Raw genomic sequence first — 72,089 nt, 5'->3', positions numbered from 1 at the left:
ACAGCCAGTGTCAATGTGTGTGTTTGTGAGAAGCAAAGGGAGCATTGTATTTCTATGCACCAAGGACCAGATTATGCTGGGAGCAGACAACACACTCCAGGCTTCGATGGGCTGTAAAAGAAAATCTCAGTGCAGCAAGATTTGTATGATTGTGAACAGTTTGGTCAGTGTCTGGACAATAGAGCTCGTGACAACAGAGAGTTGAAACATTGTAAAGGGGAGTAAAATATACTGAGACACAAGTTGAGATGATGTAAAATGATGAGGTATATGCAATATAAAACAAATGAATCTGAGCTTTGTAGTGTGCTGCAGAGGATCTGCAGGCACTTAATCTTCCAGTTACATGAACGCAGTTACAGGAGAGTTAAAACCACTGCAGTGAAATAAAAGACATTTTAGTGAAATCTGTAAAGCTTAGTCTCCCATTCATAAAGACTGGGGTCATTTTCATTATTACTTCCAATCAGACTCATAAAGTTGACCTTTATAAAAGTTGATTTTGACCTTTTAAAGAGTAACTACATACATGCTTGTCCCTGCTGCTTATTGTCATTGAAACCAGTCACATTGCTGCAACAGAAAGGAAACACTGTGATGTAACACTGTACTGTAGTCAGTGTTACATCATTCTTCAGCACATAAGATGCTCTTCACGGGTAGAAATCGTCCCCAATGTAAAAAACAAATGAACACCTGAGCTCCTTCTGGCCTCTTTCACAAAAGTCCAGCAAAATGTTGCAGTGATTCTGAGATGCACCTCAGTGTACCAGGACACCATCAGGGATGTAACCTGTGATCCAATGGTGATTCACTTCCTTCAACATCAGGTAAACAGGTTGATTGGTGACAGGTGACAGTATCATGATTGGGTATGAAAGGAGGATCCTGGAAAGGCTCAGTGGTTCACCGGTGGTGATGGAGTGATGTTCACCACCCTGTGAACACATGATTGGATTAAGGATGTTATGACATCTCAGACACCTCGTCAAGCTTATTTACAACTGGTTCATTCTTGTTTTACACAGTGTCCCAACTCTTTTTTAGAATTGGTGTTAAACCATCCTGGAACCTCATCGATGCCTCCTCCTTGACTAGCATCCCCCCCCCCCCCCAGATTGCTGCCACCCCCCACCAGAGCCCTATACCTCAGCTGAGAGTCATTGACTTCCACTGCCTGTTGTACTCTCCACTTCCTCCCAGATCATCCATCCAGATCACCAACAACAAAAGAAAGAGTGTGGAGTTACTCTTATAGTGTTAATCCTTGAGATCCTAAGTGATGTGTCCTCATTGCCTTTTGCAGGAATTGCTTGTAAGTCTGCACTGTGTGTGCAACTTTATTGTTCTCTCGATGAAGAGTGGAGTCCACATTGACTAAAGGGTCGCCACATCACCGCCAGCAAATAAGAAAAACAGGACATTCACAAACTGTGTGGAATGAGTGGGAAGGCTTTCTAACAGCACAACGCTAATTTGAAGGTCAGGTCTGTGTGTCCCCAGAATTACTGTCGCAAATACAAACTCCTTTGAAAAGCAAAGACATTGTGTAAAGAGTCTGTCCTCTTCAAACGTCTGTTTAATACCTGTGCATGCAGTTAATGATGACATATCAATTTGCTTTCCCTGTATGCTTTCAAAGGGATTGTTTGTCCGAGTCATTTGATTTTCTCTGTGAACAAGATGAAAATTGTGTGCCTCCTGCTCTCTGCTTGAGTCTCTAAAGGTGGGATTCTTCTGCTGTCCGTTGTGGCTCAGTTGTTACTTTTATTCCAAACAAATCACAGAAGGACCTCATCTGGTAAAAACCCACCAGACACTGCATACTAAGAACAGAAAGTGTGCCTGCTTAGACAGAAAGAGTAGTAAAACAGATATTCCCTTATATGAAAATGTAAATCCGGTTCCTGCCAGAGACGATGATTCACACACAAAGTAAACCCAACATCATCTCCAGCCATCTGCTCTCAGCTTACATCCAGTGTTATTGAAGCCAGTTTTGTCCAGTCCTGTGCCATGAATGTATGGAGGCCATAAAACTGATGAAAAATGTGAACGACACTCTCAAGCCAGCATTTTGTTTGTCCTTTCTGGGCTACTGTAAAAAACATGGCGGTGGGACATGGTGGACACCGTGGAAGAGTACCCGCTCCCTCAACAGGTATAAAGAGCTCATGCTAAGGTAATGAAAACACAGTTCTTATTTTCAGGTGATTACACCAATGAAAACATAACTGTGGATATTACATTCCATTTCTGCCAATGTATCAATGTATCCCCCTAAATCCTTCACGCTGGACCTTTTTTTATCATGCCACCATATAATACAAAATCCTCTCAAACTCCAAACGGGTCGATATCACACACTGGTCAAGTGTTATATATTGCACTAAACTCGACTGGAAGGAAAACATCTGTGTCGCAGTGGTAGAAGCCACAGGCATAGAGCAAACTGGATTACTGATTACGGTGCTTATTATTGCTTTGTGGTTGGCTGTACATTAGGAATAGTGTAATTTCTGTATTTATTTATGCTGCATGCTTTATCTCCATCGCTGACTTTGGGTCATTCTGATTTTATGAATAGATACCAAGTTCACAATAAAAAAAATTATCTTACATGGCTTGTCTGATATACAGTATATTAGTATATGGGACAGTTATTGGCCTTTCATTAAAGATGTCCCAGTCACCTCTCTGAAGAGCATATGATGTAGTTCAGAAATACTGTTCCATGGTGCTGTTTCAAAGCTTTTCCACTCTGACCAAAAATCAGCTCTGGGGGAATTACTGAATACTTTGTTGACATGTTGACATGACAGAAGTGAAAAATGATTATTTATAGTGAATATTGGCACACCGGTCTGGCAGTTTTGTTTCATACAGCAGCCGCCTCTGATAGAAGACCTTGTGAACATTTAGCTCAGGCTTGTCCAAAGTAGTGCCCGTAAGACAAAGCTGACTTGCTATAAATTTGTTTTGGCAAAAAGCAAAACAAAACATCTAACTAAAATAATAGATAAATCCTTGTTTCTGCTGTTGTATTTGTTGTGAGCTAAAATGCCTTTTTAAATGTAGGCCCTCTAATAATTATTTGCCATAATCTGCGTACAGCGGGCAGAGTGACTTTCAGTCGTACATTTAGGTATGAACGTTCAGTCTGGATTTGTCAGCAGGCAAACTTGCAGGATACTATTTGTGTTACTGGTGTTCAGGCAGCAATGGTTAATATAAGTTATAAGAGGTTATGAATAATAATAATAATTATCTAGCATTTATAATTTTTTTATGGAATTTGAAGTAAAGTATGGAAGTATTATCAACACAATGTACTCATACCCTGTCTGTGTTATAATTGGATCAATATTGATGTATCAATATGTAAGCAGTACTTTAATGTTTTAGGTGGTTGAGGTGAAACTTCATATTTTTCTTAATTTGTAAAGTGACAAGTACCTAACGCTGTAAAGTAGTGTGTAGTGGAGTAGAAAGTAGCATAAAGCAAGGACATAAGCAAGGTCCAAGTATGTCCAAGTTACTTTCAGCCACTGTTGCTAGGATGCATTCCCCTTTTCTGGTTTTGGTGATTCACCACCAACGTGATTAGGAGCCCAGAGGAAAAGAGGATGTGCAGGCCACTCGAGCATATGCTCAAACTAAGCCTGTCCACCTGGTTGAGATGTTTTGAACATTCAAGGAGTTTGTATTGCCTGTCATAAGCATTTTAATCATCACGGCAGAAAAGTGATCACTCGCACTCTGAGGCTGAACACAAAATGTTTTTCAAGCTTGTTTCTAATAGCAGGAGGATGACTAACAGCGGCGACAGTATGAGTGGCAGCAGTTCGAACATCTCACAGGGTGTTATTTTAATGCACATGTGTTTTCCTAAGGCGCTCAATTAGATGAACCCATCTACTCCTGTCCATTAGTTACTGAGGAAAATAAACATCCCAACAGCAGGAGGACAGACCAGTATACGTCATGTCCAGCCCTTCAACAAAATGCTCTGTATTTATTACAAATTCTAATGCAGCAAGGATGCATCCCCATTCAGACATTAGCTCTCATTGCTTCCCTTCATCATCCCTCTTCTTCGCCCTGTGCTGCCTCATCCACAGAGAACATAGAACAAACAATGTGATGTGTCTTCTTCCAGATCCATTACTCTCTGCCTTCAAAAAGCAAAATTACAACATATACAAAAGGTGCTGTTTTCTGCAGTAACTGGATGTAAGACAAATGTCTGTACATTAAGCACAGTGTAGTAAATGTGAGCTTTTGTTGTTGCCAGTGTCACCTTGCCTTTGGAACACTACCTTGCATAGCTGCTTCATTGCCACCACATGCTGTCTGAGCAGCTGTTGATTGTTCAGAATGAACTGTGCAGAGTTCGGTTTGGCGTCTCTCTCTCTTTGAGGAGTGTTCAAACCCAAATAATATTGCATGAAAGTGTAGTGAGGTATGGCACCTGACACTGTCAAGTAGCGGTTGGTTCTCCCCCTCATTCTACATGGTGACCTTTTCCCCCTCACTCCGCCATAGAAGCAATGAGAATGAGTTTCAGCAGAGATCTAAAGACAGACAAACAAACAGTAGACAAGGAGTAAAAAATAAGCAATAAGAACAGAAAGAGAAATCTATTCTTTCTCTACACTTAAAGCTGAGGGAGGAGGAGAGAAGGAGAGAGAGAGAGAGAGGAGAGAAAAAGAAGGGAAGAGAGAGAGGAGTAAAGGAGAGAGGAAGAGAGAGAGGAGTAAAGGAGAGAGGAAGAGAGAGAGGAGTAAAGGAGGGAGGGAAGAGAGAGAGGAGTAAAGGAGGGAGGGAAGAGAGAGAGGAGTAAATGAGAGAGGGAAGAGAAAGAGGAGAGAAAGAGATGTAAGAGAGAGAGGAGAGAAAGAAAAGGGGAGAGAGGAGAGAGGTAAGAGAGAGAGAGGAGAGAAAGAAAAGGGGAGAGAGGAGAGAGGTAAGAGAGAGAGAGGAGAGAAAGAAAAGGGGAGAGAGGTAAGAGAGAGAGAGGAGAGAAAGAAAAGGGGAGAGAGGAGAGAGGTAAGAGAGAGAGGAGAGAAAGAAAAGGGAAGAGAGAGAGGTGGGAAGGAGAGAGGAAAGAGAGAGGAGAGAGAGGAGAGAAAGAGAAGAGAGAGGACAAGAGAGAGAGGAGAGAGGGAAAGACAGAGGAGAGAGGGAGAGAAGGAGAGGGGAGAGAGGTAAGAGAGAGAGGAAGAGAGAGAGGACGTGTGGTGTGACTGGGATAACTGGAGGGCTCTCAGAGGAAACGCTCTGTAGCTGCTTCTGTTTCAGAGCTTTTTCCGAGATGCCAGGCGCTGGCGTTCCTAACGGCACCAGGGACTACGAATGGAGATATGAATACTATGACGAGGAGGACCCGGTGTCTTTTGAAGGACTCAAGGCGCACCGCTGTGAGTAGCCCTTTGTTACTGTACACACTCCTCAGTGTAAAATAAACTACCTATTACCTATTACTATTACCTGACAGACCTGCTGCAACAGTGTCTCTGGATTTCAGCAGCAAGTATGACATCTCATTTATGCAATATAACAATAATAATAATAATAATAATAATAATAATAATAATAATAAAAGACTTGGAGTTCATGAGGCCTTGAAATATTTGTGGAACGTGTATCACGTGTATTTGGTCAGTATAATAGCTTTCACCGGGTCAAGTTTTCAGTGGTATAATATCAAACTGTACTTCTCCACAACATTTGTTCCACAGCATTAAAAATGTTTACTTTACACAGAAAGATTTTACATCTAAAACAAACGAGCATACAAAATATCACACACTGTAAACGACTCAACACTGTAGTTAGAGTTAGCTGTCCTGAGAAAACTTCACATATCACAAGTATTTTGTGGAAACGTTCGCTAAGAGACATTCGAATATGCGAATATTCAACCCACATCACGAGTCACATGTGGAACAGCCTCCATCTCGTGACTGACCTGCTCAGTCTGGCCTTTGGGCTGATGTTAACATTAAGGGCTAAGCAAAAATGGTAAATGGACTGTATTTATATAGCACTTTTCTAGTCTGCTGACCACTCAAAGCGCTTTACGACACGAGCCTGCATTCACGCGTGGCAGCTAGGCCACCTGCTCATTACGAGCATTAACACACTCACACATGCATTTCTTGCATTGGGATATGAGCCAGGGCAAAGTCAAGCACAAAGACCATGGAGTGGGTAACAGCCAGGCTGAACAGGAGCAACAGACGAGGCCCGGAGCAGAGCAGACAGACCTGCAGGGAGGAGAGAGATGGTTGGTAACAGGCAACAAGCAGATGGAAACTGGAAAAAGGGCTGGAGATGCAGATTGATATGATCTGCTAGGGTGGCAGAGCTGAGCCTTGATTACAGGATGGGATAGAGCTGGGGAGGCTCTGCTTGGACACTCAGTCGGATATTCCACATCATTTCATTGAATATTTGTACATCACGTGTCTCAAAACATCGTATTGTGATTACTAGGGCAATGAGTTTCGTTTCAATCTGTCAACATTCATCATATCCTGTATCCTTGTCTTGTCCTTGTCTTTTTGTTTGGTTTTGTAGACTCTATAGTGATCGGCTTCTGGGTCGGACTGGCTGTCTTTGTCATCTTCATGTTTTTTCTGCTCACACTCCTGACCAAGACCGGAGCTCCACATCCTGAGTGAGTCACAGCAATTCAGCTCAGCACCACCGTTAGATGAAAACCATTACCAAACACCTACATAAGTGAAGACGATTCAGACTCAAACGTTATCCCAAAACTGCCATAAACACGTCAGTGAGCCACCCTGTCGCATTGGGCGACACGTTCCTTCATTACCATGAACACACACTGTAGTTCCGTTTTTTGTACATACACACCATCCTGCAATCCCAAACGTTCACAAGAGCACCATATGTGTAGTGATTGCACCAATGAAAAATAGTCAACAATGGGACGAACTGTTCCTCTCGTCTGAGTAACATCTGCTCAGAACTACCGTGACCTGTTTTAGGCAGTTATTAAGTCTATTTATGAGCTGTTTTTAACGCTTGGCGTCTTCAGTGGGAACCAGTGGGCCAACAGACAGGGGAGGGAAGTCATGAGGGACCGAGAGAAGTACTGTCCTCAACACTTTGTTGGTTTTGGTCTTTTTATGAGGTGTGTTGACAGTAAGAACTGAGAGCGGCTCTGTGTTTGGGGGAGCCAGCTGCTGGTGAGCAGCCTGCTTGCAGTGATATTCTAATAATATGAGTAATAAGGAGTAGTTACACGATAAAACACAGTGTTGGCAGCAAGAGCTAAAAATATAATAATACAATACAAATAATAGGCTCACTCTCCATTTCATGTACTCTCTGCGTGAATGCACAGGCATGAACACACAGACTTGTTCCACTACTTTCCTTCAGATTCATTTTGCTGATTTCTCATCCAAATGTAGTAAGAATGGAGCAACTCCAGGGGTGGAGAACTATCAGTTTTCATGTAAACGTACATACACTCAGGAAGAGTACGGCTATATTCAGCAAAGCCACCCGCTCTATCAGTGTAAGACAGCAAAGAGTGTCTATGTGCAATGAGCGAGCTCATACAGTCAGAAGCTGTAGCTGCTGTTTGGTCCTGTACATGTAGAAAACTGCAGTATATTTGGCTACTGGGCTGAGGCAGATGGAGGGCATTGTCCTACTGGCTTATTAGGACCTCTTTTTATCAGAGCGTCCAAGAGGACGGAGTCAGTATTTACTCCGCCTGCTGGATGGTGAAAAAAGCTGAAGCCACTGGAGGAGGGAGGATACTGCAGTGATTGCATACAGCGCTGAGATCAGTTATTACGTCTGCAGATATAGGACACCAGATTTCTGAATTAAATGTGAAAGACTATATTGTTATTTAGAAAGTTTGAATGATTTTATTGTACTCTTCAGCATACATACTGTACGTACAGTTTCTCATTCAGCCTGAACTGTCTGTCTCTTTCTGGACTCTTGATTTCTGAACACTGATGTAAAAGGTGGTGACTATGTGTGTGTGTGTGTAATTTGTATTAATAATATAAATAATGGCATTATAATCAAAAGGTCCCTATAATAAATATAATACACATGGGTGAAACTGACTTTATCTTATCAACACTTTATCTCACTACTGCTGCTTTTGTAGTGTTAGTGAAAGAAAGGTGAGCACCGCTCTCATCTTTTCTGTGTCTTCTCTGTCTCGGCCTCCTCGCCATCACGTCTTGTAGGGAGATTGATGCAGTGTGTATAAAAATAGATGAGTATAATAAACTACAATCTATGACTTACTGGTGAATGAGTTTTGGACTTGCAGGAGATTTATTAACTTATCTTTGTCCTGCACAACCACCTACAACTTATCAAGAACAAGACGTGACAGTGTAACAGTAAGATTAATGCACCTCTGAACTACTGAAAAGGTGACATTGAAAGTGAAAACTCTTTTGGTACTGTAGTTTGTAGTGCAAGTTTGTAGTTTTGTCACTCACCATCTTCTTGAGCAATGCTGAGGACAGTTTTACAGGACAGAGACTTTACCTGAACTGTTGGCATAAGATGATGTTAATGACAGTCTGATGAAATGACCTGAGCTGTAATAAAAAGTCCTTACATTGAACTCTGTTCCTTTAAGTCTCTGTTAAACTGTGCAGCAGGTTAAAGAATCTCCTCCAGAAATGTAATGTGCTGTAAGCCTCCTACTTAACTGTGAAGTCCTCTAAAACAGGTTCACAGTTTTTTAAGCCTGTCTTTTAAAACAACCCTCACATGCTCATCAAACAGTTTTTGGTGGCTATAAACAGTTGTCCTGTCCATACTGGTCTTGAGGAGACCCAATCCAGGCTCAGTCTGTGCACTGCTAATATAAGGCTTCAGCAGTCTCAATTATACAAATCAAGTGAGTATTTCCAAAGTTACAGTAATTTTAGAACAAAATTCCCTCTTTAAGTTCCTGAACTTTAAATTTATTTTTGCATGATGTGGCTTTTGTCCTATTTCTTACGTTTCTGATGCCATTCCAACATATCTGTTCACAGCCAATCGTGACAGAACTAAAACAGCTTACTTTTATTTATTTGTTTGCACATTCAAAAAATGGCATCAGTATGAAAGATATGATATGTACGCATATATACAAACACACTTTTCCCAACATGTTCTATGCTATACATGAATTTCAAGGATACAAAACAGGGTTGTGCTGCTGCAGCTGCAGCCTGAAGCTACAGCTCATACACAGACCCGCTCAAGGTAAGATAAACAGAGGAACAATGAACAATATCTAAGTTTGAATTCCACAGCACAGCTCCTCTGCATCTAACTGAACCACATTACTGGAACATAAAGGAAGAGAGGTACTAGTCTGGGAGTATGCTGAACGAAAGAATGGCAAAGCCAGTTTTGAAAAAAATAAGAAATTTCAGCAATAAAGTATAAGTATATATATATGTATAAGTATACGTACAGTGTAAATATACACGTCTGTAGGTTGTTGATTCATTTAAATGATTACAATAATGGAAAAGAGGTGCTGATGATTCATGACATGACAAGAGGTGGCAAATCTAACACATTTCTTTTGTACTATAAACAGTTCGTTAAAAAATGAGGAATATGTAGTCGCTCATGCAGTATTTACAGTAATTTACAGTGAAAGGATAGATTGGACTGAATACACTGGAAGATAGCAAGATTGATTTGTTAGGTGTGCATGTTTTCTAATTATATCAAGAGATCTCATTGTTTTTCATCAGTGTGATGCTTCTGTGAAAGTTTGTCATCAATTCAAACCCCAAAGACCTTTCTGCAGTTCATTTTCTCATTGTCTGCTGATAGCAGGCTATAGACCTGCAACTGACAGTAATCAACATGACTATGAGATCTGAGTCTGACTTCTAGTGTAGAGTAATGTGTGTGTGTGTCAGTGTCAGTGGATGGAGAAGGGTGTATGACGCATTCACTGGCGTCAACTTTCGTTTCTCATCCACCAGCAATGGCTTCCTGAGGTTCCACACAGAACACAGTGTGCTGTCAGAAACACCAAATCAAATGACCTCACACACACAAACACACACACTCACAAACACACGCAGTAATTTGTGTGTTGTTTTTCTGAAATGTGAGAAACATTTTAACATTTCATTGTAATTAGTGGTGGTTTGTTTATTTGCTTGTTTGATGTTTTGACTTTAAAACTTAATTGTGATTGGTTGGAACTGTTTGTGACACTATTCCTAAAGAATCAATATTTATTCCATAAAGGGTTAAGTGTCTTACTTGGTTCAACCCATACTGCTGTTTTTTTCTGTACTGCCGTAATGTGATGTGAAATGACATGACAGTGATTGGACAGAGGTTGGACAGAGGTGGGAGTCAGTTGTAGCTGCAGACGCACAGTTGAACAATAATAATAATAAAAATACATTTTATTTAGAAGCACCTTTCAGAACACTCAAGGACACTTTACAGGGCGGGTAACACACAAATAACACAAGATAAATACAAGCACAATAATTAAAACCCAACAAGTAAAAACAAGCTACAAGGAGAATTGGAGTTATAGAGAGAAGGCAGTCCGGAACAGATGAGTTTTCAGTTTGGATTTGAAAGTGGGGAGAGAATCAATGTTTCTGATGTCGGGCGATAGTGAATTCCAGAGCGACTGAAAGCTCTGCTCCCCATGGTGCTGAGACGGGCGGAGGGCACAGAGAGGTGGAGAGAGGAGGATGATCTGAGGGAACGAGAGGGGGTGGCTATGGAGAGGAGGTCAGAGAGATATGGGGGTGCGAGGTTGTGGATAGCCTTAAATGCAAAGAGTAGGATTTTGAAAGTGATTCTGTATTTAACCGGGAGCCAATGGAGCTGCTGAAGGACGGGGGTAATATGGTGAGAGGAGGGGGTCTTGGTGATGATGCGGGCTGCAGAGTTTTGAACCAGTTAAAGTTTATGGAGGGACTTGTGAGGGACACCGAAAAGGAGTGAATTACAGTAATCAAGACAGGAAGTGATGAGGCTGTGGACCAGGATAGCAGTGGTGTGAGGGGGGAGAGAGGGACGGAGACGGTTGATGTTTCGTAAATGGAAATAGGCAGACCGGGTAATGTTATTGATGTGAGAGTGGAAAGACAGTGAGCTATCGAGGATGACACCCAGACTCTGAACCTGAGGGGAGGGGGACAATGTGGAGCTGTCACACTCAGTGTGAAGCTGTGCGGAGCTACAGGTTCAGCTGAGAATCACTACGAGCGACGCACATTTCACCTGATCCATTGTTGTGATTATAGGCCCTTTAAGGATGTTGCTCTTCACACTGTATCCTCTCTCTATGTATTCTCCTTTCCATGTAGCAACACTAGTCAGCTGCCCCGTGTGATTGGCTGCACGGACACCAGCCTCAACAATGCAGCCCCTCCTCCCCGCCGTAGTGTTCTGGACTCGTCCTGCTCTCTTTTCCAATGCTATGTCTCCAAGGAGAGTCAGGTGAGCTCCAGGGCCCTGTGGACCACAGGTGGTGGTGTGGGTGGAGGAGCATCAGGAGGCTGCAGCAGGAGGCCCAGCAGCAGTCTGGAGGCGGGGGACGGCACACTGCTGCAGGAGCTAGCAGTGACACCTGATTGGACGGGGAAAGAGGCCGTCCTGCTGGCCCAGGTCAGCATCCCTAACTGTGTGAACTCTGACCAGAGCTCATCTGTCGGGGAGGACAACCTGCTGCTGGGAGACCTAGAGCTGCCAATCATTTTGGAGGGGCGGGGTCACAGGAACCATAGTGATTTCAACATAGGCCTGGAGAGCCTACGTGACAACTCGGTTGATATCTGAAGACACCACTGATGTGACTGGGACAAAATGTTGATGGATGGTTGTGCAATAGAACAAAAGAAGAAAGAGAAAAACGTTTTCTGCTACAAACGTGTTTGTATCCGTTCCTGTCAAGTCTCACGTATTATCTGGAAAACATGTTAGTGTTTTTCCTGACATCATGAATTTAAAAAAGACACTTCCATTACAGCTGGGTCGACAGAACATTTTCCTCTCCATATTTTTTATATAACCTGCACTGCCCTTTTTGTCTAAGGCAGACTGGAATGTAGCAAGGCTGAGCTGCACTCCACAGTATATACTGTATCAACTCAGCACATACACTGTACCTGTCAACAGGAGGTCGCTATTCTGCACCACTAACATGTTGAGGAGAAGGATTGTTTTTAGTTCATAACGCTGCCTGGCTTTCTAAAGGACAGATGTCATTCATAAAATATAACTGAGCACTGAAAGGCTATGTGGAGCAAAGACACTGGCTTTAAGTTTGTAAAGTAATTGATCATTTTTGCCTCATAATGAGTCAGAAAAGTGCTTTCACCTTTTAAAAACTCATTTTGTGGTTATTCTACTGTACTGTTATTTGTAACAAACAGCAGTCTCGGACAGTTTGCCGTTATTCACACAGCATGTTTAAAATCATAGTTTAAAATGCAAAAACAAAACAATTACAGATTATTATTTTAAGTTTTAAACAGTGATTCTGTGTATACTGCACAGTGCTGTATAGTGCTTCACTAAACGTGACGAATGAGACACATTAACAAACAACCTCCTTACAGTGAGTAGGAGGAACAATTGCGTGGTACATGTCTACATCCAAACAGCACAATATGCATTTCAACACAACAGCTTTGAAGAAAGCAGCAGCGAGTGCAAGGCTGAGCTCTTCTACCACTATTCTCAGTTACTTCCATTGTTTCAGTTTACATTTCAGTGTTAACTTGTACTTGGAATGTTTTAACTTGTAATGTGTGTATGAAGCATGGCAGTACTTCACACTATCTACAACTCACCAAATACTAACCCCATGCAGAGGATGCAGAGTTCGTTAGCTGCAGCTACTACGGCTGTTAGCAGGGCTTCAAACTTGTAGATATTCATTAAGGCTCAAATGTGCTGTTTTGAATTAAATGTCACTTGATAGGATCTAATTTGAGCTGTTTAAGACACATTTTGCACATGAAAGTAGTGGTTGGCATAAGTATTCTTTCCTGTTGAGTTTGGAATACTGCAAAATACTGCATGTGAGAAAATGTTAGTGTAACAGCTCAACAAAAACATCAGCGACTACATTAAACAGAGTGGGAGAGTTTCTGTCCATCGTCAGCTGCAGTCAGCAGTGATCATCAGGCGCAGCAGCTGTTTGCATACATTTCCAACTGGAATCAGAGTTCCAGTGTGCAGTGTATGACAGGAGGAACTGAATCCAGTTTATCACAGTTAAGACTTGAAAAAACATATTTATTGAATAAGTTACAATAATTTAAAGAAAATATAGAAACGATCTAAAACAGATACACAGGAAATAAGTAATTACAGTACTGTATGTGTAGAAAGAAATTCACTGTTTTTTTTCTTTACAGACTCGTCTCTGAACCCAAACTAAAACTCTCTGAGAACACTGTCGCTTTATTTCTGTCTGTACGTGTTAACAGTCAGTATAACTGATGTGGACCAGCAGGCATTGTCCACTATGACATGTGGGACACTGACTTCTACACTGCTGCCGATGAGAAACCCTTCAGCTGAGCTCATCCTAATGCTGAGATAGATCATTATTTATGTTGTCTGTCTCTGGCTTCAGTCCACAGTTATCAGCATTAATCTTTACTGACCCGCATCAGTTAAGCCTTAACTTCTCTGGGTAGGTGGGGCTGTGATGGGGAGGACCACTCCCTGTCTTTGGAGATGTCTCAGGATGTCCAGGATGGAGTCCAGCTCCAGACGGAAAGCCTCCAGCTCTCTGGTCTTGTCCTGAGCCAGACGCTTCCAGCGCTCCACCTCGCCTCTGCGTACGTTAGACTGCTGATCAGTGTCTAACGTCTGATACGACCCACCAATCACCTGCCGGGACACGGATGGAGAGTTACTGAGGTATGTTCACTGAATATCCTCGTGTAAGAAACGTGCTATACAAATAAAGCTGCCTTGTCAGGTGGTACTAAAGCCCAGTTCAGCTGTTTTTGGATTATCTAGAGGAGCAACAGCTGCTTTGCATTCAGTAATGCAGGACAGTAGTGGAGGGTTCCTCGTCAGCTAAGTCAGGAGAGAATCAGCATGCTGATGAGAGCTGCTGGTATAGAGCAGAGGGGGAGTGGGACTGGTGTGACATTTAAACAGCATCACATGTAAATATAAAAGAAATTAAATCAGTGCCAGTTTTTGCATTGTTGTCTGTCCCACGACTACACTGTACTCAGCACACAGGGAACCAAACAGCACATGAAAAACTTTGGCCCCAGCGTCCCCTTTACAAGGACATTCAGGCAGAACCTAAAACCTGGCCCTTATGGGTCCCTACAGGTTAAGAGGTTAAGGTTATGGGTCCTTATGTTCCTGTTGTGAAAAAAGCCCTCTGTGTGACTTGAGAGAACAGCTCCAACATCTCAGGGTTAAAGAGTGAAAGGTTGCCGGCCTGGCGCCATTAAAGTGCCAGCATTTGTACCTGCTGCAGCTCCTTCTCTCGGTCCTGGTGTCTGAGCTCCATGCTGAGGATCTTCCTCTCCAGGCTACACAAGAGTTTCCCCTCTGGGCTCTGAGCTTCTTTAGCTTCCTTCAGCTCCTTCAGCAGTCTGGTCAGCTGAACACACAGTGGAAGCAGCGACTTAATGTTAAAATGAGAAGAAAACATGCTAAACAAAAAGTTGTTTATCTTGATTTAAATGAAATGTGATAATCCAGTACAGAAACAGAAAGCCCCAGCAACATATTTCAGCTTTTCAGACTTACTGATGAAGATTCATTTACTTACAAAGACAGCACACAAGCTAGCTAGAAGCAGGGACATTCTAGAAATGCTGTGTGACCAAAGTGAGTCTGGCTTTGTGTCACTGTAACCAAGTTGACTATTAAGGGGCCTTGTGGCAGGTTTTGGCAGCACTTGGGTGGGGATGGGGTGCGTTTTTTATGTGCTTGTTATAATATCCAAAATAAAAAATGTATCACAAATAAAAAATCCAGATGACAAACAATAAGCAAAACTGCCATGAAATGTTTCTGGCAGTGTGAAGGAAGGGACCGGGAAAAGAGAACTGAACCAGCACCTGCTTTTGCAGCGCGTCCTCTCGGGTCCTGGATATTGCCAGAGCATCTTTAGCTCCCTGCAGCTCTTTCAGCTGGTCTTTCAAATGTTTCACCACTACCTGCAGGTAAATGTGAAGGTTAAAGCAACAGGATCATTTTCAGGACTTCCTGTTGACATGAGACTGGTTGGTCAGTGAGCTGGTACCTCCTGAGAGCTGAGTTTATTGGTTAGTTCAGCAACCCTTGAGGATGAATGTTCCAGGGCATGGGTGGCACGCAGCTGGTCTAACACCCTGACGTGTTCTGCTTTTATAGTGGAGAGCTGCTCTGCAGAGTGCTCCTGTAGCCTGACAGATTACATTAAATTTGGTTATTTGATCACATCCCTGCTCTGTGGCAAACATCGGTTCATGTGTTCACACCGATGCACACATACCTGCACAGCTCCTCCTTGGCTTGTACAGCATCAGCCTGTAATGCCTCCTTGTCCTGCTGACTCTGCAGCTCCAGCTGCTCCACATGCTGCTTCAGAGCCTCATTCTCCTGCAGGACCTCTGAGATATGACTGCCTGTCAACAAGACGCAGCAGTAAAATGGGATATTCAGATTCTCGCTAATGCCTGACAGTACATAGACATTAAACACACAGTAGACACAGTGCAGTGACCAAACTAACATTTACCTTTATATACCATTCACAGCCTTTGACAACTTTGGGACGTCCTCAGAAATCATGACTATTATGTTGTAAGTTGTATATTGTAAGGACCATATATAGCAAATGTTGTTAATACTAACAAAACTGTATATTTTCTGAAAAACTAAAAGGAATTTAAAATCCTATTTAGCCATATATACTGCCATATCATTATTATACAAGATTATACAATACTCTCATGCACATATTAACATTGACGTTTTTGGTCACTAACTGTTCCTCCTGTCCATACTGACCATTAAGAGATCCTGTCCTAACATGATTCCAACATTATAGCTGGGAAACAAAACCGACACTCCCTGTTTGCTGCAAAAATGCATTCTGAGGTGAGAGCTCAGGCGAATGAGACAAAATGTCATTAACTGTTGGATTGAGCTCCTCTGTGAAGTGCATAATTCCCTCTTTGTGTCTGTGTCTCCACTGCAGCTCAGCAAAGAAACACTGTGAAGACACGAAGAGGGGACTTTGAAGAACTGTGAACTCATCCTTGACTAAAGCTCTGCTTCTTCTTAACGGGGGTCACCTGAAAACTGCGTGGCAGGTTGGAGGGTGTGTGCTGCACTCCCTCCTGCCACAGCTCTCAAAAGATTTTTTTTGCATTGTCTAGGACTTGTCTCGGTGTCAGTGGTGTTTGGACTCTGACAGCTTGTCTCAGTCTTGACTGTCACTGCCGCCTACTAAATTGTTTGGTCTCGGCTGAGTCCAGATGGCTTCATATTTTTGTTTTTACTGCCGAGTATCATCAGCTTCTCTCTTAGCAGACTGGAGCTCTGCTGTCAGTCAGCTGTCAGTTTCCTGTAAAGACACAAGACGACTGGGATCCTCCAAAAACCTAATACTAGAATTTTGAAGGGATAGCTGGAGAATGGAACACACATACACAAAAACTGAAGCCTGTCTGACAACCAGCAGCAGCATTAACCCAACACTTTCTGTCACTGACTGAATTCTGCAAACAATGATGGAAAAATCTGAAGGCTGCCTTTCATTTTGACGGATCAGAGCACTGAAGGTGGTCTATTGTATTGTTAAGTAATTCACACACCACATGTAGACAACCTGTAGTACACCCCTCTGTCCAGTTGGCGGCAGGGTGTATATTAATTAATTGTCGAGTCGTCTCACATGCATGACTTGTTTAGCTGGCTTTAGCATTGGTGAGCGATATCGCTACATGTCACGGCAGCTGAGTGGTCCAAATTTCGTTAGAAAGCCCAATAATTGCAATGTGGTTGATGAAGGAGATGAAAAAAGAGGGATGATGCAGCGGATAATGAAGGACAAGCAAGTAATACTGATGTTTATCAGCCAGCGGCAGTAATGTTTCAGGCTGAGCAAGTGGCAGCAGGGAGGAGGGCTTGAGACAGGCTGCAGCGGGTCAATTGAGTTCAATTCCATTTCTTGGAAATGGTTTGTCTGGTTGTCTGTTTAGGACAACGGCCGTGGTGTTTAAGTGGCCTCCACTGTCACAGCGAAAAGAGAAAAAAGATTCATCTGCTCTGTGTGGTGTTGACATGAAAAATGACCGTTGGTGTCTCTGTTTGTCTTTTCTCTCCCTGCCCTCATAATTTATAACCCTATAGATTGTGTGTTTAATACTTAGAAATGCACAATCTATGGGTTTGTTCTGTAGTTTAACTGTTTTTGTGAACTGAGTTGTTTTTAAAATGAAATGCTATTAAATAGGCAGTGTCTCATTATCATTAAAAAATGAAAATGAAATAAAACTCTAACTGGAAAATCTAACGCAACCTGTGCTGAAAATACAGACCCCGGCCACTGTGCTGAAACAGGGGGGTTGATGCAGGGATCTTATGCTTAGGAGACAAATACAAAGCCAGCCATGTGCTTTCCTTCGATTATTTGATGCAAATAGTAATATCTGGAATTACCTCCAACTCAGACTCTGCTTCTTTAGAGTGCAGAGTAGTAGAATAGCTATGTCCTCATTCTGTTTTTCTTCTTAGATATCACTGTACAACATTTTGTAGTATTAATCGAAGCACGCAGAGGAAAGTCGACCATAACAGAATGTCCTACCTGTGAAGACAGTGGGCTGGTAGGTCTTCTCATAATGAGCAGCTGGAAACGTTCCTTGCCCTCCACAGGTTTCTCCTGCAGTAGCAGAACACAGTGTTTTGGCTGGGTCTGGCTGTAGTCTGCTCTCTGTAGAGCGGGTTTCTGATCTCAGGCTGGGGACAGACAGCATGTTCCTCCTCTCCCTCTGCAGTCTCTCCACAGTGCGGTTCAGCTCCTGAATGCTTCGTGTCTTGGCGCTGAGCTCTTGGTTCAGCCGCTCTATCCGGACGCCGAATGCGGCCTCGGCTTGACGCTGGTGTCGGCCTGGACTTGTGTGGGCCTGTACAGGGTTTTACGTAAGGGACAATAACCAAAGAGGTGTCCATTATTAGCAGTGAATGGACGACGTGGAGGCCAGAAGCTCTGCTCCATTAAGTATGGACATCTTAAATTATCCCGCAACTGCATTTTGCAGTCAAACTCATGCCTGACTGGAACAAGCATTACCATCTCATAATATTATTATACAATGGAAACACTGTTTACTACTCCAGCAAACAGGATGAAGCTAAGATACATGTTGGTAATGCTGTAACCCCCTGCCGTGGTGGACTGGACAGCGGCAGAAAGCTCCTGCAGGGTCTCATTCAGAGCATCAGCCGTGTCATTTTCAACGTTGGACTTGATTCATTTTTGTGCTACACAGTTTCACAGTGTATTAACTGCCCGTTTCACCTTTTTTTGTGTTGATTTGATTACATTTTCCAGGTGTTAACTCCCATCTCCCCATTTTCTTCTCACTTTGAATTTTTATACCTGTCATCAAGTTGTCATATTCTCCAGATCAGTTAAAGAAATGGTGAAGTCACTGTTTGTTGTAATTAGATGTTGACTTGTTAATGTGTTGCAACAGTTTGTAAACAGATGCTTTGACTGCATACCTGTTGCTATGGTTTCTCACTTTAGATACAGGCTGCGCGTTAATTTAGAATGGTGAGCAGTTTGAGTAGAACTACTTAGCAGGCACCCATTATCAGGAATTACTGGACACCCTGCAGCCAATCAGAATCGAGGTTTCACCCAGACCACGGTATATCAGTTTGTACCAGTAAGTAAGATTTGGCTTTGCTGAATCACATAAAGTCAAACACCCTACATAGTCCAATATTTCAACTTTCCTGAGTAAAGAATCTCATATTTCTGTCTAAAGGTTTAATCAACTCACCTTTCTCTGACACTGATCAGCCTGTGATAGCATGCTAGAGCGAACAGTGAGGCTACAGTCAAAAAAGGTGTTTCTGCACTCTAATGGCATGTGTAGCTCCTGTACCAACCTTTTGTTTCAGCTGCTGCTGGAGAGACTCAATCTGGTCCTGGTGGATTTTGTCTTTCTCCCGGTGGGTTTCCTTCACACGCTGCAGCTCTTCCTCCAGCGATCCAACCTTCGACATCCACGGCTCGGCCCCGGGGGCTGAATTTGCTGCTTCCAGCTGCTGCTCCAGCTGTGAGATCTGGTGCTCATAGCGGAGCTAAATGGTCAACACATGTTGAAATGTCACAGTCTTAAGTATTTCTGCTAGCATACATTAATATTAAGGTAAATAAACAATGTTTGTTCTTGGTGTACGTCAACCTGATAACAATAGAAACATTTTTGCGATCTCATTTTACCATACAAGAAAACAGATAAAACTTAAATGTTGTGATATGTTATGTTTTGGTCATCCTTCCTGTAAAATTTAACCAAGGCATACCAGAATCACTGTAGGTGCCACTGGCATTGAATAATAGAAGTCTGAACACACTGAAGTCGAAGGTTTTTATTTCCACCTGAATATTTTTGTTTTTTGCAAATAGATGCCTGCAGATGACTATATATGGGCCTCAGCAACTGGAAAACACAACCTGCTGTTGTGATTGTATCCTGAAATCGTTTGTATCAATTGATTCACAAGAATCTTGCTTTCCAATGATGTATGGCTTCCTTATAAACTTAAACATGGCAGTTGTGTTAATAGAGACAGACTGCACGGGCCAAAGGAGTGCTAAGGGTTAATATTTCAACATTGACATCCAAAATATATAATTCATCATGATGAATCTATAGAAAATGTGCCTTACTGCTCACACTAAGCAAAGAATTGTGTTACTCTTAGGCTGTTTCTTTAGAGCATAATTAAATCTAAACGTTTACAAGTTTGGCAAATAAGACTCAGTTGTAACTCAGTGCTGCATCTTCACTGAGCACAGGTTCCATGTTTGCAGTGTAAAAATGCTTCTGTACTGTCTATTAATGCCATCAGGAATCCATGATTTATATATTCATCTGACAATTTCATTTTAACTCTTGACCAAACGCTGACATAACTCATACAGCAATTACTGCAGTAGTGACAAAGTGCAGTGTTGACTTCAGCTGTACCTTGATCCTGTGGAACTGCTGTTCCATGGCCCGCAGGCTGCGCTTGGCATCCTCATCGTGACTCTCCAGCTCAGCCTCCAGACGCTGAATCCTGCGCTCCAGCAGGGCATTGATCCTGCTGGGTGGGGACATCTTAGCAGCGTCCAGATCCTCTGGCCTGCCAGCTGTGGCTGCAGCATAGATCAGAGCAGGCAGGGAGTTTGGGTTTCTGTGTCTTAGTATCTGCTCCAGCTCCTTGACCTGGTAAAGAGAGGAAGACTCTTAAATAATGAAGAGACGTGACCTCTAGGGAGCAGAGAGTGAGTGTAACAGCTCTGATTGGTTAGCTTGTTTGTTTGGGTGAGAAACCTGTCGCTCCAGGTCCTGCATCCTCTTAGTGTCCACTGTTTTCTCTTTGGCCTTTCTTTGCTGCTCACTGCTTCTTTTACCCACATCCACTTTCAGCTTTTCTACCTGTAATGGAGACAACCTGTTATTTCCACCACATTTAACACCATATCACAGCCAATAGTACAAGGTCCTCGTCCCTTTAGCAGCTGCAGCCTCACAAATCGATACCTACACACCAAAAGCACACTAAACAGTAGTGTTTAGCTCAGAAAAGACTTGTGTTTTGTAGCATTTGCTATATATCGAGGAGGGCTGCCTAACATTAGGAACTGAGGGTGCAAATTCTGTTTTGGCAGATGTGGCTGCATCTGTACCATGGAAGATTTAAAAAGCCTGAGTAAAAACAAATAAATGAAGTGAAAGCCAAAACACATTGTGACACTGCATCACAACGTTCCTGCAATAAACTGCAGGCACACTACCACTGACTGTAAGTTTATTTATACTGGTGACTGAGAATTCTCAAAGGATGGAGCGATGGAGCGACTGAAGGCATGCAGTCGACAGCAGGGCTGCAGTGCTGTTTGAGTCATATGCATTGTCCAGTGCAGACAGCTGTATTGATTAAAACTGAGACAGATGACTGCAAAACATGGCTGACGGAGAAGCTGGGCTACATACTGTATTTGTGGAGTGATATTCAATCTAAAATTGGATGTTAAGTTGCTATTTAAATCCATAATGTTTTTGATTTATATGTTGATCTATTCATGTCCACAAAAGCAATAAAAACAGTGTGTGTCCAGTGATTGCACACACACACACACACACACACACATACTACTGTGGAATGATTTAGTTTAAGATTCAGTTAAAGATATTACTATAAATGTCATTTATGTGTCTGCTGTAGGAGCGTCCTTTAATTCACATGATAAATGTATCTGTGCTTTTTAAAGTCATTATTTTGATTTTAACTTTAAAACTGTATAATACAAGGTGACCAGCTAACTAAGCTTCACATATGATCACATAATGGTGGGGGGACTGGAAGACTTCAGCGGGCGCTGAATGGTTTATTCACTTCACTAAAAAAATCTCATTCCTGACCATGATGTGAGCAAACAGAGTGGTCTGTTGAGGTGCTATGAAACTGATCTGTTACTGCAAGGAAAGAACATAAGATGAGGAGAATTTTATATACTAAAGGTACATGAAATAACAATTAGCGGATAAATAGAATGTGACAGCAGAGCCTCACCTGCTCTTTGAGTTGGTGTATCTCGGCTGTAGCAGCCTTCAGTCTGCCAGCGTCTCTGTCCAGCAGCTCCTGGTTCTCAGCAAACCACTGCAGCTTCTTCTTCAGGGCCGCTACTTCCTCTCTGTGCTTGTCCTCTAATACACGCCTCTCAAAAGTCTTGTCACCTGACACATTCAGTAAAACCAAACATCACTTCTGCATATACAGTATAAAGGTCTTGTACAAATTAGGGGCTGCTTCTAAACTTCTAACAGATGTAAATCCCAGAGCTCTGTATGCAGTTTTACCTGAGACAGACATGACCTGAGATTTAGCGAGGTCCCTCTCTTTCTTCATTAGCTGCAGGTCTACTTCCAGAGCCTGCTTTTCTTGCTTCAGTCTGCAAATGTCCTCAGACAGCGTGGCTTCATTGCTCTGCACACAGAAACAGATCTCTATGGTAAGTGAAGGGGCCGAAAAAGAAGTGAAGTCAAACAGTACTTCAGTAGATTGGGGTACTTAACCTGAAATGTATTTATTTGAGCTAACAAGTCTGTAATGCGCTGAGTGTGATCCATTAAGCAGACGTTTCCCACTGGCCGACCGGTTCTATGCAACTTCTCCCTGGGGAAGAAAAAGGAAAAATGCCATCGAGAACCCAACACTGAACTCCACCTCAGAGGACACAGCTCTGACTGACACACCTTTACTGAACCCACCTTGTGAAAGCCAGCTCATTCAGCAGCCTCTGGTTCTCATTAAACATGGCCTCCTCGTTGGCTTTACTCTTGGCCTGCTGAGCCTTCATCTGCAAATACAGCTTCTCATTCTCCTGTAAAATATCATTAGAGTTCCTGCGGTTTAAATATGAAAAGCACACAAATATTAAAAACCACTAATGCAGCAAGAAGATTAGTTAGTCTGATAATGTTCCAATCAAAACCAAAGGTTGCTATAGCTGGAAACACGACCTGAATCTCAGCTGTGGTGCAGATTTCTGTCTGTATCTCAGCATCCTAGGTCCATTTCTCTAAACCCACAATTTCTGACACAAAAGCTAAACAGAGTGGTCGAGCTTGGAATTTCAGTGGATATCCAAAAACAGATTTGATGAAATGAAAATCAAAGTCAAGTCAAACCAACTGTATGTATAAAGCACCTAATCACAACCCCAAGAGGTCATCTCAGGGCACTTATTCAAGGGGAAGACATTCAAATCAAGGACAGAGGTGAACAGCAGCAGTGAGGAGATGAGTACTGAGGGAAACAAACCTGCTGGTATCCTTTTATGAGCACCTCCTGCTCTTTGATTTCTTTCTCCATCTGCTGGAGTCTTTCCTCTAAAGCAGAGTCAGTGGCCTCGGCCCATCTCTTCTTTGGAATGGCTTCTTCTGCACTTCGCAGCTGAGGAGGGTAAAAAAGAGCTTTTTACCACGTATTGATGTATCAATGTTACTACTACAGATGTCCAGACAACATATTTTACCAACATACAGTTCAATTTCTTTTGCTATTGTATATTTCTTGTCTTTTATTTCTTCACCTGTATTCTTTGCTATATTTTTTACAAACCTGTTGGACTGTCATGTCAAATAAAAGAGTGGCAGGCCAGGAGGTGCTTTTTGCAAACCCATTATCTCACCCACACAGACATGATCACACAAAACTCTGAACCTTCAACCTTCTAACCATAACCATTTGTTGTTCTTTCAGCTGTTATCACATATTCTTCTTCTTCTTAATATCTTACCCACTGTTATAAATATGCCATGTTTGTGAGTGTAATGATGTACCAACTCAGCCATTCAAAAATAATTGTTAGTAGTGTAACCAAAGGCAAATAAAAGAGCCGATAGCTAACCTCTCCACTCTCCATCAGTGTAGTAAAAAAAGATGGCGACACGGCATGAATGTGTTGTTTTGTCCTGTTTTGTGTGTTTGTGCACCTTGCTTTGCAGTAGGTAGTTCTGTTGTCTGAGTGAGTTGAGCTCTTCTGCTCCTTCCTTCATCACCTGCAGCTCCCTCTCTTTGAGCTCCAGCTGGACTCTCAGCTCCTCCACCAGAGAGCCGTCCTCCACCGTCTACAAGTCAGACATCAGCACTGAACTCAACCCGGCTGAATCAAACCTCAAGGACAGGATGACGTCAGAGCAGTAGGTAACAGGCACAGAGGTTCACCCCCCCTCACATTCCATCTGCACAGGTGACCCAACCATTACCTAGCACAGCAATGGCGACATGATCACTATCAGTGAACAGTCTATTTTGACTCACATCTGTCCACATGAAACAATACTTTAACATCTCCACTCTGAAATATAGGAAGCATGCTCCTCCTTCATTCCAACACCTTCCACATGGATCCGCAGCATGCTTACTTTCTGTTTGGGATCTGCTTTGATCCCTGTCTTTTTACCACGACACTGTTAGCATTATATCATATATGCAGCCATTAAATGTATACTGAAGATCTTATTGCAGGATTCTCATTTTAGAAAAACGTCAGCTGGAGATGAAGTATGTAATTACATTTTCCTTTGGAAGATTCTGCGTCAGTCTGGCTTCCTGTGTGTCTGTAGCATCCTGGTGACTGTTGCTGATTATCTGCTGCTGTAGGACATTAACTAAGGACTGAACTGATGCCACCAGCTCACTGCTCACCATTAGACCTGGCTCTGCCAATCAAACAAACAGAAGAGACAATCAAACACACAGCTCCAAACATGACACACAGATTCAACACCTCCACTTCTGAATCTGGAATAAAATCTCATAACATAAACCTGAGCTGTCATCCTTTTCTTGGCTCTTTGTGAATTTGGCTTTTTTTTGTGGATGCTGCAGAGGACGGGAAATAGAAGACTGGGTTCTGGTGGGAGCAGCAGCTCTGCTAGGCCCTGATGACCTGCTGATCACTGCTGTTCCCCCCTCCACTCTTCTGCTTCTCACAGGGGCCACAGTGGGTTTCCTCGCTGAAGATGTAGAGGGATGAGAAATCGCAGCGCCATGGGAGGCCTGGGGAAAAAGTGCATATATATAATAGTGCTAGAAATCAAGGAACAAAATGATACAGTTACAAGTGTGGTGGAGGTGGTTTCTGTTTTAAAAAGGCCGTCCCCAGCACTTGCTGTTTTTGTAAAATATTACATTTTGTATCTTCTGATTCTAAATTGCTTAAAGCTTTGCATTTTCAGGCAACATCATTACATCACGAGGGAAAATGTACAATGCTTATGCATTGGCAAATTTGCCAATTTGAACCAACAAAATTACTTTTTCTAAAATTTTATCTGTAAACCTATTTTGAATAAACTGTTAAATGTATTCTAAAGTTGGTCTTTTTGACCCATTCAAAAAGAAATATGGCAGATGTAAATTTTGCAAAATACAGTAGCACAACACAACACACAATTGTCTTAATTCTATTTCAAATATTTCTTATTATTTGAAATTCTCTGTTTTCTGTCCTGACACACAGAATTAATGTAAGGAGAAAAACAGGACACTTTGTTTCAGTAACAACAGAACACTACAGCTTAGCTTCTGCTCTGATCCCATCACTTACCTTCCAAGAGCTCAATTATGAATTTTCTTCTCACTTTTAGAGGTCTGTCTAATGCAACTACAAATTCAAGCACTGCTGAAATGGAGAACATTTTGAAATTTGCCTCACCGGTTGTTTCTTAACTTTGCCAGCCTGAGAGGATGTGGAAGACGAATATTTGTTCTGATCCTGCATCAGCCTCTCTACTTCCTGCCTGATGGTCCATGTCAGGTTGTGGTTAGGAGAGTCTGGGGACCTTAATCTCCTGGCTCCCTGTATCACTGCAATGGGGTCAGCCTCTCCTGGTCGCTTCAGTTGTGACTCTGGAGATGTCACATCTGAGAAAGTCCTTTCCAAGAAGTGGGATTTCTTTTCTTGGTCAACTTCTACAGCACTGGAATCAGAAAATGTACAGATAAAACCACATTAAAACTTTTGCACCCCTGTTGTGACTTACTGTGACTAAATCCAGGTTTGGATTTTGAAGGAGGCATACTTCTTCACCACTGACAATGGCAGACTAGACTTTCTTTAAGCATTAAACCCTTAGCTAATCCTTAACCTGTCTCTGTACTGAAAGAGAGAGAGGGAAATGGTTCTGATCTGCCTGTGGGTTTGATGGAAAAAAGAGGAAAATTCAACATGGTGTACACTGATGGTCCTGCAGGCAAATCTGTGGTATGCAGACAACAGGACATATGCTCCAAATCTCTGCATATGTCATTTGGTCATTTAAAAATTCCAACTGTAGCCTGTGTTTTCACCTCCTACAACTGCTTCCAACTGATGCTTATTAATAGAAAAAAATCTCAGAGTAGATCTGTGCCTCATGGCGCAGTGTTGGCTCAGCCTTGAACGCATCTCAGACTGCACAGGTGTCATCCTATAAATAACTTGAACTGCAGAGAGATGACACATATTCTTGTTAATTGCATGTTGAGCATCTCTCAAACAGGCTTTTTGTACAAACACACTAAAGCTCTTTGCTCTTGCATGGGTAGGCAGAATAGTTCACATGACAATCCTGCCTGCAGTGGACTCTGCTCTACCGTCGATCCTTCTGTCATTACATTTTAAACATAAGAGTCTAATATGCCTCATAACTTGGTTTGTCATCCATATTGTTGTATTGTGCAGTACTTAAGTAAATGACCTATCTATCTATTTCATGCTTTATTTTGTCTTTTGCCATTTATACTTTTAATATTTTACTTGAACTGCAGTTTTGCATTATTTTGTATTGTTTTGTTGGATGTCACCTTTAAAGGGTGCCCCTGTAAAAGGACACTGTCAGATGAAACTGTACAAATTAATGGTTAAATAATAAATGAACTACTGAGGCTAATCAGCAATGTCAGATCTCTGTGGTTACGAGCATGTCCCACATTTGTCAAAATCCACATCAGACTGATCAGTGAACAATCAAATAATGAAAAAGCAAATTGCAGTATATTGATGCTTTGTGATATCGTCATTTTGGATATCTCTAGAAGGACTCTGGAGTCCTAACCTGACAGACTGGAGAGTAAAGCCTCTGATATGGTCCTCCTCTGGCCGGATGGGTCTCATCAACTCTTCTGCAGTGGGCAGCTCTAGATACACACACAAAATAATTATTCAGTCTTTAAATACAGACTTTAGAGGAGTCAGCCGATTAACAGGGATGCAGCTTTAGTGATGCATCATTCCTCTGGTCAGACCAGTGAATTATATAGATTCATGTAGGGAGGCCACGGCACTGTTTACAGTCCGGTGGTGTCTGACCTGACTCATTGGTAGAAGCAGGCTGAAGAGACTGTCTGGCACGATGAGGAGGAGAGGACGGAGACACAGGTCTGTTGACCCCCCCCCTCCCTTCCAGAGATGAATACCGGTGATTATGGTCATCTGAATCTTCCACAACATGGATCTGTCTGTAGGCCTCGTGAAGAGCATCCATCTCTGAGCCCCCACTCTGCACATATGACTGGCCTGTAGAGAAAACCAGTTTAGTGCCCTCTGTACCAATGCAAGATAACACTGAAATGATCTTGTGGGGAAACTGTAATGAATCATTAATCACTGGATTTGTCTGATAAGAAGCAATCGAAAACCCAATGTTTTATTGTGATAAAACACATCTTCCCCAAAGAACAGTTCGCTGTTTGAGCTGCATCTTCCAAAGGATGGATGGCCATACATGATGTGCCTGTTTGTGAATTGTTGATTCAGATTTAGTGTTTTGGGAAGCTCTGCTGTGGACTGGGTTTGGGACTGTTGAGCCAATCTTAGAGCTGATGTAAGAAAACACCTAATACTAACGAAATTAATGTAAACACAGGACGTGGCTATGGTATGGTAGCTGCCAAGCTTGCATGTTATTATTGGGATATTTTGCCTGCACTCTCTGCCATTCTTGTGCAGCTACCTTGTTATAGCTTTAATAAATCTGCCTATCCTTGTGGAAGACACATGTACAATGCGTGCATGGACAGAGTGCGCGCGAGTAGGCAGGTATGCAGGTAAACAGACAGGTAGGCCATCCAATCATTTCATTTGGGCTGAAATAAATAATTGGATGGCCGTACTACAGACCTGAATTAGCCTCAGATACTGGATATTTTATCTCTTTTTGGAAGACTGATTTTCTGGTTGGCATCGGAATGTAAAGAAAATTTCTATAAATATAACAAAAATGCTCATAAAATACATTTCCCACCCCAGCTTTAATAATAATAATAAAACCTATTTAACTTCAAGATTGCACTGTAGTATGTGGATTTGGTTTTGTTGCACTGGCTAATATTCTTCTCTTAGTTGATCTTAGGTGTTACCTCTATCCAGTGATCCTGCTGTGTCCTTTCTTCTGTCGTCTCCACCAGTGTCGTCCAGGGAATCATAGAGAGAAACTGTGACAAAAATGAAGTTAGAGTGAACACTTTTAAGACTACTATATGATTAGCTATGGGTCCATGACACCTCACTGAAGTACAGGAGTAAAAACTAATGATTATACTGTTTATTAATATGGTAGGCAGCCAGTGAACTAAAAATATGAGACATTTGAATGAGCTTGTGCCCACTATATACACTATCACTAAATAGTTCGGGGTCACTTAGAAGTGTTCTTATTTCAAATGAAAAAAAAAACACTTTTTTTTCAGTTGAAATAAAATAACATTAAATGAATCTGAAAATTAGTCTAGACATTGTTAATGTGGTAAATGACTATTATAGGTGGAAATAGCTGACTTTTATCCCTTTAGTATAGCTTGAGAGAGACAGGAAAGAGGGAAGAGAGAGGGGATGACATGCATCAAGCCTGGGGTACTGCAGTATGGACACAGCCTTGGTTCATGGGGCACACTCTCTACTAGGTGAACTATCAGGGACCTGGAAACAACATATCTACACATGTGCTTAGAGGCCCATTTTCAGCAACCATCACTTCTGTATTCTACTGGCACATTGTGTTAGCTGCTCCATGTTTATCACGTTAAACGGCCAATCAATCATTAGAAAGTCCTTGTGCAATTATATCTACATATATCTTCCTTAGGCTGGTTCAGTAACTGGAGTCAGCATTTGTGGGTTTGATTAGAGTCTCAAAATGTCCAGAAGAAAAGAACTTTCTTCTAAAACTTGTTAGTCTTTTCTTGCGCTGATAAATAAAGGATGTTCATGCAACAACTCATACATACTACTCCCTTCACAGAACAGCACAAAGTGGCTTTAACAGGATAGACAGTGTGGGAGGGCCTGATGCACATCTGAGCAAGAGGACAAGTACAGAGAGTTTCTAGTTTGAAAACCTGATGCCTCACAGGTCCTCAACTGGCAGCTTCAATAAATAGTACCCATAAAACACCAGTGTCAGCAGCAACAGTGAAGAGGCTACTTCAGGATGATGACAGCAGGACAGAAAAAGCCATGTCTGAGACCGGCCAATCAAAGGAAAAGATTAAGCTGGGCAAAAGAACGCAGACAATGGACAGAGGGAGTTTGGAAAAAGGTGTTATAGACAGACAGATCTAAGTTTGAATGTTTTAAATCTTCACAAAGAACATGTGCACAGTATGGTATTCTGTCTATGATGGAGTGGCCAGTTACAGCTATTGAGCTGTAATGGGATCAGTGTGACTGTGTGGTTTGTAAGGGTCCATCAAGCCAATTCAACTGGATTGTGAGCACTGTGAGTTTTTTTTACATGGAAAACCAAATATTCTTGGTGAGCTCAAACTTTTGAGTTTCCACTGTAGTGCTTTATTATTCAATGGTTTAAATGCTGTTGAGAGTGTATCATTCATCAAACTCCATTCAACAGATGGAAAGATTTTATTCCTCCAAACACGGACTCATGACTTCAGTGAAAAATCTCTTTTTCTCTTACCTTTGGCAAGTATTGGAGACATTTTAGACTTCTGAAAAAAAAACACAATAGCATGAATTATTGAATCAAGATGCCAGTTTGTGATATTCAGTAGAAAAAAGATAAAGCTTAGAGCACAAAGCCTCACTAATGTCATCAAAAACTGTATTGACTTTGATGCAGCTCTGAGCGTAAATTTCAGCAGAACTGGATATAAAACCAATTGAACCGGTTCTTCGGAAAGCAATAAGACAGCTATGATAGTTCACTAATAGCTGATCTGTCACAAAAACAACAAATCAAAGGATCTGCATCAAGACCATTTGTCTATGGGTTTACTGCCTACTGGCTAAATCAGCCTGAAAAATCCAGCATAGGTTGGGCTATAAATTTTAACCCTGACAGATTGTTCATCATTCAAAATTGGTAAAACATCTACATTTCCAATGCTGTAAAGACCCCAGTAAGAACACATGAAATGAACTCCACTAATAGCCACATCCCTTCATCCTAACAGGTCCAGAGTTTGATTAGTCTACAACCACAACCACTTACCAAACTCACTGATGGCCACATATGAGTGGATACCACTTTAGATGCTGTGTGTGTATATGATTTCTTTTAAACTTTCATGTTTTTATACTTGTTTCTTCTAAATGTCCTGAGTAAAGAATGACAACCCTGATGGAGGCCACAGGTGAAAATCGATTGGTCTGACTGTTCTCAATACTACATATACTCATGAAGTTTGAACTGTAAGACTGCTTTCCCTTCTCCGTGCACCTTGCAAATAGGTGAAACTGCAAGACACCCTCACAGACTTCAGAAGTACTCTACAACAGCAACACTGAGGAGGCTCTTCTTTCAAAGCCATTAAGGATTTATTTTGGTATCTAAAATAAACCTGACAGTGTGACAGAACAGTCTCAAATCAACGTCCACTAATTAGCTTTCATATCTAATGCCAAACACCAACCTTAAACATACTGTAGACAGGAGTCAAAATTTGCCCCAAATGTATGTCAACCCATCATGTGACTGAAGTTCCATAAGATGACATGTGGCTGAAAGCTCTAAAAAAGTCAGCGAGTGGGTTCAAATTATTTTGTCACAAGGTTCTTCTTCCGCTCTCAAATGAGGATGATTGTTTGCCTCACTGAGGTTCTAACTTAGTTTGACTTCAACCAGCATAAATTCCAATCACAAACCTCCTCCCGTGGCTCTTTTCCACTCTCCTCTTCCTCAAAATCCTCACTGTAGTGTGGAGAGCCTGTATAAGCTGAGAGAAGAAACACCGGCATGAGACACACGGAGACAGAGAAAAACAAGTTTGCCAAGGGTTCATTACTCTTACCTGGAGACTCTCTGACACTCTCTGTGACTCTGGCCTTTCTTTGATCATCATCACTCCGCTCCACTGCTTCCTCAGCTTTCCTGGAGGGAGGATATCCATCCTCATTACATCACAGTCATAACCCTGATCTTCAGTGGTAGATCAGCAGCAAATACGCTGAACCACAGACTCCATAAGCAAGCCTGGAGTCTGTGAGTCTGCCATTCCACATCTTAAGGGCTGATGGACTTTTAAAAAGTTGTCTCCGAGCCCCATTTGGACAGCTTTAATATATCACAGAGGGTAGGAAAAAATTCACCATGAACCTTTTTAACTTCAGTCATGATTCATAACAGCACCTTAGTTGTCATCAAAGTACAGGAGGTGTTTGGAGTTTATTTTGTAAGAAAATCATATGATCTTTGTCATCAGTGGGATCCAAGAGGATAACTTTACTATAAAAACATTATGCTAGTTAACAAAGACCATCCAGACTGAAAAATAGAAGTGCTGCTGCTTTCCAAAGAGAGGCAAAACAGCAGCAATCTCCCTTTATGCTGTGACAATCAATGGCAATCTGTGGAGGCCCTCCATGGAAAAACATAACCAGGGAAAGCCAGCTGGCTCCATCCTACAGAAGTAGCAGCATTAGCAATAGAGAGTGAAAATAAAAATTAGACTCTCTTTCCACTCATCTGCTCCTGAATCTCCACGCATCCAATGAACTTTATCAATGAAACTGTAACAGCACTTCAGTGGCCAGCTTGTTTACTTCTGTATGACAGCATGCTGCGTGTGACATCACATGGCGTGTTACTGTTCTTTTGCACATGCGGGTCAATTCAGTCCTGTGACCAGTTCACACTGGAATCTGATACTGGCCACATTTATAAACATAATGTGAACAACCAATAAAGTGAGCATTAAGTGAGCACTAAAGCTTGCAGTGTGAAGGTAGCTTAACGTTTAGCAGGTGTATTGTTAGAGCATGGCCGTTTACACACCTGAGGTTCGTACCAATGCTAGAACTTGTTGAGTCCAGCTCCCTGTTCAGCTTGGAGTAATCTATAGTTGTTGAAGCTCCTTCCTCTAGTTGGGCAAAGAATCTGGCTTTCTCCTCTTCTTCCTCCAGAGTGTCCAGGCCTATGTTGGTCATGTTTGCAGCCGGTACCATCACTGGGTCTATTCACAGATATAAAGAGAGCACAATGTTAACTGCTTGTTCAGAACAATCTGATGCACTCACCAACACTGTCAGCAGTGGCTGCAAAACTCAGCTCATTGAGCCAATCAGTGTACTTTAAAACACTTCTAATTTACTTAAGAAAGAACCATACTACTTCTTGGAGTCTAAACACACAGATATGATACATATATTTTTAGATTCAGTGTGAGTTGAACTTCCTGTGGATATCTCTAGTATGTCCATTGTGATAAATTTCCAGAAATACAGTTCAAAAGTCATCGAAATAAGATGCTCCTTATAACTCCAGAACGTACCTGAGATTCATCACGTTTTTTTAAGTTTTCTTCAGTATCAAAGTCATCCTGTGATAGTTGTCTGTACATCCATGGGTACACTGCAACCAGGAACAGCTAATATCTAATTTGGCATACTTTTAATGTGTCTATTTGCCAATAAGATTCAAGCTGTGGCCACCAACAAACTAAAACATTAAACTTCCTGTTTGCATGCCCCAGCGCTCCCAGATTATGGGAGCTGTAGAGAGTATCTTGTTGTTACACATAATAATACAACATTATAACAAAATATTATGGGGGGTGTTGGATAGCTGCAGTGATCATAGTTTTGTTTAAAACACCCTGCCACAGAATGAACTGCACAATTAAATGTGATGCAAACAAACTGTCAGTCGACACGTTCGTCAAGTAAAAGTATGTTTCTGTTGTCCACCACTCACCCTCTATCTCAGTACTGTCTCTGATGAGAGCAGCTGCTTGCAGCTCCTCTTCCTTCAAACCAGTGGCTCCAGGATCCTCCTCCTCCTCCTCCAGAATAGACTGAGACGTCCTCAAAGACTTCTTGAAAGTCTTCACTGATCTCAGCAATCCTGGAAAAAAAGAAAAGATAATGATAGAAAAGCATAAATGAAGATTTTGTTAGTCAATGCAGGTCTGAGATTATGATTCACGACTGTAAATATCTACTGCTTAGATTTACAGGTATTTATTTTCGTGCATCTGTCTTGTGCCAACTGTCATTCAACACTGAGAACTGTCTGTACCCACTACTAACACAGGCTGTACACAAGGACAACACAACACAAACAACAAACTGGATCCAAATATTAGCACACAGCTGGTTCACCAACTCACAACCAAATATTCACAACACCGTTATTTCAAAAAGGAAGAACCTTCATCAGGTAGTGACAAAACCAAGTATCTGCTATGTTACAGATAATAATATGTCATCTATCAGTTAGCAAACATACAAAACTATCAGTCTTCAGGTCTACGTGGCAGGCAGGAAAACTCTATGATAGAGACCAAGACAAAAACTGAACAGGAGTAATGGTGCTGTTCTACTGCTGAGGAACTAACACTAGCAAAGGGTTTGGGGATTTGAGCTGAAGTTACCATCGTCACCGTCCCCCTGGGAATGACTACCAGCGCTGGCTGGTGGAGAATCATTAGAGTGTGTCTCATCATGGCTCCCCTCTCCTGACACACACTGGAGGTTTCCACGAGTGGGACTGCTCGCACTGTCTGAGCTCGAGTCATCAGATGGAGCTCTGTGTCTTTCCACAGTTTGTGGAATCTCCAAATCTCTATCTCTGTGGGTCTCGTCCAATAGAAGCGCTTTATCCAGAGCTTTGCTGCGAGGTTTGGGGATCGGCTTGTGAAAAGGCTCAGCACTGACAACTTCAGACAACAAGACGAAAAAAATAATGATGAGGCAGTGTCCAGTTAAATCTGGAATGGCATCTGAACTACATGAGGTTTTGTTGTCATTCATCTGCACAAGTTGGCCATCATTTATTAAAATTTCCAGCAACCGAGCATTTTTACAACGAGGTGTTGCATTTTCAGAACAGAGCAAATATTTAGCAGGTTCACAGAGATCACAGCCAAAAAATGATCAGTTTCACTGTCAAAGGAAGTGACTGCTGTGCCCTCACAGAGACACGTGGCTACAGGCCGCCTCACTGGATGATGACTGAAGTTGCCAGATTGACTCTGTGCGCATGCCGCATGACCTTGGCAACCACAGGGACCACACCAAGAAAAATAATGCAGGAGCAAATGTGCATGAGGGGTAGGGATTTCTGGCACATCTTCAAATGTAGATGCCAGGTTTTGACAGGAGGAAGAATGTGTGAAATAAAAGAAGGCAATACTTCCGGTTCTGCTGAATCCATTTTGATCTTTTTTTAAAATGCTTGTTGTGATTCTGACAATTTTGTAGGAGTGCAATACTTTATCAGTGGAGTACTCTTTTAATGCCATGCTGTGAGCTACAGGTACACCTCATGAAAGCTAAGAGGGGGACAGGCTGAAAAACGACCAGGCTGATACTGCTGCCCTGACACTAAGCCAGCCGAATACAAATACATGTTTTTCTCTGCATTTAAATACAATTATCTGAAACAAAGCAGTCTTCACAGCATATTCATGTGAAAATGCTAGCTTGATGAATTAACTGTACTTATTGTATTTACCTGTATTTCACTGTTTGCAATTGAGTATATGTCAAAAAGGATTAGAAAATTATCACACTCTATTTCATTTATGTCTTACACATCATCCCAACTTTTTTGGAAAAGGGGTTGAATGTTCAGCTTCATTACAGGAGGTCATCACAGAGCAGGAGGTTTAACCAGCTGAGACAACATGGAGACACTGTGGATGTTGTCACATGTAAACAGTGATTTAAAAATGAACTAGCTCAACCTGGACGTAGTCAAAAAGAACTCTAAGCGAGCTCTGTCTCATTCTCACCATCTGTGTTCTCAGGCCGAGGTTTCCTGGTTTTGATAAATCTGCTTTTGGCCATCCCTGCCGGGGAAAAGTGGAAAAGCAGGACATAAGAAACTGTCATAGAGAGCTATGAATATACACCTAGTTTTCTGCAGATTTGCACATTTTTGCCGTATATTTGATGCTTCACAGCAACGCTGAACAAGATTCGTTGACTGAATGTTACTACAAATTAACTACACTACAATATCTCACAAAGGTCAGTATTTACAGCACAAAGACTCATTTAGAATCTAAATGACTGCTCAGTGAGCTTCAAGCCACAGCATGTAAATAAATGTAAATTCAGACAATCAGGCAAGGGCAGGTTTTCACAGTACTGACAGTAAACAGCTCAAAAAAGTCAAGTTCAAGGAAAGAAAGTTCACATCCAGCAAACCAGGCAGACCGACTGTGTGATGGAAAAGCAGAAACAAATGAGACAGTTAAACAGCACTTTGAAGCCATCATGTTTGTTCTGTTGGAAATGGACGAGGGACATAAGCAAAGGAGTCAGTCAAAAGTGTAAAGCAGAAAAATACAAGTCAAAAAGAGAGAGGTACTTTCATTTGATGGGTAGGGTGGAGAGGTAAGAATGCCATCATAAAATCCAAAAATATATGCTTCAGTTTTTAAGGAAGCTTCAGCCTCAGCAGAGGTTAAATCAGCCAGAATTTCCCTCAACAACACTTAAACCTGCTCTACAAATTATCAGAAAATAATGAAAATGAGCAGTACAATTCCCTAAAGCTCAAGGTGATTCCTTCTGATAGCTTGTTTTGTTCAAAAAACAGTCCTAATCCAAAGATATTCAATTTAGATAGATAAAGCACTCCACTGATGCCCTACGGGAAATCAGTTTCAGACAAAGCAGCAAACAGATAAAGGCTTTTCTCCACGGAAAAGATATTTTTGCTCTTCTCCCGACTGGCTTTGGCAAGAGTCCTACTGCAACATCTGGTTCGTTAATGTGATTGGTTTAAGTTAGCCTGTGATAGATGGTGATAGACAGATGGTTCATCCAATCATCTGCCAAGTCTTTTTTTTGAAAGTGCCTGTCCTTTTTCAAACAGTTCCAACATTATTATATCGACCCTGCATGTCGCAGACATTAGAAATGTAAAGGGCTATAGTTTATTTATTTATCTCAAAATGGCAGATATTTGACTAACTAATCAGTCTACAGCTATTTGACACCACTGCTCCCAGCCTGAGCTGAATCTCAAACCTTAATCTCTATAGTGTGAAACACAGAGAAAGTGTCCTATTAACACACATCGAGATCAACAATGAAATAAAGTTACCCTTTGGTGAACAATGTCAAGACATGAGGTTAAGTGGAGGAGGGATGGACTCACATACAACAACATGCTTGCACATCTGGTTCAAAGAACAGAGAAACCTGGATGACAACAGTCACAGAGGGAGGGTTCAAAACTTCAAGCTGGCAAGTACCTATGTCAAATGTAGCGACTGAACTAAACATGCTAACCAATTTAACATTATTCAACCGTTCAAAACAAGTTGGGAAAAGTGCAACATTAATGTATAAACCTAATAAAAGCCACCACAGTTAGCACTCAGCAGTGACTTTACATTTGAAGGCCAATGTAATTCATTAACATTCAATGTGATCTGGTCTGTTCACAGTGTTTCCACAACATAAACAAGAGCAGCCTATTCAAATCACTCCTATCCATGAACTAGGCTCCTGTTTGACTTTGGCAGAACATTGTATGTCCATGTCCATGTCAGGGTATTTATCACTCAATGTCATTATAGTATCTAACAGTCTGAAAGCACTGATTTCACATTTGGATATAGACATTAGATTTTACACTTCACAAGGACTCTCAATATCAACATAAATAGCAGCACTGCATGTTTATGTCACACAGATTCAACTGGTAATTTCATCCAAATTCAGTACAGTTATGAGTAAACTGTGGTTGACTATATGTCTGCACACCAGTTTTACATATTATCTCTATAGCTAAAACAAGAGGAAGTCTAATGCTTCTCTCTCTCTCTATTCCCCAGCATGCCAGTGACCTCTCTTTGCTTTTTCCACAAAAACTACTTTTATGGGTGTTTAATTGGTGCCAGCTGTTAACTGCAGCAACATATGCCCAAATCCTCTCTCAGTTCCTCCCTAGACTGCGAAGTGCAGCTACCAACGTTCCATATTCTCATTCTGAAAGCCTACCATGTCCAGTGTGATGGATGGTATACGGAATCATGGAGAATCCTCTCCTGGTGATTACCTGTCTGTGTTCCCTGGCCGCTGTGTTCATCATCTTCCCACCAAGACACTGTTGGTTTCTGGGCTGATTTCCAACTGCTTTTAGGACCGGGCTGCTTGTCAGTGACGCCCAATTCCACCGAGTCGTCTGAAATGGACTGACAGGAAATCAGGTTTAAGTCTCAATCTTTCTAAGCAGATACTGTAGGGGTCGATCTTTCAAATATAATCAAATTTATTGAGGAAAGCAAAGAAGAGTTCACGTTGTACGTAAGTTTTAATGCTCAGTTTGGGGATACACATAAAATATCATGAAGGTAGAGAGCTCAGTGGTTGATGACTGTCAGCCATTGGCTGGCATTGACCATCGGCCTAACTTTAAAGGACAGCTTAATAGGATAATCTATAAACAGTACCAAAACAGCCTGTACGCAATGTTACATTACCTCCTTCAAGAACAGCTCAAACTGCTCATCCAGCTCCTCCTTTGTCAGCCTGTGAGACATAGTGATAGTGTCCACTCCATCAGCCAATGGAAACCCTACAACTGGCATAACGACAAAAAGAATTTGGGAAAAGAAATCACACCTCATGTGTACAGTATATATTGAAACAAATGTTATTATATATCTAGCATTAAAATTCCAAATATGATTAGGTGAGATACAGCATTTACAGGAATTATTCCGCTCTTGTCAGTGTGGATAGCAATCCGAAATACCTGACACATAAGTGTTAGGGGATTAGTACTTAGTGCAGGTATTCATTCAGGAAAAAAAGGGAAAATACATATATGTTCATGCTAACATTAAAAAGTATTTTATAAAAGATCATGTTAGCCATAAACCATAAAAATTAACAGCTGCAAATCAGCCTTAATATGAGCATAAAAGTTCATTATTGATGTTGGAAAAATTAGTCTGCAAAATTATACTCTTAAGTCAAGTTCCACTTCCTAACTTTATTTCCCGGCGGGTTCAGCTGCCCCTCACAACCTTTATCACTGGATAGGGTTTTTCTGAGTCAGTTGTCATGGAGATGACAGCCAAACTTTTGCTTGAGCCATGGCACACTGCAGCCATCTCCATGACAACTGACTCAGAAAATTCCACCTGCTGATGAATGTTGTGAGATGTAATCAAAAGGCCAAAAAACATCAAGTTAGGCTTTGTTATGTCAAACAATATAAAGATGATTCTTCATATTGCACATACAGAGTCGGACCAGGGGATCGTGTGTTAAAAGTGAGAGGGTGGGAAAAGCCTCTTAATCACAAAAGAAATAAATCCATAACGCACTGTAACATAAATGATCATAACAAAATACACTGGCTAAAATACTGGCTCTCCCTTGTGATACAGCTGACAGTGTGGCTTGTTATAACAGGAAAAGCACAGACATAATCAATACTATTAATAACGATGGCTCCATTCCAATGAAGTGTCTCAGTGTGCTGTGTCACTGAACCAGCAGGCACAATTCCTGAGCCTGAAACTGGTTTACTAGAACCAACATGGCCATTATCAATACTATTAATAAAAACAACAAAACAAACAAACAAAAAACAGTGGCTTTCATGCTGTGGCAAGTCAAAGTATTCGCTGTGAATGTTTGTTTTCTTAAGTTGTTTGACTGATGGATTTAAGTGAACTGAATAGTGAGCACCTCCCGTCCTCAGCCATTATATCTACATACTGATATGCTTCTCGTTATTCTCAGATTATATATTGTATGAAACCAACAAAACAGAACCCCAAAATATTGCTATATTATCATTATGACAGGAAATTAATTAGACAAAGTTTGTTTTTTTTTTAACAAGCAAGCAAATCTGTCAAGTCTGTAATCAGGAAGCACAGACAGATTAAATGCACATCCTTTCAACAGCCCTCTCCAGAAGCTTTGTGGACACCGGTTCAAGCACATTTCATTTGTTAGTGTCAACTGTTATTCATAGTCATGTGTATTCAAGGAAACCTTAAACGCGTTCTACGAAAAAAGACTTTTACTACTGACTGATAACTAACTTTAAATGGGTAAGAAATGCTTATGTCTTTCCGGCAGTCTTTGTGATTTGGATATATGAGCCAAACACCGTCATTGAATCTCTAAGGTTACTGTACAATGCCAGCCAGCTCTGTCAACCAATCGTAAAAGGTGACATTTAACTTAAATAAAATGCCGCTCGGTAAAGCATCTTATGCCGAATCTTTTATCAGTCCGAATATCAATTGATACAGCGCACCACAATATAGCCAAATTTAGAAACAGGGATTAAAAATTTAAATATGTTCAAGAGAAAACGGACGCTATTAAGCACGCGTCAAGCACATAGAATAAATACTACCACTTCCGGTCATAACTGTCAAAATAAATCCGTCCGTACCTGAGACAGTTCCGTAAAAACACGTGCTAAATTCGGTATGATGACGTATATGATTACCGTTAAGTACAGATTAAATACATTTCACTGAGAGAATGAAATGGGGAAATCATTTAGTGTTATTTACGGTGGCGTAAATCTCGTAAAGTCGGCACACCATTTCTATTTTGAAGGAAGTATTCCCTGACTTCCGCTGTTTCTCGGAAATATTGACATAGCAAACGGTAACTAAGTGGTTTATCTCCTTAGCAAACGTTAGTAACTTTAGCTGGCTAGAAGAGTAAGCTAACGTTTCCCACTACAGCAGAATGAAGCACCACACTGTGATTAGCGTAGATTTGTCAGGCTTGTGTCGACAGAACTCACACAAAAGATTCGACTTTAGCAGCTCTCTCAACTGAACACTTGTTCAAACGTCCCACTCCTTGGTTTGTTGTGTTGAATATCAATGGTAGTTCTCGCGAGAACACCACGGTGACAAAACCCGACCTGATTGGCTGGAAAGAAAGTATCATCACAAATGATGACCAACGGACGGAGAGATGCACTGACAGGGCGCCTCGCTGTTTAGGTGTGTACATGTATTGATGAAAGCATACGCAAACTCTTCATGGTCATAAGTATGTGGACACCCCCGTAAAATGAAAATTAATTTGTTTTATTCACCCTGAATACCATTGCCGTGTTATTTTGATGGTGGACTACGTTTTAATGATCAACTGACAATTAGAACCTAAATTTGGCTCGGATGGTTAAGTGAAATGTAAATAAAAAGAGCAACCTTACCAAAACATCTGTCCAGGAGCGTTGCCACACTGGGAACACAAAAGTGCAGCGACAGGAAATTGATCAGCAACTATTATCATAATCAATGAATCATTCAAGTCATTTATCAAGTAAACATGCCAAACATTAGCTAGTTCCAGCTTTTCATATGTGAGGATTTGCTGCTTTTCTCTTGTCTTATGTGATAGTCAAGTGAATGCATTTGGGTTTTTGATTATTGCTCCAACACAACAACTTAATCTGAGTTTTAGGAAATTGCCTTGATGTAATGGTGACATGTGACATGTCATCACAGATTTTCTACATAAACTCCCACCTTCACCTTTACTGCAGAAAATCATTTGTGGTCATCACCATCATGTCCACGTAGAATAACGTGAGAATTGGCAGCTAGTCAGCAGTGTACAGGTACTTTTTAAAGCCTTTGTGTCGATAGTTGCTACCAAGCAGCTCTAAAGAGTTGATGATTTTCTTTAAACTGCTTCAGACGCTCATGTCACATCACACTTATAATCCAAATGTAAAACAAATAGCCACCTTGCTACTACAGTTTAAAACACGCTGCTGTCACTCCAACATCGATTAACAGGTCCTTTAATACAGGGATCAAAACATGCTTCCTGATGTTGCCAATTCATTGTAGCCCCATGAAGCTCTAATAAAGATGGATTACCTTCTCCTGAAGTAAGGAAGTATTATACATTGTTATTTTGCCGTAGCTCAGTGGCATGAAGTGGATTATTGAAACATGGGTAGAGGTTATATTTCCTCCACTTGGTGGCAGGCTTGAGCTAAAGACCAGCCTGTCTCTTCTCTGCGTCTGTGTACCTGGAAGGGCAGTCCGTCACCGGAGATCAGTAGTAATCTAATAAACTCTGCCCTGCTTACTTTTCTTTCTTTCAGAGGTCAGGACGGATCCATATAAACTCTGTTTTCACCTGCCTCCCTATATGACTCTGTCCCTCGTAACCTTGCACACACTCCACCAACACTCTCTCACACACACTGTGTGTCAAGGATACAAGGAGGGAACAAGGCATCATATAGGCTGTTCTGGTTTTGTTAACATGTCCTTCAGCCTAATTCCAGTTCATGTGCCTCAAACCTCTGATGGCTGAATATTAACACAGCAAACATAGGATTAATAATATTGCCACACATGTACAATATCTGGTTATATTGTATTTTTTGGAAATGAAGCTCATAAAGCAGTATCAGGAACAATAAATGCATTACAATCATGCACGTGTGACACTTATTCTGACCATAACATTTTATATATTGACAAGAAGCTGAGTATTTTGTGGTGGAATTAGACAAAAAGGCCTTTCTCACCTGAACACTTCGACACATCACAAAGAAAAGCACAGGCGTAAATAAGAAAATGAATCATGGCTGAATTTCATGTAGCTGCTTCTGGTTTCAGGGTCCTTGTGTTATCTAAACTGACTCACTGACGCACTCGTGGCTTCAGGTGTGGTCACATTCCACTTCTACCTTATGAATATTTGCCCCATTTTCCATTGACTTCAATTGAAGCACACACAACGGACAAATTCAAGCATATCCTTCACATTTCGGTGTGATCTTCCGACGGCTCCTGTGGATATACAGCTCAGAGTTCACCCTTGTTGAACTCTGACTAAGCGAATTTGCTCTTTCGACCAATAGAAAAACTGCTGCTCTGAGTTTGAAAATGAAGAAGTACTTGTTCAGTGATTTATTTATCATATTTCGAACATTATCATAAAGTCATAAAATATGATAGATGGCTATAGTTTAATTTGGCCAACAGTATGCAGGAGAACATTTGCTTAGGATCAGAATACTTAGCATACAAGTGATACTTGAAAACATTTTAATGCTTATACTTGTTGAACTGAAAGCACGCTCATAAATTTGGGGGATTCATGAGACAGATTTTTAAAAATGAACAAAATCGATGCAGCAGAGACTAAAATTCTGCATCCTGACATTTCGTCTGAGTAAAACTCACCTTTCTGATAATGTAACCAATACTGTAGAATTACTCCATTCATACCCCAAGCAGATTTCCTTTCATTAAAGCTCCTTCAGGGCCACAGAAGACACAATACAACCATTTAAACAGATTGGGACAGACTTCCCCACTGAATTTTTACACAGTATTTGACTAATAGATTATAATGGAGTACTCTTATACTTTGATGATAGAGCATTTTTAAAGATACTAAATTCCCTACACACCCTGAAACTGAACTAAGGTGACATTTTGTATTTTAGTGGTACTACTGGCTGCTGTAACAAATTCAGGGAGTGCAGGAGGAGGGACGGCAATGACTGTTGGTTGGTTGCTTGGTCCACTGTTCTGAAACCAGACTGAAATATCTTCTCTACTACTGGGAGGGTTGCCATGAAATGTGATGAATGATGGATCTTTGGTGATCTCCTGAGTATTCCTCTAGCACCATCGTATGGTTGACATGATTTGGAAAACTGTTGGACGGATTGCCCTGAAATTCCACACAGGCATTCATGTTTCATTCAGCATTAACTGTAATAATTTTGATGGGTCTCTGACTTAGTATTTACCAACATCATCAAGTCAAAATTATTATTTGTCCTATTCTTTGATTTACACCCACATACTTGCAAAACTACTGACATTGCTGTCAGCCTTAGCCTGTTTGTGCTTCGGTAGCAAATGCTAGCATGCTAGCATGTTAAACTAAGATGGTGAACATGATAAACATTAAACTCTCTTATCATCAGCATGTTAGCATTGTCACAGTGTGAACAAAATGAACACATTTTCCAAACTTAAGATACCAGGGAAACACCCTTCTCAGACTCAAAACACTCTGGAAAGTGTGTGTAGCACTGAGGGTGCTACAACACCTTTAATAAAAACTGTGAACCTTACAAAGGACCACACAAGGGGGACCCCCTTCCTTAAAGCATTTTTGTGTCTTATCATCACGTCATCTTTTCCTTTGGCGGACAGTCGTGGTCTCTAAAGTTCTTGGGTTAACAAATCCACATTTTGATTTGTTCTGTCTAATTAACCGCATATTTTCAGGGAGGATGATAAACGATAAAACACGTCTGACCTTTCGTCTTCTGTAAGTCATTAGACATAAATATTTCCTTCACTCGCTGTGTCATACATGAATGAATAAGCGGGAGAAATAGTCTCATAGCCAGAATGAGCAGTAACAGGGGCTAAGCTAACAATGATCAATGATTTCCCCAGTCAGCTAAATGAATGCCTAATGTCATCTGTGCATTTCAGGTTAGGAGCATCAGTGCTGTATTTGTGTCACTCCATGATAACTGGTTGACTGATTGAGACGGGAATGCTGGTCAGCACTCTGCCTTTTTCGTGTGCATCTCTGATGTAAATGTACCAATTCCCTGCTCTAATGAAGGCTTCGTCCTCTCCTGTCACGCTGACATTGGGATCACCATCTCAACCGTGAAAACTGGGCAGCTACCTTCATCCCCCACCCACCAGCTCCTTATTCTGATTAATATTCATCTATAGAGGCTTCTTATAGAAGTGGCTTATGAGGATGCTCTTCCCTCAGATAATTGGAGTGACCGCAAGTGAAGTGCACCTTCTGCAGCTTTCAACTTCCTGTTTTTGATTTGGGGTGTTAAAATGCGCAGTGGATGCTGTATGTTTGACCAGCCATTTCAGTTTTGTGGATACACACTACTTTGGCCCAGATACTCTCATAACAGTTGCAGGAGGACCTCACTGCGCAGGTTATCCCCTCAACTTTGAACTTTTCAATCTACTGAAACAGGGAGAGCAGGAGGATGACTCTAACGATCGTGTCCTTAGATCCCAAAGTTTTAAATTGTCACAATGTCTTAAGATGTGAGTAATGGGAGCCATGTGTGAAATACAATGGTAAGTGGACCAAACAAAAAAAGTAAGTCGTTTGAAACTGAAATAGCACAGCTGGAGTTGAAAACCACAAAAAAGCACATAATGGTGGAAAAAACGTGGCTGTGAAGCATGTGGGGAAGTCAGACCCATTGAATTTGCTCAGCAGACTCAAGTGATGCTTGAGACATGTTGACCTCTGAAAGAAAATATACCAGGGAGGAGCCTCCAATCAAAGCAATGTCACATTATCCAATTTTATACAACACCACTCTGGCTGAATACAAAACTAGCAAAGACAGGATGCCGTGTGACTTGCAGGATGAGATGAAGCAGGACTATGTTATGTGTATGCACATAATACCAGCAAACATCACTTATAATAGTCAGACGATCGGACAGGTTGTAATCAAGCCAGCAGTTAAACTAGGTTATCTTCCACTAATCTAATCAGTGAGTGCAACCAAAATGTTGCAGATAATTCATCAGTGCACAAGGAAACTGAGTGCACAACTCTGACAGTAGAGGTCGAATCAAAACATGGGTCTGTAAGCTGCGATGGATGTTTGTAACAGGCAAACATTTTCCCATTCACCTTCACGCTCTTTTCCAACATGGCTCCCAGACGTCTGCAGTTCTCTAGTGAGCACAATGTTGCCATAAAGCGTAGATTTCCTTTAAATATTGCAGAGGTCGTTTTAGCGTCACAGTGCTGCTAGCTTTACAGTGAAGCTAACCGGCAGCTGCAGTCAGGAGTGTCAGGACAAAAGTGGTTGTCTTGGCAGCAGTGGTCACTGTAAATGTCACTATTGACGCCACTGAGGAGTGACACTGATAATGTAGCGGGACCAAATACCTGCAAATCAATTACTTTTCATTGACATTAAGGTAAGCATGTAACTGTCACAATAAAGATACTTAAATATTTCGATTAAAGTGAGGCATTTTGCTGAGTAGTGCCTCTCCAGCCATAAAAAAACTAGATCAAATAAGACTGTAGCAGCAAAACCCTTGAGTGTTTTGTATTGAGCAAGTTTGTGTTTTATTGTTTCTAAATTCAACTTTTCATTTGTGAGGAAAAATGTGCTATTTCTTCTTTACATGCTGTAGTCGTCCTTCAGAGCAAGGATGGAGAGACTCTCATGTCCTTCCTTTTAGATGATGAACGGCTACAAATTCCTGATACTGTCACATTAGTATTTCATGGTGGCGGAGGAACACTTGTCGTGTGTCCAGCTGTAATCTGTGTTTCATGCTCTCACAAATCTTTGTGTGACTGTGCTGAACAATGAATCACAGACGGAGATGACGCAACTAAAATGACACTCCGATCATTTTGATATGAGCGAGTGACAAAGAGGAATGAGCGGTGATTCTAGACGGGGACGTGAAGAGATGCTTCCCTGTATTTCAGGTCTGAGCTTAACTGTTTCACGTCATGCACTGATACTGAAAAAAGGGATCTTTGAGGTGAAGGCTGGAATTAAGATGAATGAAACAGTCAAGAGACAAATGAGTGGAAAAATGTGTCACACTGAAGAACTAACAATCTGTCTAAACCCCATCAACCTGAAGCTCATTCCTGTGATTGATTAGTTCTGTCTGCACTATTCACTTTGATTGGAAAAGCTCAAGCCTGGTGAATCCTCTCCATCACTTTCTTCTTGGGCAAACCACATAATGTCTGTTTAAAGCAAAAAAAAAAAAGATGATTGTAGGGAACACTTTGCTCGTGGACACCCATCTCTCCTGTGCTGCCTGCTCCTCCTCTGGGCTGAAGTTTGATATGGCGGCTTACCCGACAGCCACCGACGAAGACGACATACCCTCAGAAATCCTCGTGCGCTATCTCAGCTCTTGTTGTCATGCTGAGAAATCTTCCTGATGCTGTCACTCACCGTCTTGTGCCATGCCCACACAGATAAAGCTATGCCAAATAGGTCAAATGTTTATTACATTTAATCCTCACCAGCCTGTGCTGCATGTCAAGTACTCCGTCTCGTTTGTGTGTATTATCCAAGAAATTACCAATTAGAATTTTATCAAAAGCAGATAAAACTCTCTCTCACTGTCTCTTGCCATTTGTAATTCATACTGATGCCTGCCAATGCCATATGGAGAAGGGATTAGCTTTATTTGCCAGTGGGAGGGTGGGGTGGTTTAACATGGGGGAGAAGTGGTGCCATTTGCTTCTTGTTTCCAGAAAACTTTCATCAAAATCAGTCATGTGACCCCACATTTCAAAGGGGTCTTTCATTTCATTTAACTGATTTAGGGAAGGGAAAAGTGGAAAATTCATTGAACGAAAGTATAAATACAACAGATGTGGCATTTCAAAACTCTGGCTTCTGTGTGTCCATGTGTACATGGAAAACTAAGCATGTGGGAAATAATGAACGCCATCACCTTTTGAAATATTTAGAATTCCTGTGTGTACGGTGATGTTTTGTAAAACGGCGGTCATGTGGGCAGATTTTTTAGTGGAGGGGGAAATGCAGTTTTATCAAACAACACAATGCCACAAATGTCGCAAGTTCTGAGGGGGATGTGCAATTGGCATTCTGACTGCAGAAATGTCCACCAGAGCCTGTGAACTGAATGTTCATCTGGTTATTATACACACACACACACACACACACACACACACACACACACACACACAGAATCTGGTCTCACAGCCTCAGACCACTGACTTTTTCACCTGCAAGACCATCTGAGACCAGGCCGCTGGACAGCTGATGCAACTGCTGTGTCTAATAAGTGCCTTTTTCCAAGCTAAAACTACACATTTTGGAGTGTCTTTTTGTTGTGAACAGCTGAGGGCTCACCTGTGTAATAATCATTCTGTTTAATCTGCATCAAGTACCAGTAGTGCAGATGTGCTGAAATTGTTTTGTTATGCAAACCAACAGTTGCATCAGCTGTCTGTCTGGCTGGTCTCAGACGGTCTTGCAGGTGAAGAAGCCGGGTGTGGAGGTCCTGGACTGGTGTGGTTACACGTGGTCTGCGGTTGTGTGTCTGGTTGGATGTACTGCCAAATTCATTGGAGATGGCTTATGAAATGAACATTGATTTCATGGGCAACAGCTCTGGTGGACATTCCTGCAGTCCCTCAAAGCTTACAACATGTGTGGGATTGTGACCTTTTAGTGTGACCAGCCCAAGACACACCTGTGCAATTATCACGCAGTTTAACAGCTTCTTGATATGGCACACCTGTCTGGTGGATGGATTATCTTGGCGAAGGAGAAGTGTTCATGAACAAAGATTTCTTACAATTTTGTGAACAAAAAGAAATAAGCCTTTAGTGTCCACAGAGAAAGTCTCATGTTTCTTTAACTTGTGAAAAATGTGTGCCAAAAAAGAATTGTGTTTATACTTTGGTTCACTGTACATTTAACATTAAAAAAAAAATGAATTGTTTGTTTCATATATTATATCATTTTTGTTAAGGAGTCAGGATTCTTTAACATGAACAATGACGGACATATTATTTTTTTTTTTTGGCCACCTGGGGGCAGCAGAGGTTTAAAACGCAACATCTGGCATACTAGCATCTCTTGGCTAAAACATGATATAGGGCAATTGCTTTTTTAATATTTAACCAAAATCACAATGTTTCCATAATCTTACCCAAACCCTAATACAACTAGCATTTACGTTTCCTGACAAAGCGATTTAGCTGTTTATTAGTATTAGTAGTAAATTTGAATATTGCTGTTGAAAAGGGCTGGATGGAGATTGAGGTCAGGCAATAAAAACAGGCAACCTGAATCAAAAAGAATGAAACAGGTAAAAAAAAGAAACAAGGCAGGCAGGATAACAAGACCCAACAAGGCTGGAACTCTGTGGCTGGGATGTCCTTAACCGTCCTTTTGATGCATGTTACACAGTAGGTGTGTCTTCTTGCTACTATATGTCCAGACATCGGCCTATTTGGTCTGACCACTAAATTACAAATTTCAGACACCATTTATACATAGTGGCTTTGTGCATCTTGGGTGGATTGGATTGCTAACAGATCTTAACAAAGTGTAAATGCATTCAAGAAGCAGTCAAGACAAGTAAGTGAGAGCCTGTGAGGACAACCGACCCTGATTTGCATGCAAAACCATGATACATAGTAGCCAGATTTGTGGTCTGGCCAATGGAGATGCATACATTGGCCATCTTAACCTTTATGCTGCACTACTCTGAGACACCACTGTTGGGCAAGCTGAATTTTTTAAATTGTTTGTTTTAGAAAAATGTGGCAGCTTACAGAGATGCACAATATCCTGATATATGATAATATGAATCACACTGAAACATAACATCCTGTAAATATGTTTGATCTTTAATATCCTGAAAGATTCCTCCAGCAGCTGCTCTGACGACCCTTGTCCCCTCGAAACTGTGTTCATATACAACTAATCAGCAACAGTAAATTTGTTTAGAAGGAAATGTGATGCTTAGTGAATTGTGTTTTGTATTAATATAATGAGGAAATGTTAGTTTATGTACCTGGGAAGTTGCAAATATGTTGATATTGAGCGAATGTTTACTGACAACATGTTTTCACTTAAACAGGCGATTTTGCACTGCACTTTATACTCGCAGTGACTGCAGCGTTACTCAGCCCTTTTCTGGTTATGTTTGGGCACTGACAGCACCTGGTTAATGTTAGGGAAAGATCGTGGTCTTAATTAATACAGAAAAGGTCAACAGTAATTGCAACATTTGCCTAACCCTGACCACAGTCTGGACGTGAACCCTGAATTCTGGTGTCACACCCACCATCCAGCACCAGCCACCTCCCTGTGACTCCAGCGCGGCACGTAAAATCTAGTGTTTGAGTCACTCAAACAAACGTCAACACAGTCAGGGGAGCGATTACGTTTGCCAGCGCCACCTAATCATGAATGCAAATGAATTGTATGGAAATGTAATTTCGAGGAGACGGGGTTGGCTCTGACCCCGCTCTCTTCATCCCAGAGGAGAAAACAGTCCAGTGCTGCAGACAGCGGGATGTTCTGTCTGTGTGTCCTGGTTCGTACGTGTGTGTTCTGGCTCTGAGGATCAACATATGTATGCTGTCCATGTCATATTTACTACCCCAGTCATATGGAAGGTGTCTGGATTGGTGTTTGAGAATAGCATACCCCACTTAGCTCTGTATTTATATTAAATATTAAATCCAATTTAAATACAAAATTACCGCATGAAATATTAACCGAGGGCGTAAATATTTAATGCGAGCCCTTTACCATAGGCCTGGTATTCATTACCATGCAGGGCTGGATTTTAATGGCCAATTCCCCCTGAGACTGTGTGCGGGTTCCCTCTTTCCCTCGAAGCTGCAGCAGGGGGCGCTGTCGCTCTGCACGTCTTTGGTGAGCGCGTCCAAAAATAAATACATTGTAGAGAAAAGACGAGACCAACTGAAAGACATGTGTTGATAACATAAAAGCTATGTTTTTTTCTGCACAGTGAATTACTGTGTGTTTTTATTCTCTTTCAGGCCATGGGTCAGAATGTGTAGAGTTGAGGTAATTCTACAGTTGTATGTTCAGAGAGTGACAAAGTGAGAGAAATTATATGTGTATATGAAGTGTATGGCAACTCCCCAGTTGTTTTCATGTTATCCACTGAATGCTTGCTGGGAAAAACTCCAAAAACTGAGGGAAAAGCAAGTGACTGACAACATAGGCCAGACACTTTCCTATTAATTCATCTTATGCATCTTAAAGCAAAAAAGAATTCATTCCAACTTTAGCCAACAGGGGTCAGGCTTACACTACTCTACAAAGGCTTTTCAGGTGTTCTTTAAATTACAGTAGAGAGACTATGAAGCAACTGACTGTTTCCATTTGTCTCCCTCTAAGATTGATCCCTTCAACACACAGCCCTGATGTCTATTGTCTTGACACATTTAAGTACAGGGGGGATTTCCATTTAAACCCTTACACTACAGTGGGTACAAAGTAGACTGAATGCAATGTCCTCAACGTCAAATGCATTGACTGGAACCCAAAATGTCCCCATGAAATTCATCAGGAAAGGTCAGGAAGGGTACAGCTTCTTTCTAATTTTTCCAAAAATATGCAGGAAATTGAGGATGATATTTCCAAAGGGAGAAATATAAAAGATTAAGACACAAGATGAACTTGGGGAAAAGATAGCGAAAGCCGTGAGTTAAAGAAATTAGCTTTATAGAGTGCCGGGGAGAAGGTGCAGGGTTAGAGATGCATGGGCACGCAGCTGATCTGAGGCAAGGCAGGGAGGAACATTAATCATTGGGAGACATCTGTTCATTCTGCCGCTTTACAATTCTGTCAAAGAGCGCGGACTCCCCCCACCCCCAGCCATCCACTCACAGAAAACCTGTCCTCCGTTAAGCATGGCCAGGCAGAGTGAAACATCAGAGTCAGCCCCCGCTAAGAGCCGCCTTCAATTTGATTTCCATTCAAGCCAATTTAAGATGAACAAAACACGGGGACAGGGAAAAGGCTGCGGTGTGTAAATCAGTGCTATTATCTGCATATGGCTGGTTTTATGGAGCAAGAAACACACATGTTAGAGAGGAAACAGCCATGCCTGTGCACATGTCATAAGCTGACACGCCCCCACACACATGAACATTTGCATATGTCACTTTGGGGACATTTCATAGACTTCCATTCATTTTTCAGAGGATCACTGTGAGCTTAACTGAAATTGATGCATGTTTAATCCCAAACCTTACCATAACCTTGAACTAACATGAATGAAATCACAAACCAGTCAAACCTCTGATGAATTCACGAACTGGGAACAACTAGCTGTGCTGCACCACAGCTAGATTTATCCTCAAATGCAATTTAAAACAAAATGTTTTGTGAAATGAGCCCAAAATTAAACGGTTTGTGCAGCACACAAACAAATTACAAATGGTGAGTTCATTTTACTATCGCCTTCATTATTTTAGTATGAAAACCCACAATTTTAATTGAACCAAGTAATTTGTATCATGCATACGTCTTGAATTAGTAACAACCTCGAAAAACAGTTGAAGATTCATTGAGTTATGATGACAGCATGCACTCAACATGCATTGGGAGCCTCCCTGTTCCAATGTGGTTGCTGCACTGATACATCGATACATCTCTCCAATGAACAGCAGCTGCCAATGCGGTATCTATATGTATTAGCATTATATCTAACCTATTAGCTAGTCACTAACTTAGCAAGCATTCATAAGTCAGACATGTTCAATAATCACTTACCTGTGGACAGCAGCTTCCAGATATGTAGAGGCTGACCTCCGGGCAGCTGTTTCTTCACTGCCTCCCTGTGTTCTAATACATGACTGCAGACTGCACAGAGGTAACGCTGTGTGATCACATTAAATCATGTACTCAAATCTACGCTTCTGTGACTGAATAGAAGGGGACACCTGACAGGCTACATACAATTCCAACCATGTTTTTTTTTTTTTTTAAATCGACGCTAGCATGTTTACTGCCGTGGCTGCTCAGGTTGTAGTTGTAGTCGAAGTTGCTGCTCGAGCGAAGCTGCCTCCAGTGTTTGGCACACGTGTCATTCCATATGGAACTCAGAAAAGGACCACACATTACTGCATACAGTTGTTTCCACCAATAACCACGTGTAGCTAAATCAACCAGCACTGAAATCTTAAATTTTAATTGTGCATGTTAACACTTCAGAGGAAGCTGAGAGGGCATCTTCAGGTCCCATAACAAAATCACGCAGTGTATCTTTAATGTTCCACATATTTCTGTGCAGAGCGAGGATGCTATAAATCTCTCTTATCTGCTCAGATTGGTCCTGCTTGTTCAAGAGTCCTGTTATATTTTCAGTGGGAGTATCAAATCAAATCTGAGCTCAACCTGTGAGCGTACAGCGGTCCAAATGGTGTCCTCCCATTGGCAACAGAGGGGAGCAGAAGATGAATGAGGCCTTTCTGTGGGTTTTGAGGACTGCAGGCATGAGGGTGCTTTGTCATCATAATATTGAAAGGGAATTTTGCAAGAGCTTGTGCCTTTTGGCTGCGAAGGTGTGTGCTGCCTTGTTTCACAACTCATTAGAGTCAACATTTTGATTGACTGCCTGCTATACAACCTCATATTGGAGTTCATACAAATTTCTAAGGCTCTGTGGAACTTTCAGATTGGGAGTTTTTATATTTTTGGTAGTACTTTCTGACCTTGACAGGAGTGGAACAATATCTAAAATCCTCGGAAGAGTGACTCGAACAACACACTCTTATTTTTCTTCCATTTCTATTTCTCTTCAATTAATTTGTGTTGTCTCCCAGGGGTTTCCTTTACTTCGGGTGTAGCCCTATTTTAAGATGTTTTTGCTGTTGCTATACTTGCTTCTGACTGACCAGGGGGCTTGTAATAATAAGCAATAACTTCCAATGAGTTGTCTGGATATAGGGAAAACATGCAGGTCAGGCTGCAATGAACACTTGAACACTTGTGATTAAAGCAGAACTATAAGAGTCCTAATATGCTTCCACAGATATTAACAGATTTCTACTGGCCAATCAGTGGTCATTATATAGTGTTTGTTTTTTTATGGTGACAAGAATAATTAATTTGATTGGCTGGGGGGTGCACATTATTTTAAAATAGCTACAGCTTAAATTTAGTGTTCTCGTCATTGCTCTAAATAAATAGTCATAAAGAAACTTGTTGGATCATTCACAAGGCTTCAGCTCTCCTGCACTGTATACGCAGTATAATGGACTCTGACAGGTGCCCATATTTATGTAGATTTTTACTGCTGTACTCATTCCTCCTGTTCACGCTGGACATTAAAAGTGATGGAGGGGCAAATGTACACCACAATTGTATTCTAAAGTGCCTAAAGTTAATACACTTCCAGGGTTAATCTTTTTAGGATGAAATTCTTTCCTTTCTGCTATACTGTCCCTCTACTGCAGCTCAACAAGGGAAACACTCCAGGGGAAGATTGCAAGATATCCACTCAATTGAACTAATTCAGACTGTTGAAGCCACAAATTAATTTTAAATAAACTTTAGAATCGACCTGCCCTGGGTGTCCCCTGCCTTCGCCCGAGAGACGGCTGGGATAGGCTCCAGCCCCCCCGTGACCCTGCAAAGGATTCAGCGGTGTATAGATAATGGATGGATAAACTTTAGAATACATTTTTTCACAGAATGAGGACCGTCGACTTTGGGAAGGGATCCCTTAATGGCCAGTAAAAACAGGAGGAGTCATTACAGCAAGCAAAACCCATTTCAGTGTTCATCTGACTACTGTTTTAAGGCAGACTGAAAAATTGAGAACTTATCCTTTAATTCCTACGTTAGCAAATCCTATTCTTAAAAGAAAACAAAGGCAAATTCTAAAGAATATGACTCAAACTGTCCATCTACAGCACAATAGTTTATAGACTGATGTTTTTTCTTGGACTTACTGTACTTACCATTGTTGCGTGTGCGCAGCTTTACTGTAAAATGAGAATTGCCAACAACCTAGAGAAAAGTGGCCTTGACTAAAACATGGCCAAATCTAGGAAAATGAGACCCAAGTTGTACAAAAACAGCAACACCCCCCAACACACACACCACACATACACTTCCCCCTCAACAGCAACTGACAAACAGAGAAACAGCAACTGACAAACAGAGAAGCAGCAACTCACACACAGAGAAGCAGCAACTCACAAACAGAGAAACAGCAACTCACACACAGAGAAACAGCAACTCACACACAGAGAAGCAGCAACTGACAAACAGAGAAACAGCAACTCACACACAGAGAAACAGCAACTCACAAACAGAGAAACAGCAACTCACACACAGAGAAACAGCAACTCACACACAGAGAAACAGCAACTCACAAACAGAAACAGCAACTCACACTCAGAGAAGCAGCAACTGACAGAGAAACAGCAACTCACACACAGAGAAACAGCAACTCACAAACAGAGAAGCAGCAACTCACACACAGAGAAGCAGCAACTCACACACAGAGAAACAGCAACTCACAAACAGAGAAACAGCAACTCACAAACAGAAACAGCAACTCACACTCAGAGAAGCAGCAACTGACAAACAGAGAAGCAGCAACTCACACACAGAGAAACAGCAACTCACACACAGAGAAACAGCAACTCACACACAGAGAAACAGCAACTCACACACAGAGAAACAGCAACTGACAAACAGAGAAACAGCGACTCACACACAGAGAAACAGCAACTCCCAAACAGAGAAACAGCAACTCCCAAACAGAGAAACAGCAACTCACACTCAGAGAAACAGCAACTCACACACAGAGAAGCAGCAACTCACAAACAGAGAAACAGCAACTGACAAACAGAGAAACAGCGACTCACACACAGAGAAGCAGCATGTCTTGGCTTTTGAAGAACATATGGGACATTCTTAGTTTCACATTTGAATGCTTATTTTATTGGTCTAAGAAACTTCCTCCACAGCATTCTATACTGTGTATTCTACAAGCAGACAGACTGCAAACCCTCCTGAGTCATATTCAAGCCTTAAAATAAGATTAGCACAGTAGTCTGGCACTTTTTTTTTCATTCTGACTACAAAGCAAAGCAGCAGCCAAATACGTCAATCAAGATTGATTAAAAAATGTTTGAATTTCCATCAGGACTTCTTTGAAGAGTCACAGAGCTATTAAAGATGTCACAGAGAGATTTTGCCTCAGACGTACATCACATTTCTATGCTAATGAGGATTGCTGGATGTCGAAGAGCATCGAAAAGATTGGGGCCAATTATGTACGTCTCTTTTGCTTCGTAATGTGCAGACGCGTAGATCTCGTCGACATGTTTATTGTTGTGGTTGTATCTCACCAAAACTCTGTCCTTGTTGCTTTCAGGATCGCTCCGGTTGTAGTACTTTCTGACTTCATAGGGTAGGTCTTTGGCGTGAGGGGCGTTGAGGTTTCCGATGGTGTAGTACTGGTATTGCTTTGTGTCCTTTATCACCGGAAGCAGACGCCTGGGCCCTCGGTTCAGAAACACATGAAATCCGTACTCTCCTAGAGCGGGATCACACAGAGCCACCATGTTGTTGTCCAAGCACTTTTGAACGTACCACGCCAGCAGCTTGAGACCGTGGCGAGGCGGCGGTTGGCCGAAGCCGCTGTCCTGCAGCTCTTGCTCTGAATCTAAGGTTGTCAGAGCTGAGGTCAGAATGACTGACAGCACCAACACAAAATGAAACAACAGCTGCATCTCTTTGCCACATGCCATGTCGAGGTTATCTATGAAAAAAGATTGCAATATCTTGATGAAAACATGCCGCTGTACATGTGTGTAACTACGGTGAATATATAACAGATGCATCCTTTTACAACTTACCTCACAGTTGGTAATAACAGAAGCAAATTTGTCTGTGGCAGCCGTCTCCAAATGTGCCTGCAGCTTAAGTTTATACTCTCTGCTGCGGATGAAAGAGCTTTCTGGGCCCTGTGGTTGACTTCTCTCTGTCTTGTGTGTGTAGGATGAAAGCAGCATACTTGTTATTTTGACCAGAGGTAAAGCTATTTTCACTCTCTATTTGTGATGAAAGAGGAAGTGCTGTGGTTGCTGCACAGCTGGGCTCTGCAAAAACGCTTGGTTTGAATTTAAAGGAGTTAAGCCTCGGCTTGAAAGAACCACCTATGTGATGGTGACAGATGCAGTGCAGAGTTATCAAACCGCAGCCTGCTTGTGTAAAAACTCTTATTAATGTCCTTTCTGTATGTTGTTTTCAACTGTGGCAACACGCTTGCATTGTGACACGAGGGAGCGGCAACATGAAGATTTCGGCGCACAGTATTTTGTGGTTGTGAGCATGAATACTTCTGCTTTCACTCCCACTTGTGAAAAACATCTGCTCAAATGAAGTACAGCAGAACAGTTCTGCAATTCTGTATTGGGGGCTAGTTTGAAACAGGACACTGGATCTCAACTCCATACATTAATGCAACAATTATTTAGCATTTTGGCCACTTGTGTGTGGTAGAACAACCTATGAACCCAAGATCTCTAACTTTGTCTTTCTGCTGTTTGGTGCTGAGCAGGCAGCGTACGGCGGGTTTATCAGAGTTTTTGCACTGAAAACAGCTGCCTGCTGTGGCTGGAAATGAAGTCAACGAGAGTCTGAATTGAAAAAGTAAAGCTGCCGGCTATAAAACCCAAACAATGAGATGAAAGATGCTAAACACTCCCCAGAGCTTAGCAGAACTGCAGAGTTGGTGATAATTCTGTGTGGGTTTATCACAATGACCTTTCACATTACACATACTCATTTCATCCATTGTTGATAGAAAAATATTGATTAGTGAGGCTTTAACATTACGATGTCAGCCGCTCAGAAGTGCTGCACCCAGCTGGACGTTCTTTGGCTGCAAGCCGGCCCGGGATCCAAATTCCTGTTCTCCTCCTGGGGCGTGTTCGGGCCTCCTCCTGGGGCGTGTCTAGATTCAATCGGAAACAAACTCATTCATTCAATTGCAGGGTGTCACCATGAGATGGCGCTTTTTTTCATAAAAACCCATTCACACATAAACCAATGTGTGATGGACCACAGTACACTGCAGAATCGTGCTTCTTCGTTCAGGCCGTGCTTTGGATAGCATGTTTCCCCAACTTACAGTATATTTATTATTAACATATTCTTAACAGCGTGAACAGTGACATTACTCTCAGTGTTCGTTCAGATTCTGAGTCATCCAGGTCATGGTCATCCAAGGATGCTAAAATCTAAGGCCACTGGACTTGGTTATAGATGCTTGAAAACGTTTTACCATTCATGAACAGGGCTTCTGCAGTTCTGATGGGTGGAAAGTCCCAGGTATTCAACCTCTGTGTCACTGATACCACCTGGTTTGTCGTGGTCTTGGCAGAAGAGTTGGAGTGACTTGAGGCCAAGTCTGAACGACAGTCAATGTAGTTGTCACATTAGGCCAACTGTGAATGGTTGTCAAATCTCCTGGTAAGGCATGAAAGGACAGCATTGAATGTGGGGAGTCAGGAGAAGTAAGCCTTCCTCCTCTGTTGAGGAATGGTTCCTCTTCTTTGATGTAAATAGCCTCTCTCAAACCACCTGGTATAAAAAATATGTAATTTGCTGTCCAAAAAAAAAAAAAAGAGTACACCCTATCTTTGAGGTGAAGGTAAACTGCTGCGTTTTGACCTGAGGACTTGGCCCTCCTGTGTTGCAGGGTTCTGATAACTCGTAGCTGCTGCTCCAGTCAAAGAGTAAATATTGGTCTGTGTGTGGGGGTTTCCTGTATTTTCAGAGCAGCTGAACGCTTTGCATATCTATTTTAGGTGCAGATAATTTGTGTTAATGTGTCACACTGTCATTGGCAGAAAGTAAGGGTTGGCAATATGGCCTAAAATTTACATCACAGTATGACACAAATAAAAGGGATACCCCATTCAAAAGGTACATGTGCTTGGGAAGGACTAACCTGCCCCAAAATGTAGGTTCATTATTAATGTCAGGCCGGGACTCGAATTAGGACTCAGATGCAGAGATTTCTAAGAACACAGGTTTATTTTCACAAAACCCAGACCTCTTAGCTGAGTGACAAATAAACAAGCTATGAAATTACTCTGCGATTCTTCTATCTTGAAAAATTAGTAGCAGAATACACTCACTATATACAGCAATTAAATAAACAAAACAAAAAACACTTCTAATGGAGGATAAGGAAAATATTACAAGGGCTACAAAATTAAACAAACAAAATCACTCCCGAGGGAGGATGACACTCAAAAGGCTATAAAACGAAAAATCACTCCAAAAGGGAGGAAACCAGACTGGAGAAAATGACAAACTTAAATTCAGTCCTAAAAAACAAGAGAGGATCTACAACAGAATAAAGGACAATGACTATGAAACAAAAACTGTCTTAACGAGGACTATGCTATAAAATGAACAAAACAAAGAACCAAACTGCGATAGCTAAACTATGAAACTTACAAACAAAATCCCTCTCAAAGAGGAACAAGGCTTACGTGGATAAATGCCGTGACTATGGACAAAGACAGGCTCGGGTGATTCGACCAACAGACAAAGACACTCTGGCACAAGACAAAGGAGACACAGACTATTTAAGCACATGGAGGGTAATCAGGAACAGGTGGAGACAACAGGTAATCAGGGCAGACACAACGGAAGGGCAAGTGCTCTGAAAGGAGAGGAGAGTTAGACTTTCAAAATAAAATATGACAAGTCAAAAAACCCAAGACGAGACAAACCTCACCACGGTGTGACAATTGAATGTAATTTGAAACACTTTCAAAATTAGACAAGGGTTAGGATTAGGCATCTCAACAGCATTTATTTGGAAATAAAACCCAAAGTATATTATATAAGTTGAGTCGTCAGTGTACCACGGGCATGTCTATCAAGCTCTTACATATAGCAGTGCCTGTGCTTGTATGGGTATGCTGAATTCGACTCGATTGCAGGACAAACTATTAATTCAAATTTTCATCACACGCCCATTTATGGCAATGGCATCCTTGCAGTTTTACTTCAGACTGCAGCAGAAAGCTCTGCTGCATATGAGCTTCTGTGCACGCTACCGCATCACTTGATCTATGAAAGAGTTGAACTACTGAAAAGCTATTTGATTCAGGAGACACTGACTACCACCACGCTACTGAGAAATGTAGCTGAACGAGTAACACCTCAGCTTTTAGCTCTACTGCTGCCCAACACAGACTCACATACTGGCATAATATACACATAATATACGTATGTTGACAGAAAAGTTGGCCTGGTTCACTGATCCACCGCATTGTGGGATCTCCATTTTATTATTGACAAAGAAATGTAACAAAATATATAAATGAATAACAGACATATTCTAGAGATGCAATAATGACTTGTCATCAACTATAATTTAAATTATCAATAATAACAATTCCAAACATTTCACATGACATTTCAATTAACTAATTATGTTACACCAGTCTCCTAAGTAACTACAGCTCCATTTTGACAATATAAATGCATAAAAACCTTTACTGCCACCCTGTGGTGGAAACAGGAAATAACAGGGCTACACAGACAACTTTACCTGCCCATTTTAACCAACAGGTCACATCACAAGTTAAACAACTTAAACTTAACACATAAATATACCTGAAATAATGGGACAAAGCACACAGTCATTTCTGGCAGTTGGCCTGGTTCACTGATCCACTAGAAAGTAAAGTTCAATGTTCACGCTTAGGCAGTGTCGGGTACTTCCGGTAGCCTAGCAACTAGCCAAAACCAATCTCGTTTCCACACGTGAATTTAATGGCCACTTTTAGCGTAAAATAGTGATGTACAAATTCTACTAACCTTGCTATAAACATACGCAGTGAATTCCTGACTATTTTTAATGCATCATATAAAACATAAATTACTTTTAATTTCAAACTTCTACAGGAATGAACCAGAGACCAACTCCATGTGACTTACCCACATCGTGGGATCTTCATTTTATTATGGATCACCCACAATGCACCTGTTATACAACAGCGCATGTTTCCTATGGGATTTCACAATAAAATGCACAAACTTCATATTAACAAAATAAAATAGCTACAGCTGGCAGTCCCAAATTAAGCACAAATTCGACTATAAAATATGCTACGTATTTACTCTTACACTTGGTATGAAACAAATATAACAGATAAAGGAAAATGCTCCTTATTCAAACTGTCACACTAGCACCAAATTCAACAGCCTAATCAGCAAAATAAACAGTAAATCAACATAAAAATGGCAAAACTTAAAGGCTCTAAATTTGACGTCTGAATCAATCCATCCCTGAGCTTCAGTTTTGAAGTGAATCCTGCTCTGTATTGGCCCTCAAAGCAATCCAACGTAAAGTGCAAAGTAAAGTGATTAGCAAATGTCATAACCATTAGGGAGTTGACTTTTGTGTTGGTTCTTGCAGTCAACAACTGTAAAAATAGCCTGCGTCCTTCAAGTTTGATCTCAAAACTTACCATAACCTTGTTAGCCATCTTTACTTGACCTTGACCAGCATGAAAACACAGAAAAAGCTGGAATCCAACCCACGTAAAGAAAAAGCTAAGGACCAACAAGTAGTAAGTGCCGTGGTTGGAGGAGATAAAGCTGATGAAAACCATCAACGACCGGTTTGACAAACCTGAAGCAAAGTTTGATTCCATGGATTAGGCCTTAGATCATGAATCCCATCTAACGATTATGGAGAAAACCAGAAACAAGCCAAAAGTGGAAAACACTCACCTGCAAGCCAGAGTTAATGTACCAGGACCAGTCTCACTGCAACAACATAAGAAGGACAAGAATAGGGGACACCAAGAGAGTTTATAAGCACCCTTACCCCAAAACTGCTTGATGAGTCTCACTTCCAAACACACACAGATGGCACCCAAAAGCCAGATTCCTGGATTATACAGCTGAGATGATGGAGCAACGGTGCAGTTCTGTAAGGTGACCAGTACTTGCGGGAGATGAAGGTAAAGCACAGCCTGAGCTTTCTGGCTAAGCTCCGTCTCCAGCATGACAGGCAATCAAGGATTTTCACCAAAACTGTCTTGGTTTGTCTGTCACTGTCCCAACAATCATCACCAGTTCTGGTTTGTTTGAAATAATCTCTTAATTCACAGACTCAGGAGAGGAGCGAGAGAGAGGGGGGACATCAGAGGAGCAGCGGGGGAGCCGAAATATTTAAGATTTTCACCTGTAACTCATGATCTTCACAGGACTCAAATATGTCGGACAAAACAAAACTGTAATTACTGAACCATAGAAACTGTTCCTGTTGCATTACTGTCAATGCATCTGGGGCGGCGGTGCCCCCCCCCCTGCATTGTTAACGGTGACTGCAAAACACAGAGCTGAAAGGATAATAAAACATAAAGAGCTAAATCACAGGAGCGGTCACCAAAAGCATTCTCCCAGGAAATACATGAGAGAGGGATACATCCATCTCAAGGGAGCCGTCTTAGCTCACAGCCATTATTAGACAAGTGTAGCACACACTCCCCTTTCTTTACTGTATACAATAGATTGTGGGACACTGAGGCTGTGAGAGACATGCTGGTCTTAAAAATGATAGGAAAATATTTAAAGGAAGCATTTGCAGTGGGACAGCCTGGTTGAACTGTAATACACTGTTTTTTTTTTAATCGTGAATGATAGCATAATATAGGTGAAACAAGGCAGGTCTTAAACTGAGTTCTTTGACAAACCTTGTTTTTTTTTAAGACTTCGACTTTACTTTTACACTCATGAATCACTCATGTCTAACATGAAACTCAAAATGAACCTCGGCACATTTTTTGATATCTCTTACAGTTTTCGAGCTTTGGCCATCTGAAGACCATAAAGTTTCGCAAAAAATGCTTAGAATTTCTCCCCCTAGAGTGGATGACATCATCACTTAGAGTGAAAGAGGCAGTGAGAAATCGCCAGAATTTTTTTTCTAAAATTGCTGTAAAATCCAAATGGTGAATAGGAGACACATAATTTTTGGATCTTTTTGTAGACAAACCTTTCCTCTCTCGTCAAAGTTCAATTTTAAAGGGTTAGCCCCCACCAAATTTAAAGGTGGGGCAGAAGTTACACACGCACACACATACACATTCAGACACACATATACCAGACACATCTGGTTGGCAGGAACTGGTTGGGCTGCTTGTTCAAAATACTTGGGACAATTTGATAAATGTGTAGTTCAAGCAGACAAGCAGACACACACACACAAACAGACGAAGACACACACATACGCAGTCACACACAACGACAGATACATACACACAGACACAGTCACACACAAATACAGTTTAGTACACACAGACAGCCTCATATACTTAGACAGGCACAACGTCGTTAGCTCTATTAGCGCTGTTAGCATTAGCACCGTTAGCTCTGCTAGCTCTATTAGAAATGTTAGCACCATTTGCTCTGTTAGCACCATTAGCTCTATTAGCGCCATTAGCTGTTAGCTCAGTTAGTGTTAGCTCTGTTAGCTCCATTAGCATTAGCTCTGTTAGCTCTGTTAGTAAAAGGAAACTTTGGTTGATAATAGAGATGGTTCATTTCCATTAAATTCATTCATGTTTATTGATTCAGTTAATAAGACCAGCAGCCCCCTCGTGCCACTGTCAAAATTTTGGCGGCGCCGGAATTGTCTAGTTATTATTATTATTATATAGTTTTATTTCTGGTGTAGCTGGTTGAGTACAAGTTCCCTGCAGGCCATGATTTTTTATGCCCATGAAGAGTCACTGGACTTCCAGTGACTGGAGTTCTTCGGCTGACATCTCCATATCTCCTATGGTATATAACAGAACCCTCTGACAGTGCATCCTGGATCATGGACTACTTCACTGGCCTCCCCCACTAGGCTGTGCCTCCAAGGTCTTGATGAGCAATGCCAGGGTAGCTGAACGGTTCTCACACTTCAACTCAGGTTCCTTCAGGTATCAAAAGTTTTCTAACAACTCGTCGATTGTTGTATACATCAACAAAGGTAATGAGGATGACTACAGAGGACTGATCAAGAGCTTCATCACATGTTGCAACAACAGTCACTTCAAACTCGATATCAGGAAGACCAAAGTGGAGAGGGTAGTAGACTCATACAAGGAGCTTGAGGTCCAGATCAATAAAAAACTGGACTGGTCTCACAACAAAGATGCTGTCTTCTTGAATGGACAGAAGAGAGATTGTTCTTCCTGTGGACACTCAGATCCTACAGTGTGTACAACAGACTCATGCAGATATTTTACCAGTCAGTTGTAGTCAGTTTTCTGGTCTTTGCTGTGGGTGCTGGGGAGGTGGCATGAGGGCTGGAGAGGCCAGCAGACTTAAACAGCTGGTAAGGGCAGGCTCACAGCCATCCTGGATAACCCCCCTCACCCTGTCTGTGATGAGCTGTGGCTGATAGACAGCTCATTCGCCTGCTGCCGTCAGTGTCTGAAACTCTCACACTACTCTGCCTCGCCATTGTCTCCCTGTTGGACTGACTTCATTTCACCTTATTCTATATCTCAGGTCCCACACCATATTATAATGTACAATAGTATGCTAATTTGTTATACTCTCTTATTACACTACATGCTAATATTATACGAATTTCTTTTACAACCCTGATTTAAATGTAGCACCCAACCACTCCAATACCATGTCTAAGAGGCTGCAAACCTTCTTTGAATAGACTGATGGGGTTATTGCAGGCATCTCAAACCGGTTCCATAAAGGGCCGCGTGGCTGCAGGTTTTCATTCCAACCCAGGAGGAGCACATCAGGCCAACCAATCAACATCAAGGGATCACTTAGTTATCAGCTGAAGACTGAGATCAGCTGATGAATCGATTCCAGCCTGGTGTGTTCCTCCTTGGTTGGAATGAAAACTTGCAGCCACGCGGCCCTTTATGGAACCGGTTTGAGATGCCTGGGTTATTGGGTTTGTTTAAAGTAGCTTCCACCAAGGTTTACCTGTCATGAGTGACTTACTCAAAGAAAGTGTCTGGTCCCACTGTAGGTCTCTTCACTTTAAACATTTTGAGTAACAGACTGCAGACATCTCTTTAAAGGGAACAGGGATGACAGTTTATTAAAAGTTCTGTAACAATACAGATATTTGACCCTAAATATTGAAGTTGAGCAAAAAAGAACAATCCCAAATAACACCACTTGGACCTCTTATAAATAGATAGACAACACAGCCTGGAATGATGTTACACCAAATGTATACTTACACAAATTAGCAAGCCAGCTGCCTAATAAAATATGCCCCTCTCCAAGTGCCTTCAAAATATGGGACAAATGAAACCTTAAATCTTAAATGTCTGTAACACAGTCCTCATTTTTCACCATCTTGACACCCTAATTACCAATTGACCTCTATTCAGCACGACACACACACTGAAGTAGAAGAAAAAATCTCCTGTACATTGCTCAGGTCTCCTCAGCTTGTGGTCTCCTGAACACAAAGCAAAGGAGCCAGAAGTCCAGCTCTCAGCTCAGTGCCAGTTCCAGAGGAAAAACCAAGCGTAGCAGCGGCGACCTCTCGACCTTCAGCTCACACACACACATGCAGGAACCTCTGCCATTGATGATCACTTGTGTCTCTGTGTTAAGTGTTATAAAACAGTCTTACTTTTCACTTTCATTTGTTATTATGTTTTGTTCATGTCATGCATAAAGAACTAAATCCATTCAACCTGCCATTTTCTCCAATTTTTGCTTTTAAAAATGTAAATAACAGAATGCAATCATTTTACAAATGAACTTTGTTTACTGACAAGTGCTCCTAAGTCCATGAAGTAACATCCTTTATTCAATCACGTGTTCGCAAAGTGGTGAACCTCACTTCAGCCTTGCTTGTGAATGACTGAACCTTTCGGGGATGCTCCTTTCATATAATCATGATATGATCACCTGTTATCAATCAACCTGTTCACCTATAATAAGCAGATATTTACAATAATCAGTGAAGTTGATGAGGTCAAACATTAAATATATTGTCTTTGTACTGTTTTCAGTTGAGTAGATGCCAAAAAGGCGTAGTAAATCATCACATTCTTTTGTACTTATGTTTTACACAGCATCTTAACTTTTGCGGAGTCCGGGTTGTGTTAGACTTGCTGACTCTGCAGTTATTAAGCACACCACTGTCACTGTCAGAATGGCAAACATTTTGGTGGAGATCTCATTTTTCCAGAGGATGGATCTTATGAGTTTTGTCGATCCCCTGTCTTTTCCTCCAGACTGTGGCCTGTATCGCTATATACAGAAGTTACTGACATCTGTGACCCGCATGGATGGACTATCATGCATTTGTTGTAGACGTTCATGATCTTTAGAAACTTTGGTCATACTCTGATTTCTCATGTAGCATCATCTTCATGTCAAATTATACTCAGTACTCAGTTGTACTTTAGGCTTTGTGCGAATTAGCAAATGTTAGCTTCCCAACACTTCACACTCAGCTGGTGACAGCAGTGAACATTAATGAGAACACTCATGATATTTAAATCTAGTGCAGTTCATATTCTAAATATACTGACACCACCCTCTGGCCAATCACTACATTTATTTCACCACAAAGTTAGGACCTATACTTTCATCTAACACAGGCATGGGCAAACTACGGCCTGGGGGCCATATGCAGCCCGTTAAGATTTTTAATCCGGCGCACTCAAGATACATTGACTTTTGTTGAGGTGTGTTGAGGCGAGGGCGTCTCTGCCCAAGCTGCACCCAGACTATTAGGAGAAACTCAGCCAATGCTAAGTGTTATCACAGATAGACATGATGTCATAACAGGTCTGGGGAGGTGTTGGCCGGAGACTTGTCTAACCTGTACCCTTCATGTGTGTTTCATTTCTCAGCAATGAGTGAGACATCCCTCTTACTCCCAGTCTGAGCAGAGCTTTAGCCTGGGATCTAAAATCCTGACTGATTTTGAAAACCCACTATATGCCATACATAACGATAGATTTCACAGATTAATATTATTATTTTTGAACGTTTATCAGTTGTAAATTTCCTATCATGTAATTAGGCAGGCAGAGGCTATTACACATCCTGTAATATAACTGCACTTCACCTGTAGTCTGATAGCAGCTCATGTGATTTCATGAGGATACTGATAATCCTCCAGCCTGGTGCAATATGTCACCAGACGAAGGTGACCTCTGTCTTTTTGTGCATGTGCAGCAGTTCAGGCTTCAGTATTTATGTTGTTTACTTTATGAATAAAATATCAAGCCTTTTCACACTATTATCACATTTCCACAGAAATGTAATGGATGTGGCACAGGGAAGAGGACAATGGGAATATAGAGGGAGAAAAAAGAAGCTATCGTGGTTCCACAGTGTGTGAAGCTCTCTGCCTGGAGACTCTGGACCATCGTTTCACCTGGATCTGAATAGTTTTAATTGTTTGTCTGAATGTCACGTCTGATTTCTCCCAACAGCGCAAACACCATAGAGGAATAGAATATATTGTGTTAACACTTTCCCTGCCAATGACCAAATTTTGTGTTTTCACTGTTACATGGAAGGGGGCAACCCCTAATTTCTCACCCATGCCTCAGCTGTCTCCCAAAAATGAAACTAAAACACCTTGCTTTAGAACACACGTTATCCTTTATGACTTTAACATTTTAATTAAACATTATACATTTTTAAAAGCTAAACAAAAAACTGTTATTGAAAAAATAATCTGTTATCAAACCAACCCGTAATGTGTTCAGGGCCCTGAACGTCAGTTCCAAATAACACACAGACAAAGGAAAAAATCTACCTCTCAATACAAATATTACACAACAAATGAAATCACAAATCACATTTCTTAAATAATGTAAAATACTCATTCAATGCTAATACTGCATTTTGATGTCTGCTGGTTGTCCCTGGGAAAGGTCCTGACCCGCCTGGAAGAGGAAGTCCCCCTATTTCTTACTGAAATCAACTCTCTGTTGGTGAAACACCTGCTGGACATGAACTGGGTGGTGAGGTTGGCCAATTAGTCTGATATTTTTTAAAGGATTAAGATTAATTAAAGGACTCTCTGCAGGGAAAGGAGTGCCATGTCTTTCTGGTGCACGATAAAGTCACTGCACATTTGAAGGGGTTGTGCAACCAGTTTAGAGCAGGAACCATGCTGGATCAGTGGGTTAGAAATCCATTGAGCTTCCCAGCAGAGCCCTGTGATGGACTGGGCATCCGAGAGGAAGAGGCCCTATTTGATCTTAAATATAGAGCTGCAACAGAAGATGCGCTGTGTCGCTTGCACACTCGGCTTGGCTGTCTGTGGGGAGTTCCCGCTCCTCTCCGTAAGGGCTACAAAAGTACTACTCCCCATCACATCCACTGAACTTGTGTGAGTGCAGGTTCTCTGCGTCGATCCTGATTAAAAGCAAGTATCGAGGCTGCAGGTGGAGGGTAACCTGCATCAGTCCACACCCGCACCATCAAGATGCAGACTCACTGCTCCCATTAAGGCACAGAAGGCTCTGTGGGCTATCAATGGTAGGATTCAAAAGAGTAAACAACATGTCACAGGTCAGGGTAAGTCCTGATGCATGGTGTTGAGGAAGGTGGTAAAGAGAACCACCAACAAGATACAGAGAGTATTGCCAAGCATAATGATTTGTGGATCAGTACATAGAAATAAGAACAAAAATCTGTGTCCTTTATAAGTAGGTTTATTTAGGGTTTAAGTTTTGGGGTCATGGTTATTGATGTAGCCAATAAAAAGCCCTCACATAGGTAGAATTTCACTGATGTGTGTGTGTGTGTGTGTTTTTGTGTGTGCGTATGAGAGAAAGAGAGAATTTCATTGTCACACTTGGCAGGCGTAAGTACATCTGTGCTTTTTGTGCTTCCTCGATGGAGCGTCGACATTGACTGAGTCAGACTGGCAGTAAAACCTCCCTTGTAAGTCAGTCTGACACTTCTATTGAGAAGCTGCCAGGCACCCCGGGGCTCACTCTATACCTCATCCCTTTACTGCAGTGTCAGCCTGCTCCCATAGCCACTTCTGAAATTACCCCGCACACTCTCCATTTACACCGTGTTTCCCCCCCACAAAATGGACTCCCATTAAAATCTGCAGCACACATCAGCCCCAATAATGACGCCAAAGTGTTTAATGTCACAGCACATGATGAGACTGCCGCGTGAATGTGTTCCTACGGAGCTCCACCTTTGGAATAGTGTGTGTGAGACGGTGTCAGTTAATGTGTGTGTGTGTGCAGCATATCTGCAGTTTTGTTTATTTATTTGACTAAAATAAGCTAAGAGCTCAGTTCATTTTCTGAACGTTTTGAACTAGCATTCTGGCCATATCTCACACACTGTACCTTTAACATTCTGTTGGCTCGGTCTGAATGATTAAGTGATTTAGACAAAACCATTTAAAAGCAAATCTGAGTGATTCCGCTTTTTTCCACAATTGAATGTCTGGATCTTTTTACAATTTGAAAATAAATTTGAATTTAGATTTATTCATCGACCGCTCGAGTCAGAGTAATGTGCGCTCCGCTCTCCTTCACGATGACACTGCTCACCTGTCTGTGTGTGATGTAGCTGTCTGTCTGCTTAAAGCCCCGACTGACTGATCTCAGCTCCCTGAAGCACACTGCTTTGATCATATGTATTAGAGCTGAAGATTCAACCCTCGACAGCCCGTTTGTTTCTCTAAGCCGAGGATGAAAAAAGAGCATTTATCAAGGAACATGAACACAGAGGCAGAAAGGAAGGAAGATGAGAGAGTGGAGATACTAAAAGTTAAACCTTCAGGGCTGTATTGTAGTATATGATAGTATGTGTGATCTGCAGTATACTTTTTAAGGCACTTCTCACTTCAAGGGCTGTGGCACAGTTTGGTCATTTGGGGAACTGCATGTTAATTGAACCTGAACCTTTCCTTATGCACACATCATGTCTGTGAATGACAGCTCTCATCTTCATGCACATACACAACATTTGCATACGTGTATAGAAGGTTCATTGTTGGCCTTGGAAACATCAGCAGCACCATGCAAAGAAATCTAAGCACAGGGTTCATTTACTGGAAGTTTTCCAAAACCGTCAGACACTTGCTCATGTGACCTACGTATGCATTTTCAGTCAGGTGAAGGTGGTGATCACTAGAAGAGGGGACAGCTGTGTGGAACAGTATTTCAGTTAAACAGCAAAAACCTTGGACCAGAGACTGAATGAACATGAGAAACAGTCAACATCATCTGTGAACACCAGACCAAGAGAGGAGGTCAAGGGTCATTGAGCAGGAGTCCTTCAACTGCTGGAGAAAGATCAAGAAGGACATTCACATCTGACAGCAGAGAATCTTTGAACAGAGGCAGAGTCACCATCTCCCCGCATTGGCCACATATTATCACGTAACCAAAGATTCAAACCTGCAGCTTATAGGTCATGTGATAACGACGGAAACTCCACGACAACTGAGCATCAGCCATATGGAAGTACAATAAAAAAAGCAAATGCAGCACCTTCACAGTTTTTTTTCTTAGCAATTTGTTTTCACCACTAACAGGCTCCGATTGTTTTTCTAAGTGTCTGACAACATTATGGGAAGGATCCCCACAGAGGCAGACGTTTTTGCTGTCTCAGTGGGGATCCTTTTTGTTTGACCAGAAATGGCTGTTATAGCGCTCTCAAAAAAGCCACCAGACCCCATTCACAGTCATTTTATCATCGTAAAACACACTTCATTCAAACGCGATAAAAACAAAATAAAACTCACCAAAACCTTTTTGGTTCGTCTTTCACTGTTCCAACAATCACCACCAACTCTGGGTCGGTTGAGAGGGGTGAGAGAGGGCAGGCATCTGAGAAGCAGCGAAAACAGTGTGTAGAGCCAGATAATTTCATCCTACATGGCCGAAGACTTTATCGGACCCTTATTTTACTCACATGTCTCAGATATGCAACAGATATGCTCTCCGCCCTGTAAACACGAGGCTTATGCACAATAAAAAGACAAACACATTTTAATACGTTTTGCAAGCTAGGCGCAGCAGAGTGTGCTGCTGTCTGCACAGAGTCACACACACACCCACACACACGCTTTTACACCAATTAAGTGTTGTAGCTGTGAAATGCTTAATGTGGTAACTGTAATAAGTTGAGGATGAATCATAATGTTTCAGTCATGAGGTTTTTTTTTTTTGTTTGTTTGTTTTGATAAAATGTAATAGTACTTTAGGGGTAGGGTTTAATAAGTTTACACTTCTTCCTACTCCCTATCGCTCATGTAATCTGAGATCAGCATGAACTGAAGAAGGTGACTTTTTTTTTCTTCTTTCTTCTTTATTATTATCACTTTTTGTCTGTTTGCTTTGTCTTTCTTTGTTTTTTTACATGTTCGAAATAAAGGAATCAATCAATCAATCAATGTCACTGAGAACTCGTAATGTATTCTGTTACTTTGTCACCAGAAAAAGCAATATGTCACTGTAATGTGTAACTCTTGTAATGTTATCTGAAGGCTCCACACAGTCCTTGTTGTAAGAATAACTTCACTGATGTTTTGGCCAGCGACGTGAAGAATGAAGAACATTTCCAACCTTATCACAGATAACACACGTAACACATAACAGTGGCATTAACCTGTGATGGCAGGCCAGGACACAGTTTTTAACGCCTTGACACTCAATTCTCCAGAAAAGCAACAATTTTATCACATTCACCTCCCAGTTTGGCATATTCCGTGTCCTGTAGCATGAGAAATACCACAGTGCTACTGCATGTGAGCCTTCTGTGTGGAAAATCCAACCCCAACGCGAACCAGTGGTGGGTAGATTTTTTAAATATCAGCAACTAAAATAGAGGTAACAGGGAGAGACTGCTATTAGTCACCACTTGGAAGATAATTTTGCACAAAAAACAGTACAGGTCACACCTTTAACCCCTTGATGCCTGAATTTATTTAGAATTATATTAAAAAAATAATTCTTTGTGTTTTTGCTTTCAAATTGATCCTAAATTAAGAGGAGTTTGTTAAGTTTTCTGTAGCACATACAATAGATATAAATTTAGGTATGATGCAAATTAGTGACAACAGGCTTTAATGCTTGCATTTAAGCATTAACGCCTGTTGTCGCTAATTTGCCTAAAGATACTTTTTTTTTCAAAATTCATAAATGTGCATCATAAAAGCCACAAAATTAGCTTACAACCATTACATTGTAACAACAACACAACGGCTGTAATTTTCACTTTGACCGGTCCGACGAGAAAGCCAGAGCTTGCAAAAGGTTCCTAGGTGTGTGTTGAATATGCACAAACCGGCATTAGAGGAATGCATGCACGATTCGGCTGCAATGTGGATTAAAGCAGTATGATGCAAATTCGCGACAATCAGTGTTAAGAGGTTAAAGCAAAACTATGCAACAGAGCAGCAGCAACAGCTGCTGGTAGCTATGCTACATTTACCTCTGTTGAAATCTGTTCTAGTTGGAGGGGATATTAAGGGGACCAAACTCCAGCACTAAACCAGGACAGAGAGGAGGGGAATCTTGTCGTGCATAACGCTGATCTGTTTACTGTGACTGAAAACATCTGAACACACCAGTTGTGTGCTGGAAAGACTCACCAAAAACCCACTAACTGAGCGACTACCAACACGAAAGGGTTTGCCTCGGCAGGTGTGATAACTCAAACTATGTCGGCTCGGCGTGAGTAACGACCCACGTCATCATCACACACCGTGGAAGCATCAGTCTGATGGCTGCTCATGTGTAGCTCTGTTTATAGCTAGCTGAAATGCAAACTGTAATATTATGAACCAGGTTATGCTACGCTAAGCGGTACTCTGCATAGCTTAGTGCTACTTTTGCTACGGTTGCCGTGCACTCGGTGGGGTCAAACAGACGCTGTCTCTGAGTCTGTTCAGACACTCAGCTGTTGCTTTGCTTCTTCCATCATTTCATTGCTGCACCAGGCTGTTTGTGTATTACTCCACCACCCTTTGTCTTTCCCCTAGGCCTGCTGGCCCTCTGCTGATCTTACTATCACAACTATGGTTTGCCTTTGTGAATGCAAGTAGTTCACAGAGTTGCTGACGGAGGCACATGCAGGCCTCTATCATTATAGTCTGATTGCTGAAGTCAGTCCTGTTTCATGCATTGTAGCTGTGCATATACATTGCCAGCGGGTTTGGACGGATGATTAGCTGTGCATTAACAAGGTAATTTATGTATGAGGGCACTTATTATGACCTGAGCCTTTTACCACAGATTGCCATGCCACATCTCATTTATTGTGAGCGGCTGGTGGAGT

The 72,089-nt window shown here is 41.5% G+C and overlaps 4 protein-coding genes across 5 annotated transcripts in view; 2 read left to right on the top strand and 2 right to left on the bottom strand.

Moving 5' to 3' along the window:
- The window catches only part of LOC121610584 (cytochrome b5 reductase 4), a 16,477-nt gene extending 13,910 nt beyond the window's left edge, over positions 1 to 2,567 (top strand). Inside the window, exon 15 of the mRNA XM_041942768.1 lies at positions 1 to 2,567. This exon is cut by the window's left edge and continues 116 nt beyond it. The gene's annotated coding sequence lies outside the window, so the exon portion shown is untranslated.
- Positions 2,568 to 5,314: 2,747 nt separating this feature from the next.
- mrap2a (melanocortin 2 receptor accessory protein 2a) lies at positions 5,315 to 11,835 on the top strand. The gene is made up of 3 exons (XM_041942412.1): positions 5,315 to 5,420; positions 6,583 to 6,682; positions 11,364 to 11,835. The coding sequence occupies exons 1-3, from the start codon at positions 5,315 to 5,317 to the stop codon at positions 11,833 to 11,835; spliced, it is 678 nt and encodes a 225-aa protein (XP_041798346.1).
- Positions 11,836 to 13,292: 1,457 nt separating this feature from the next.
- On the bottom strand, positions 13,293 to 40,067 carry cep162 (centrosomal protein 162). 2 transcript variants are annotated; one of them, XM_041942743.1, is made up of 30 exons: positions 40,008 to 40,067; positions 37,705 to 37,805; positions 37,281 to 37,416; positions 34,999 to 35,055; positions 32,958 to 33,107; positions 32,040 to 32,217; positions 31,057 to 31,136; positions 30,911 to 30,981; positions 29,724 to 29,754; positions 28,168 to 28,242; positions 27,119 to 27,325; positions 26,865 to 26,946; positions 25,484 to 25,748; positions 24,594 to 24,825; positions 24,340 to 24,485; positions 23,757 to 23,891; positions 23,083 to 23,214; positions 22,530 to 22,642; positions 22,335 to 22,434; positions 22,119 to 22,245; positions 21,832 to 21,995; positions 20,589 to 20,693; positions 20,241 to 20,480; positions 19,153 to 19,347; positions 17,840 to 18,158; positions 15,518 to 15,650; positions 15,287 to 15,428; positions 15,102 to 15,200; positions 14,504 to 14,638; positions 13,293 to 13,902 (listed from the first exon to the last, which is right to left on the bottom strand). In XM_041942743.1, the coding sequence occupies exons 2-30, from the start codon at positions 37,762 to 37,764 to the stop codon at positions 13,690 to 13,692; spliced, it is 4,122 nt and encodes a 1,373-aa protein (XP_041798677.1). In that variant the 5' UTR covers positions 37,765 to 37,805; positions 40,008 to 40,067; the 3' UTR covers positions 13,293 to 13,689. The 2 variants fall into 2 exon arrangements, with proteins under 2 accessions (XP_041798677.1, XP_041798678.1); XM_041942744.1 differs by lacking the exon at positions 34,999 to 35,055.
- A 14,641-nt stretch (positions 40,068 to 54,708) lies between these two features.
- On the bottom strand, positions 54,709 to 55,803 carry si:ch211-198c19.1 (uncharacterized protein LOC100151013 homolog). Its single transcript, XM_041943309.1, has 2 exons — positions 55,646 to 55,803; positions 54,709 to 55,548 (listed from the first exon to the last, which is right to left on the bottom strand). The coding sequence occupies exon 2, from the start codon at positions 55,535 to 55,537 to the stop codon at positions 54,995 to 54,997; it is 543 nt and encodes a 180-aa protein (XP_041799243.1). The 5' UTR covers positions 55,538 to 55,548; positions 55,646 to 55,803; the 3' UTR covers positions 54,709 to 54,994.
- Between the last annotated feature and the right edge of the window lie 16,286 nt (positions 55,804 to 72,089).

This window comes from Chelmon rostratus, chromosome 8 (genome assembly GCF_017976325.1).
Source record: "Chelmon rostratus isolate fCheRos1 chromosome 8, fCheRos1.pri, whole genome shotgun sequence".
In the NCBI taxonomy this organism is placed as follows: Eukaryota; Metazoa; Chordata; class Actinopteri; order Chaetodontiformes; family Chaetodontidae; genus Chelmon; species Chelmon rostratus.
The sequence above is the reverse complement of the archived record's forward strand: the minus strand, read 5'-3'. Positions and strand labels throughout refer to the sequence as shown.

Bases quoted from the DNA above. Each gene is read 5' to 3' on its own strand.
- mrap2a (XM_041942412.1), top strand. From the start codon at position 5,315: ATGCCAGGCGCTGGCGTTCCTAACGGCACCAGGGACTACGAATGGAGA. The intron at 5,421-6,582 runs GTGAGTAGCCCT...TTGGTTTTGTAG, and splicing joins AGGACTCAAGGCGCACCGCT to ACTCTATAGTGATCGGCTTC. The intron at 6,683-11,363 runs GTGAGTCACAGC...CTTTCCATGTAG, and splicing joins ACCGGAGCTCCACATCCTGA to CAACACTAGTCAGCTGCCCC.
- cep162 (XM_041942743.1), bottom strand. From the start codon at position 37,764: ATGTCTCACAGGCTGACAAAGGAGGAGCTGGATGAGCAGTTTGAGCTG. The intron at 37,417-37,704 runs GTAATGTAACAT...ATTTCCTGTCAG, and splicing joins TTGAGCTGTTCTTGAAGGAG to TCCATTTCAGACGACTCGGT. The intron at 24,486-24,593 runs GTTTATGTTATG...TTTGATTGGCAG, and splicing joins AGAAAAGGATGACAGCTCAG to AGCCAGGTCTAATGGTGAGC.
- si:ch211-198c19.1 (XM_041943309.1), bottom strand. From the start codon at position 55,537: ATGGCATGTGGCAAAGAGATGCAGCTGTTGTTTCATTTTGTGTTGGTG.